Raw genomic sequence first — 72,089 nt, 5'->3', positions numbered from 1 at the left:
AACAGATTTTCTGTCACCATCGGGTGAGGAAATAAACCTCTGTGGGGATATCAATCCTGAATGCTGTCAAGAGCAACTGTAGCAGACTTGCTGTGCTGATGTTGAATGAAATGATCCGCCTCTGCCGGGGATACGGTCTGGTGAGGTTAACACATGAATGCATATGTTTGAATTTTTCTATGGCGTGATGCTCTATATTGAATGGGAATGCTACGCAGTTTGAGGATGCAATGATCACTAAAATGCAAAAATGCAAAAATGATGAAAAACTCCGGCTGGGGAGCCAAAACTGATCGGGTACTCCAACTCTGCGGGGAGACACTGCAGGGAGAGCAACGACTTCTCACTCATGTTGGAGAATAGCACTGCTGCTGGGGAAAGGTAAACTCCGCTGGGGATATCCTTCAGTCCACAGATAGGATAAATGCTGGAGATAAATTTCAATGAACCTGCCTCACTCGGGGAGGAAATCGGCAAATACAGGCCTGCTGGGGATAGGCAATCCTTAGATCTGTTGGGGAATAGAAGGCACTATCCACAAACGTCTCCGCAGGGGAACATAGCTCTGATAGCTTCCAAACTTGCTTGGGGAGAATATCTGCCGAGGAAACGTCCTCACAGATGCCAACCTGAAAAACAGCACAACAAAATGCCCCCAGGGGATACATGGACAAGATACGCTCAAGTGTCCTCAACATTCAAAATGATTTTCAAATGTTTTGTCATCCTGCAAGCTATTGTTTAGCCTTCATGTTTTTATATGCAATGCTTATCAAAAATTCGGACATTTTTGCAAACAAAACAGTAAAAATAAAAACAAAAGAGCCATTTATCTGAATAACGACTTTTTATTGATTGAAAATGTGCCTGAAAAGGCAAATACATTGGGAGGCAATTCCTAGAAAGAGGTAATTGCGCGTAAAAGGAAAAATCTATCCTAATGGCAATGTGAACACGGCATCCACTATTTCCCAATTCTGTTATAACTCACAGATCATCAGTTTTCCTCCCAACTCCTTGCTTTCTGAGAAGAATGACTGGACGGATCACATCTTTCGAGATGGCAGACGACAAAGCTTGATGAAGTACGGACAACTCAGACTGTAGTCTTCGCTTTAATCCCTCTTTTGGCTGGATCGCCCTTTCGGGTTTTCAATCCACCGGGATACCCATTTTTGCCTAAGCCGCCCTTGCGGGTTTTCGACTTACCGGGTGTACAAATTCTTTTCATTTTATCCCTAATTTTTGCCCGAACCTTTTCTTTCTGTTTTTTGGTTCGCCGGGATGCCCTTTTTTGCCTGGACTCTTTTTCTTTTTGTCCAGCGGGTCAATTTATGCGAAGTATTTTTTGACTACATCTGAGTTAACAGGAGACGGAAAATCTTCACCATCCATAGTTGTAAGCATCAAGGCTCCACCGGAGAAGACCTTCTTCACAACATACGGACCTTCATAATTAGGAGTCCACTTGCCCCTGTTATCTGCACCGGGAGGGAGGATCCTCTTCAAAACTAGATCACCGATCTGATAGCTTCGAGGACGCACTTTCTGATCAAAGGCTCGCTTCATCCTTCGCTGATACAACTGTCCATGGCATACAGCTGCTAGCCGTCTCTCTTCGATAAGGCTCAACTCGTTAAACCTTGTTCGAATCCACTCGGCTTCGTCCAGCTTGACATCCAATAAAACTCTCAGAGAAGGAATCTCCACTTCAACAGGTAGGACAGCTTCCATACCATACACAAGGGAGTAAGGGGTTGCCCCGGTCGACGTACGTACTGAGGTACGGTACCCATGCAAAGCGAAAGGCAGCATCTCATGCCAATCCTTGTACGTAACGACCATCTTCTGCACAATCTTCTTGATATTCTTGTTCGCCGCTTCTACAGCACCATTCATCTTCGGTCTGTAAGGAGAAGAATTGTGATGTTCAATCTTGAAATCTTTACAAAGCTCTTTCATCATCTTGTTGTTGAGATTCGAACCATTGTCAGTGATGATTCTCTCAGGAACTCCATAACGACATATGATTTCTTTCTTGATGAACCGGGTAACCACTTGTTTGGTAACGTTAGCATAGGAAGCTGCTTCCACCCATTTGGTGAAATAGTCAATCGCTACCAAAATGAAGCGATGTCCATTCGAAGCAGTGGGCTCAATCTTCCCAATCATATCAATGCCCCACATGGCAAACGGCCAAGGCGAATTCATGACATTCAGAGGGCTTGGTGGTACATGCACCTTATCAGCATAAATTTGACACTTATGGCACTTCCGAGCATACTTGAAACAATCGGATTCCATAGTCATCCAGTAATAACCCGCTCTCAACAATTTCTTAGCCATTGCATGTCCGCCGGCATGAGTACCGAAGGAACCTTCATGAACTTCCTGCATTAACATGTCCGCCTCGGGTCTGTCCACGCATCTGAGCAAGACCATGTCAAAGTTTCTCTTATACAGCACATCATCCTGATTCAAATAGAAGCTTCCAGCTAGCCTTCTCAGGGTTTTCTTGTCATTCTTCGACGCACCTTCAGGATACTCCTGAGTCTTGAGGAAGTTCTTGATGTCATAATACCACGGCTTCTCATCAATCACAACAGACTCGGCTGCAAACACATACGCAGGCCTCTCGAGTCGATTCACCGCAACATGTGGCACATGATTCCACCAATGAACTTTGATCATAGACGACAAAGTTGCCAAAGCATCAGCCATTTGATTCTCATCCCGGGGGACATGGTACAACTTCACCTTCTTGAAGAACGTCAGTATTCTTCTGGTGTAATCTCTATACGGAATCAAATGCGGCTGATTCGTATTCCAATCTCCATTGACTTGATTGACCACTAGAGCGGAATCTCCATAAATGTCAAGCGTTTTGATCCTCAGATCAATGGCTTCTTCTATCCCCATGATACAAGCCTCATACTCAGCTTCGTTGTTGGTGACGTCAAACGTCAATCTGGCAGAAAAAGGTATATGAGCACCTTTAGGATTGATCAGCACCGCACCCACACCGTTACCGTTCATATTCACAGCCCCATCAAACATCAGTGTCCATTTGTCATCCGGATCCGGTCCTTCCTCGACAAGAGGCTCTTCGCAATCTTTCATCTTAAGATACATGATGTCTTCATCAGGGAATTCAAACATCATAGGCTGATAATCTTCAATCGGTTGCTCGGCGAGGTAGTCTGACAGAATACTACCTTTGATGGCCTTTTGTGACGTGTACTGAATATCATATTCTGTTAGAATCATCTGCCAACGAGCAACGCGTCCGGTGAGAGCCGGTTTCTCAAAGATGTACTTCACTGGATCCATCTTAGAAATCAATAAGGTAGTATGGTTCAACATATACTGCCTCAGTCGGCGAGCAGCCCAGGCCAAAGCACAGCAAGTTTTCTCGAGCAGTGAATATCTTGTTTCACAGTCGGTAAACTTTTTGCTAAGGTAGTATATGGCATGCTCTTTTCGACCAGACTCGTCATGCTGTCCCAATACACACCCCATCGAGTTCTCAGTCACTGACAGGTACATTATCAGAGGTCTCCCTGGAACTGGAGGTATAAGGATTGGAGGTTTCTGTAAATACTCCTTAATCTTGTCAAAAGCTTTCTGACAATCATCATTCCACTTGATCGCCTGATTCTTTCTTAGCAGTTTGAAAATTGGTTCACATGTGGCAGTTAGGTGAGATATGAACCTTGCAATGTAGTTCAACCTCCCTAAAAACCCACGGACTTGCTTTTCCGTTTTTGGTTCAGGCATCTCTTGAATAGCTTTGACTTTCGCTGGATCAACCTCAATCCCTTTCTCACTGACAATGAAGCCTAAAAGCTTCCCTGATCTCACCCCAAACGTACACTTGTTCGGATTCAACCTCAGCTTGAACTTTCTCAACCGGCCAAACAGCTTCTGCAAATTAACCAGGTGCTCCTCTTCTGTCTGCGACTTCGCAATCATATCATCTACGTACACTTCAATTTCTTTGTGCATCATGTCATGAAAAAGAGTCGTCATTGCCCTCTGATAGGTAGCACCAGCATTCTTTAGCCCAAATGGCATCACCTTATAGCAGAACGTGCCCCAAGGTGTAATGAATGTCGTCTTTTCCATGTCCTCTGGCGCCATCTTGATCTGATTATATCCAGAGAAACCATCCATGAAAGAGAATACCGAGGATTGAGCCGTATTATCAACCAATACATCAATGTGAGGTAATGGGAAATCATCTTTCGGACTCGCTCTATTCAAATCCCGGTAATCGACACACATTCTGACTTTACCATCCTTCTTCGGCACAGGAACGATGTTGGCCACCCATGGGGGATAACTCGTAACAGCCAAAAAACCTGCATCCCACTGCTTCTGAACCTCTTCCTTGATCTTAGTTGCCATATCAGGACTCGTTCTACGAAGCTTCTGCTTGACCGAAGGACATCCTTCTCTAAGAGGTAATCGATGCACCACAATGTCTGTATCCAAACCAGGCATATCTTGATATGACCAGGCGAATATCTCCACATATTCTCTCAGCATCTCAATCAGCCTCCTCTTGACAGAGTCCTCTAAAGCAGCCCCAATCTTGATTTCTCTTTTGGCGTCCTCAGTACCCAAATTAACAACCTCCAACTCCTCCTGATGAGGTTGGATGACCCTTTCCTCCTGCTTCAGCAATCTGACCAATTCTGCAGGGAGTTCACAGTCTTCCTCACTCTCCTCTTCAGCTTGGTAGATGGGATTGTCGAAATCATACTGAGCCATAACAGAACTGTTCATAGTGAATGCCATAAGATCGCTTCTGCATGTTTAATGCTTTGTTTTAGAAAAAGAGTTCAATAAAGTCACAAAAAACAAAAACATTGCCATTTTTATTGTTTTTGAAAAAGGATGAAAACAAAAAATAGAAAGACAGGGATCACAAAGTTTGATTTCAAAAAATGTCCTTCATTAATGATAATCATTAAAACATGATGAGGCCCTACAATGAATCACTACGCCTTGGGCAGATCGTAGGATTTTCATGCAAAATGAAAAAACAACAGAAAATTACTCTGTCAGAAGAGTAACTTGAACCACTTCTTCAGCCGTCCAGTTGTTGATAGACCCCCCTGGTGCACACGGGCGAACCCAGTTGTCCAGATCACAATCACTGTCACAGTCTTCACTACCGGTTGCAGAGACGTCGCCATGATTCATCAGCCCAGCGCTGGTAAAAGTACTCGGACCCGCTTGACCATTCTGCTCTGCTTGGAGAGGCTCGTAACCAACGCCAAATTTGTCTTCTTTGACAGGCAAGTCCACCATCTTGCCCCAGCCTTCAGCTTTGCCAGAATCAACAACCTCCTTAGCCTGCTTGTAAGAAGTAATTGAAGCACCTGGCTTCCTCTGCTCAGCGTACGCCACTTTCTCAAGAGCCACAGTCTCAAACGCCTGACATAAGGTTTCGTGGATCTCGCCATCCACCTCAACATACTTGAACGAGGATAGATGACTCACCAGAATCTCTTCTTCACCGCACACAGTCACAATCTGACCGTTCCAGACATACTTGAGTTTTTGATGGAGAGTCGACGAGACTGCCCCTGCTGCATGAATCCATGGACGCCCCAATAAACAACTATAGGCGGGCTGGATGTCCATAACATAGAAGATGATATCGAATACCTCAGGACCTATCTTCACAGGCAAGGTAACTTCCCCACACACAGAACGTTTGGATCCGTCGAAAGCACGAACGATCAGGTCACTGGGAGTAAGCACAAACCCTTCCACATCAATCTTCTTCAGAATCTGCTTAGGCAGCACATTCAGCGACGACCCGGTGTCTACCAATACGTGAGACAACACTGCCCCCTTGCACTCCATGGTGATGTGCAAGGCTTTGTTATGGTTTCGCCCTTCAGGCGTTAAGTCCAGGTTGGTGAATCCTACACCATGCCTGGTGCTCACATTGGCCATCACACCCTCCAGTTGATTGACAGAAATCTCCTGAGGCACGTAAGCCAGATTCAACATCTTCAGCAAGGCATTACGGTGTGCCTCAGAGCACAACAACAGTGAAAGTATAGAAATCTTGGACGGAGTTTGATTCAACTGATCTACAATCTTGTAGTCACTCTTCTTGATTATCTTCATAAACTCCTCCACGTCCTTCTCAAATGTCCCCTCGGGCGCTTCCTTCTGGACAGGTTCTTCCTCAACCACAGCTTGCTTACCCTTTGCTTTGGCGAGAGCCTCAGCATTATTGTCCCTCAAAGGCTGCGGTGCGAACAGACGACCGCTTCTGGTAAAACCTCCTGGACCCCCTACATTATCCACAGCCGGACCAACAGTTGCAGGAACTCTATTCGGTAAACCAATTGTCACTGGAGTTTGATTCACTGGTCTCGTCTGACTTTCAGCCCTTCTGTAACTGCGGTGAGCATTATCATACTTCCACGGCACGGCTCTACTATTCTCAACAGCCCTTCTTCCAGACGCGGCGATAGTAGTTGGAGCACTGATGGTTACATGCACGGAAATGGTAACTGGGGTACCATTTGTTGCAGGTGCACTAACGACCCTTTGTCCACGTCCTTCAGACGGTTTAAAGTAAATGGTGATAGTTGACACTGTTCCACGATCTTTTACAGCCCTACTGAATTGCAAACAACCCTCATCCATCATACCCTGGATACCGGCCTTTAGTTGGTCGCAACCATTCTCAGATTCTGCACAGCCCAAACAATCCTCATCACAGCCCGAGTAGACACCACCATTCAGCAGACGGCCCTTCACAACTAGCAGAGAAGTCTGAACATCATCAACATTAACAACCAGATCTTCAGCTTCTTTCCCCTCAATATTGTTCACTCTATGCCCACCATGCTGAGGCATAGGGTTGTTTACGACGTTAGGCACTGGAGCGAAGTTGATCGCCTTGGCATCGATCAAATCTTGGACCTTGTGCTGGAGAGCCCGACACTTCTCAGTATGATGCCCTGGTGCCCCAGAGTGAAAGTCACAACGGACGTTGGCGTCGTACCCAGGAGGCAATACTGTAGGCGGAGCCATTGTACGCAACTCAACCAATCCCAACCTGAGTAGTTCGGGCAGCAGTTCGGCGTACGACATGGGTAGCGAATCAAAACGTCGATCAGGCATCCTTTGTCTGGGCTGATACGGACGTTGCTGTTGTTGTTGTTGCGGTTGTTGAACTCTTTGTTGTTGTTGTTGACGAGGTTGAGGTGCCGGAATGGTCACTGCAGCAACCTGACAGCGTTGACTTCTGTTCTGATCTCTGCGGTATTGAACAGCATTAGTTTCACCCTCTCTTCGACGAGGTGCCCCAGCAAACGGCTTCTTAGAAGAAGAGGAACCAGCATCTTGGATCTTCCCAGTTTTAATCAAGCTCTCAGTCCTCTCTCCACAAATGACAACATCAGAAAAACTACCGAATGGGCAGCTCCCCATCCGGTCCATAAACACACCCTGAAGAGTACCGATAAACATATCTGTCAACTCCCTCTCCAGCATAGGGGGTTGAACTCTAGCAGCCAGTTCACGCCACCTCTGGGCGTACTCCTTGAAGCTCTCTCCGGATTTCTGACATAGACTCTGCAGCTGAGTCCGGCTAGGCGCCATGTCCATGTTATGTTTATATTGCCTCAAGAAGGCCTCACCCAGATCCCTCCAACAGCGGATAGAATCTCTCTTCAATTCCATGTACCAGTCCAAAGAAGCCCCAGATAGACTATCTTGGAAAAAATACATCCACATCTTTTCATCATCGGTATACGCAGAGATTTTTCGATAATAAGCCTGCACATGGGTGCGAGGGCAAGAAGTACCGTTGTATTTATCGAAGGACGGTGCTTTGAACTTGTAAGGGATTCTCAAACCTTCCACCAACCCCATATTGGTAACATCAAAACCGAGAGAATTTTGACATTCCATAGCCCGGATCTTCTCAGCAAGGGCATCAACTTTACGATCCCTCTCATCAACCCTTCCCAGAACATCTTCGTCTTCACTGAGCAGAGTGAACATATCCTCTTGTCTGTCAACAATCGGAACAGGATTACGGGCCGGGCACGGACTGCTCTGGCATTAGCGGCATCTGGAGCGATAGGTTGACCGTTGATTCGAATACCCCCCAACTCATCACCTACAGCATAGTTGTTGATGGGTACAGCAGCAGCAACATTTTTATCATTGACCGGGCCTCCCTCTGGCGGAGCATGGTTGACCGGTGGAATTGCAGCCTCTTGTCTCTGAACCATGGCTCGAAGCTCTTCTGACCTTGTGCAACCCCTTGCATCATATTCATAAACTGGGCCATGTTAGCCTTCATCTCAGCCAACTCAGCTTGAACTTGATCCATACCTCTCTGTTGATTCAGTCTTGTTGAGTAGCGGTGCGGACGTTGATCAGCTATCCTGCCTGAACAGGAACCAAGAGTGAGAAGTCACGACCAAGAACACCTGTTATGCAAAATGATATGAGTATGGTGCTAATGATGCGTATGATGCACATGATATGTTCATTCCTCAGGCATTCAAAGAGCCTGAGTCATCCTCAAAAGATGGCAACCTGCAGCAAGAACAACACAGAAGCACAGAAACAACATACACAAGAGTGATGAGTACAAGGTGAAACCAACAACCTCATCTATATGAGTAACAGGATCATACAACAAAGTCGACAAAGAAAATCCAAACAATCGGAGTACAACAATGAATCCCATCCAACAAGCCTGGAGGTGATTCTCAACATACATATCAAAGATACAAGCTAAGACAAACGGCCTCCCGGAATGAGAGTCTTCAAGTACTGACACTGGTCTATCAACAGGTCACATTCTGAACATTCTGGCAAAAGAGTGATCTTCTCCTTCAGTTGTCGTCTAAGCTCTACCACTTCTCCTCCAAGGTGGTTCTCTGATGCCTGTCTCAAGTCTACTTCCTTCTTCAACTGGATGTCTTTATCTCTGAGTTGCTTCTCCAAGTCTCTGATCTTCTTCTGATAGCTGGCCTCAACCCTCTGCAACCTCAAGCACTCCCGGTGTTCTGCATCTAACATGCTCTCCACCTCCTCGTAGGATCTCTTCTTGCTTCTCAGTCTGCTAGCATCCTCTTCTCGCACTCCTCTGAGTTGATGAGCCAAATTCAACCTATCAGCTTTGGCTTGTACAGCTCCATCTGGGTATCTTGCTCCTTCTCTCTCAAACGGCGATTCTCCATCAAGGCTTGCTTGTAGTGCTCCGCAGGCACACTCTCAGCAAGGATCAAAGGTGGTTGCTCCTGCAACGGCTCCATCCTATCGTAGGGTAACAACAAAGTTTCTACTCTCTCCTTGACCCAATCAGTGTAATCAGGCATAGCAACGGCAAACTTCTTCCCTAAGACAGATCCATCCTTCACACCAATAGACTTCCAAGCTCTCCCTATCTGCTCCAATCTGGCCGGGTCACTCTGCTTCTCAAAATACACACTTTCAGCTACCTCAGCCTCAAGTGGTCTTCCCTTCATCACAAACCCCAACTGGCGAAGAGAAAGAACCGGGTTGTAATTGATGCAACCCCTAGTCCCTATGAGTGGCACATTACGGAATCCTCCACAGCTCATAATGACGTTACGCACATCCATCCGGTAAGATTGCCATCTGATATCATAGGAAGTAAGAGACATAACCCTCTGAGTCCACTTATGCGTGCTCTGAGCATCCACAAAAGGTCCACTGACTGGCAGGAGAGACAAGAACCATCTGAGCAAAAGCGGGAGACAACACCTGATAGCCCCACCCTTACCATGCCTACTGTGAATAGCATAGTAAGTGTCAGCCAACAGAGTAGGAACTGGATTTCCTCCAATGAAAATACTGACTGCAGCATAGTCAACAAAATTGGGCATACTCGGAAACAGGACGATCCCATAGATCATGACGGCCAACTGAGCATGAAAGGCTTCCCAACTTCCCTTCTCTGCTTCTTCTCTAGCTACCCTCAACAGAAACTTCAAAGGCAATCCTACAACATCCCCACTGGACTTCCAACTATCACTGACTTCCTTGATACCCAAATGGAGAGCTCTGGCAACAACTCTGAAATCAACCTCCTTGGGCACATCCAAGAAAGGAACCTGATACCGGACCGGGACACTCAGCAGAATGGAGTACTCCTCAAGAGTAGGCGCCAACTGATAATCTTGAAAGGTGAAACAATGAAGCTCTGGGTCGTAGAACTGTAGAAGAGTCTGCAACGGCACCGGATCGACTACCATCTTCAACAGTGTCAGAACATCTCCATACTGGTCAACAAACCCCTTCTGGTTACCACTGGTCATAAGGTTGCTCAACTCAATCAGAGACGTCAAAGGTTCACGGTGAAAGCTGTAGGAACAAGTCTTCCGCTTCAACTCTGGGACTGTTGCCATCTCTATCAGTGAACAAGCTCTGGAATGTACCTGAGAAATGATATGCATGCAGGGATTAGTTTTTTTTTCTTTTCTTTTTTTTTTCTTTTTTCCTTCTCTTTTTTTTTATTGCGTATTTATTTGAAAATAAACATGTTATGATGCAAATGATGCAGACAAGACTGGTTGGCTGTGTCTCTCAGAACACAGGATCAAAGCTTCGGCTTGAACTCGGAACCACAAATTCATCTGAAACCCAAAGTCATCTGAGACCCCAAACTTCTGAACCAATAGTCACCAACAGGATCACAAGTCACCAACAAGTCACCAACTGTACCTGTAATAATGATCATTCCCTCCCCACTCACGGGTGTCATCTAGGCCAGGGTAAGGTCGAGAGAAACGCAGCATAAATAACCTTTCGCAGAACATCATCATATACACACCCGAAGTATGTAACGATAATATCCCACCAGGGTCTGAACTGCTCGTGATATCAATGTTCCGCTAAGTGGCGCAATACCACCCGCTTCCCATGAATCACTCTATTCCTAAGTATCCTAGATTTCACTCATGGCCTGGGTATTGGGCCTTTTACCTCATGTAACTCCCACCCCAACAGAGAGAAACAGACAACCAGCCAGATGAATAATGAATGTGAATGAATGCAAACATAAGTGCAAACATGAATGCAAACAATAAATAAATGAATGCAATAAATAACAGCAAAAGCAACCAATCCCTATCCTAGAGAGCGCTAGGAGAGACTCGCTTAGGGAAGATGGACCAGCATAGGTCAACTTCTCTTATTTCCCCAGCAGAGTCGCCAGCTGTCGCATCACGCGAAAAACCGGCGGGAAAACAAGAACAACAGAGCCGCCACCGTGCGTTATTTATCCCAAAAGAGGGAAAGGAAACGCTCAGAGTAAACCTAGGAAAAGACATGGTCTCGCGACCAAAGAGAATGGGATCGGGAGTCGGTTATGCGAAGGGAAGGTATTAGCACCCCTACGCATCCGTCGTACTCGACGGGATCCACGCACAATAGGAAGGAAAATGGTTGCTAAAACACTGCTCAAACTCACACACACTGGCTGAAAGAGACACAAGAAAACAAAAGAGACTGACTCGGCAGGACATCGCATCCTGGGCCTACTTAGTCTATCAGGCATAGACATCAGAGTCGAAGTAGTTCGGACTGGGGAAACGACACATGCTCGCTAAGGTATCGCACCTTATGCATACGTATCTCCTCGGACGAGAGAAGAATAAGAGCATTCGTAGCTCGGCTGACACGCACACAAACAAACACTGGCAAAGGCAAACGTGGAGCCTGAATGCCAATCACTGGACTTACATCAGCATCCGAACCAAACACACACAAGAAGGCAAACGTGGAGCCCGAATGCCAATTGCTGGACTTACATCAGCATCCGAACCAAACACACACAAAGAGTGTGGAGACACAAAGGTTAAAAAGAAAAAGGGCGCCCGGAGAGATCAGCTCATCTCCTGCCTACGTACCTCATCTGGTATGAGGATCAGGGCGACGTAGTTCCCCTACGGAGGGATACAGGACTAGCCTAACCAGATAACAGAAGGAGACACAACTAGGGAGACTACGACTCGAGCCTAGATGTTATCATGCAAAATCATCCCTAAGTTAAGGTTTCTAGCTAACTGGCACAGGGAGCCAGCCTATCCTAATCATGACTTGCACAGGAAGCAAGCCACACACACATTTAACTCGCACAGGGAGCAAGCCAAGCAAAACCTAACTTGCACAGGAAGCAAGTCTAAATTAAACCTAACTTGCACAGGAAGCAAGTCAAACAAACATACAAGCACAGGTAGCACACACTATATACAAACAAGGGCTCACACAAGGGTTAGGTTTTAGTCGAGGGGTCATATCAACCTCAACAAACAAACCTCTGGAACTGGGTAGATGTTGCTCTTAACCTTGACATTGAGAGCCAAGGTGAAGCAGATGAAGGGTGAGTGAAGATGAGACTTCACAGCTCTTATCCCTGGCCTGGGAGAGCTTAAGACAAGAATGTGTGGGTTCAGAAAGTGGGAACCCTTCTACACATTTGATACTGACTCAACTGTACAATTGTACAAGATCTTGGGTTTGTATCTGCAATGCATCAGCACAGTGGTGTGAGCAAAGCAGATGACACACAGAATAGCAGGGGATAGGTTGCATATCCCTTGGGTTCTGCCAATTGCCTCTTCACTTAGGAGGTCTTTGACTATGTACAAGGACAAATTAAACATACACAAACATTGCCTCTTAAGGAGGACTTCAGACAGTTGCCTGGCCAAGTAACAGGCCAGGTCTTCCAGACTACATGAAGATTAAGGGATTATACCTCAAAGCAAGTTGCTATTAAAGCAAAGCAAAGCAAGTTCAAAGAACTAAGCAACTAATGGTACCTGAAATAGTCAAGCAGATCAGTACACAATTCAAAAGCAAAACAAAGGGAAACAGACATCAATAGTTAATCAGAAGCAAATGGATGTGCAAGGCACAAGGCTTAAGGCATGTGAGCCAAGCTCCCTACAAAACAAACAAGTTAAACAATGATATTCAAGCAAACTCATATCAAAAGAATTGGCCTCATTGGTCATTTGTTGGTCAACCTGAAAACACAAGCTCAAAAGTGAGTAACAGGACCACTAGGGCAAGCCTAGGGTCAAAAGAGAATGAAAAAGTCAAAACAGCAAAGGGCAAGCATTCCAAATCATGTTTAATCAATCAAGAAACAATCCCAATTGGGTTCATGTTCATATCATGCATCATCATCATTTCATAAGCAAAAGAAGTCAAAGCATGGCAAATGAGAGCTCATAGGAGTCAACAGAAAGACTTGCATCAAAAGTCAACTCAAACATTTCCAAAAATCACCAAATAAATCATGATCAATCCTAACACATATCATGGTAAGCATGTCAAATTTCATCTCATTTGGACAAGTGGAAGGCAGTCAATGAAAATCAGAAAGTCAAAGCAATTTTGAACATGCTCAAAGAAGTCAACCAAACATGCATCAACTTAGAAAAATCATAAATCAGAGATGGTGTATGATAAATGAATGGGACTAAAACCATGGCAAAGATGAGGATGTCTAGTTATATCATGTAAAATTTCATGTCCATCTAATAAAGTATGAGAATTTCACAAATGAAATGGCAACATGCATCACATGAGGTCAACATTTTGGTCAAACAGGGGAGAAAATCTCAAACAATTAGGAAATGCCTCAAATAATTCCACAAAAAATCACATGCCAACTAGACATATAATAGCTCAATCATGCAAAAAATCAATTCATTTGGAGGTCAAGAAGCATGGATACAAAAATCATGAAGTTAGACATCATTGGTGTGACACAAATTGTCACACCCTACTTTAAAAATTCACAACTCTCAAACCACATAAGATAAATTCATGATCTTTACATCAAAATAAACATGAGTGAGTCTGGTTTGAGCACAAAAAGTTTCAAGTCCAAAAGATAAATCATGACCATTTCACAAAGGTTTTGGTAGAATGTACAAAATATGCATACGTGTCACTAATCCTAATGCCAAACAAAAACCAATGATCACAAAATTCTGGAAAAATTATGATAAAAAAGTGGAAATCATGATGAAGATGATGCAAAAATTCCCATGAGATTTGGAATTAAAATGAAATAATTATGAATTTTGCAAGTTTGATGATCAAATAAAATGAAAATGAGAAAATAAAATGAATTAATATTGAACTTAAATGGACCGGATGGCAAAGCTGTAATTATGGACTTCATTTAATAAAACGGTGCCGTTTTGGGGCACGGATTGGAATGTTTTCATTGGTTGGCATGGGGAACAGTAACATGCATACGTGATTGGGGCAAAATCTGGGCATGGCTTGAAGAATTCTAGGGTTTTCTAACACACAGCAACAACATTCATCACCTTCAAATCGTGTTCAACAAATTTTCCCAGAAATCTCAATTGAATACACTAAACGACTCAACAAACAACCAATAACATGAATCCAGCATTGATTTTCATTAAAACACAGTATACATCATGAATCGAGCAAGGATCAAAAACAACATCAAACTTCATTTCAGCATAACTCCATAAATATCCAACCATTTCATGCTATTCAAAGCTCAAAACACTCAGGAACAAAAGATCTACACAATACATATCATGGATTTGAGAAATAGAGAGATCGAGTTCTTACTTATTTTTGAAGAATGTTGGGATTCAGTTGCTATTTGGCTAGTATGAGCTCGAACAGATGAAGATTTAGCCTCTACAAGGTGAATGGTGAAGTTACTTTGGCTCCATGAAGCTTGGAACAGTTCAAACCCAACTCTGCCATGGATGATGCTTTGAAGAAAACAGTCGGGCAGGAGGCTTTCCAGTTGTGGAATGATGATGGAAATGGGCTCTCAATGTTGTTTGGATGGTGAATCAACAAAGCTTGCTCGTGGTCTTTTGAGTTTCTTGACAGATTTTGAAAAAATGGCAAGAAATGAGGTTTTGAGAGAGTGAGTGATTTTCTCTGTTTTTGTGGCTGCTAGGGTTTGTTTCAGAGATAAAATGATGAATATATACCCTGTTTAATGGTACTGATCAAGGTTCATGAAAATGTGGAATGGAGTTGGTGAAAAGTGTACTTTTTGCCAATTTTCAAGCAAGTTGGGGATGGGTGGTGTACTGCACTAAAATGGGCCTCCAACAAGTCTCAAATGTCATTTCTGAACATATTCCAATGGCCAAAGTGATTACAAATGGTTATTTTAAAAGGTCAAAATTTTACTTCACTTGAAATTAATTCAAGTAAGTCAAAAAATGCCATTTTGATCTATGATGTTTTGGTGAGTGATGGTTACATTTTTGGAAAGAGGAGGTCAAATGTGACTTGTTGGAAAAAACCCCACCAAATTTGGCCAAATGGTTTGAGAGATATGGCCTTTTGAAGTTCAAGAATTTTTGAAAATGAATTGATCATAACTTGCCAACCATACATGGGAATTGAGTGTTCTTGGACTTTTTGGAAATGGGAGAACAAGATCTTCAACTTTCATGTTGGGCAAAAATTCATTTGAAGCTTGTATCATGATGTAAGTTTGAGGATCAAGACTTTCCATTTTTGGCAGGTTTCAATTACAGGTCCAGTTTCTATTTTTGGAAATTTCTGATCTGGCTTCAAATTCTTCCATGATGGTGTTTGACATGATATATGAGGCCTATTTGGACATGAATAAGCTCTCTCAAACCAAATCCAACCATCAAAACCATAAAATCAGACACAGTTGACCAAGTTTGACTTTTTAGGGTTTCTGGCAAACTGTGCATTGACTGATGACTTCTGAACATCCAATCCTTGACCAAAACACTTCAAATGGATCCCCAAGTCATGTGAACATGTTGGACCAACCCTAGGGCCTTGGCTCCTTGAGAAATGCACTTGCTTGCTTGACTGACTGATCAGTTTGACCTAATTCTCTTGATTGGCTTGCACTTGAGGCAAATAGGACAATGCAATGTTATGCAGTGGACCATGTTATGTTATGACCTAATATGAGAATGTATGTACAATGATAGGTGCAAATTTGAGGTGCTACATGAGGGAGTTAGATGAGAAAAGAAGTTACATTAAGAGATTAAAAGAGAGGCACGACACGCATATCATATTTTAAAATCCCAAAACAAAATAAAGGAAAACTAAGCCCATAACCGATCACCACAAGACAATAATAATAAACACATTATTATTATTAATTTAAATTATGTTAATTAAATAAACCAAATTAAATTTCGGCGACTGATCACACTATGCAAAATTTTAATGAACAATTCATTTGAAATCGACTTCGATTTTTGCATCAACACTTGATACTTTAAAGCATAACTCTTGCGCAATCACAACCCTAATCGCATAACTCTTTGACAACACAACCCTTGTACCGTCATGAACCTTAATGCACCAATTTCATACCGTCAAACACACCTCGATTGTTAATTTAGTATGATTGATCAAAATGTCATTGCTTCACCCTACTTTCGTCAGATTGCGAAGCAAATGACCATTGATCGCTCAAAGGAAAACAACCATTAAGTGTTTCAATGAACGAAAGAGAAACAATATATCATATATACAGTATTTTGCATCAAAATTACTTATATCATATATATATATATATATATATATATATATATATATATATATATAACTTGATCGATCTCAATTGTGTAACCTATGGACGATCATTGTATCGCTGCTTCACCATACTAACGTCGGATTCTGAAGCATAGTCAACATAAATCATCCAAATTGTATACACATGATGCCAAATTTAATTACTCGTTTATTCTTTGATTCATTTTGTATTTTAATCGTATTAATACAGAAAATACAGAAAATAAACAGCTATCAGATGCATGGTTTCGTAATTGGCTCTTATACCACTGAAGGAGAATAGCGATCCAAAATGCAGCGGAATTTAATTTTTTTTCTCCTTTAGTGATCCTTATGAATGGGCATGATCAGTGATAGAATTGTTACCTCTTGTGGCGATTGTAACCTTTGATGCAGATCTAAGGAGCGATCACGAACGTTGAATGGTGACAACGTCTCTACTCAGTCCACACGAACGGATTCCTTGAGTCTTAGTGCTAGCTGCTATGAATGAAGACTTTGAGTGAGTGTGAGAGAGAGAGAGATGGATAGAGAGAGAGAGAGAGAGAGAGAGAGAGATGAAATTTCATCTAATTAAATGCTTATGCACAAGAGTTCTATTTATAGAACCACTTGTGTGGGCTGTAAGCTAAAAAGCCCACTTAAGTGTATATGGCCCATATCTTATGATATACAAAAATCACTTAAGCGTGTGGTATCTTACCATATTTCATATTCTACTTAAGTGCATCGTACCTTACGATGTTCTACAATTCACTTAAGTGCATCGTACCTTACGATGTTCCTTATTTACTCTATCTCTCATTAATCCGTCCTTTTGTGCGTGACCATGTAGGTTTACGCAACATTGACAATTATATTAAATCACGTATTTAACATAATAAACAGTAAGCGGTATCTAGCAACACATCGTTGCTACCTAAGACACGAAAATGTCATGTGATCTGACAAATCCTTTTGTGATAATACTTATGTGTACAATTACCTTTTTGTCCTTATGTATATATTGAACGCAAGGCATAGACCGTGTCATCCTTTTCCAGTTCAATATTGGGCATGTAGACATTTATCTTGTTACGCAGGATGGGAAAATTCCATCTAGGTCACTCATGTCCCTCAACATGCTTCGTGGAGTACTCATCAACTGACTTTATGGTCATCCAATTACGGATAATGTTTGATCAACAATAAGGCACTCGACTCTACATCTAGGGTCCATAGTGGTTTCAGGTCGAAGGGTGGTATATACCACTATTAGCATACGAATAACTTATGACGCTTTACATAACATTATATATAGTATTCTCATAACGGGTCAATCCAGTATAAATATTACTCCTAATATTCATACCTATGTTTAAGACTTGATAACTCCTTATCCATGATCCATGAGATGTGATCATCAATCTATATACATAATAGTCTTTATGCTTTAATGGTATCCCACTTCATAACAAATCTCGACTACTGATACTTTAAGAATAATGTCCTTATGTTTAATGAGATCTCATGATTAAGTCACACTTGATACATTAAACAGACTAGCTATTCTAGGGACTTTATTAAACAAACATAATAAAGAAAATTCCTTTTATTATTCATAAATAATTCGATACAAGTACCAAAAGTATTGGTCTCTAGGGCTTACACCAACAACACGCACTTCTCCATTTTGGTTGAATGTGGACTCAAGCCATTGAATTCTTCTAATCCTTTCACCATCTGCAATTTCTCAATCTAATCAAGGCACTCGACTCTACATCTAGGGTCCATAGTGGTTTCAGGTCGAAGGGTGGTATACACCACTATTAGCATACGAATAACTTATGACGCTTTACATAACATTATATATAGTATTCTCATAACGGGTCAATCCAGTATAAATATTACTCCTAATATTCATACCTATGTTTAAGACTTGATAACTCCTTATCCATGATCCATGAGATGTGATCATCAATCTATATACATAATAGTCTTTATGCTTTAATGGTATCCCACTTCATAACAAATCTCGACTACTGATACTTTAAGAATAATGTCCTTATGTTTAATGAGATCTCATGATTAAGTCACACTTGATACATTAAACAGACTAGCTATTCTAGGGACTTTATTAAACAAACATAATAAAGAAAATGCCTTTTATTATTCATAAATAATTCGATACAAGTACCAAAAGTATTGGTCTCTAGGGCTTACACCAACAACACACACTTCTCCATTTTGGTTGAATGTGGACTCAAGCCATTGAATTCTTCTAATCCTTTCACCATCTGCAATTTCTCAATCTAATCAAGGCTTCAACGTCCGATTAAGACGTTCAAATGATTCTATATTCCAAAGTCGAATCTTTATCGGAGGCTGCACTACTAAAAAGATTAAATTGACATTTCTCTTGTGAATATATTCAGACATGGTTAAAGAACAAAAAATTGAAGAAGACTGGAGTAGAATGAAAGAAAATGGGGTTGAATGGTAAGAAGTTATCTGCAAAAATATAGGAGATGTGCATGTTATATATAGATGAATCATGAAATACATGCGCCAATGCCCTAGACGCCACACACACATGGCAAACACACAAATGCACGAGCCAAATGCATGGGCGCACACACAAAACCACACATGCATGCATCAAGGAACATGATGCCTAAGTGCAATGCCATTGGGAGCATGCTCCAGCTCCAATGGCGCCTCCTTTGGATCTTAATTGGATGCACCAATTCAACAGGCGCATCATTTAAAAAGGTGGTTATTTTGGTATATTTTTTGAAATTTTGGTTATTTTGGTATTTTAATTGAAAATGTTGGTTTTTTTATTTAAAAAAAATCGAAATCAATTATGTATTTATTTTTTTAAAAAAATGGCCAAAATTCATTCTATTTCTTTAATTCGATCAAAAGCGGCTCACAAATTAGTTAAATCTATTATACACCATCATAAATAATTTTGACAAAAAAAGAGCACCATAAGTAATGAACTAGTATCAATAAAAAAAGTCTTTTTCTAATTTTCTTTTAAAATGATCACTTTTTAAAAAAAAATCTTCAAATAATAATATTTTAAAAAATATTAAACTAATCACTTTTCAAACAAAATAAAATTTGCCTCGAAGAAGTGCGACATTGTCCATAACACGTGCATTCCATTTTTAGCCTTAGACGCAAATGTTTGTGGTAAGAAAAGAGAGAAGTCACGTTTCTTTGTTGGCTCAGCTTGCATTGTATCCATTTTCTATGATCATCTTTCCTTCTTATTTCCTATAAGTAAAAAAGTAATAATACCAATCACCTTTCATCTCTCAATAATATAAAAAAAAGTAATAGAAAGAGGAAAAAACATGATCATTTGGTGGGAAGACCACCTTTTTTTCCTTCGTACAAGGACCGGCAAAAACCCATCCCCTCACACTCCTTATTTTTCTTTCAAAAAGCATTTCACGCACCATTCATATCTCAAAAACACATTTCCTTTAACATAACATCATCAACCTCCTCTTCATCATAGCACAACTTACCTTTTCCTTCATCGCACACCATACAACATCTCCCTCACGCCACCAAAACCACTTCAACCACCCTCATTTTACTTCTAAACAACCTCCTTCATTTCCCATTCAAGCACCACCATGTCGGAGACATACAAGCATCCACGACCACGTCCATTTCTCCCATCGGTTTTACCTTCAAACGTCTATCCTCCCTAATAATACGCAACCAAACCACCCATCCATTGCTTCTTATATTTTTCAAACCACCATTGTCATGAGCTCACCTCCATTTTCGTCCTTGAATATCACCATTTCATGCTTGTGAATTTCCATTCCAAAGTTTTATAGAGAAGTCAGATTTGGAGGAGGATCTTGCTAAAGAATACCCGAGTTTCATTTATTTTCTCTATCGCTCTCTCAAATTTACGTTTGATCTCCCTCTCGTCATTGATCCATGAAGTACCACTATCTCGAATATGTGAGAAATTGAAGCTCCAACAAAAGTTGGTGGAGAAACATAACAATCCTTTCAAAGCTGGTATTGTTAGTTAGAGACGAGGTTGTGTTAAAGATAAATTTGTGATGTATATGGTAACAATTTTAGCTCAAACTTTATTTCGCGATTGGTTGTGTTGTTTGAAATTTGTACTACGATATATATGTTTTTTGTTTAGATTGTTCGAGTTTCAAATTCTGCAGTGTATGTATCTTGTTCTGATTATTTCAAGTATGCGTGTTAGAAATGGTTATGTATTGATTCCGACTGTGATGAGCATGTTTTGCGTTAGCGGTTTGCTGTTATTTTGGTTCACGTTGCAGACGCTTAGATTATGTCGAATCGCACTTTGATTTGGTTGAATTATGTATTCTGCTTTAACATATTATGTCATGTAATATTGTAAATATTTGTTGAAACGTATTTTGATGTTGTTTGTGTTTTCATTAAGTCGAAACCAATTCTAAATGATGAAATCATTAGCTTTGATTTTACTATCTTGTTTTGATTGTGATGAGCGCGTTTTGCATTAGTAAGTTGTTGGCTGGTTTTATTTTGTTTGCGTGTGACATTTCAATTTCGTTGTCTTCACGTTAAATTTTTCCTGAGTAAAATTTAAAACATTTATCAGATTAAAACAAAATAACATGCAATTAGGATGCTACACTACAACATAAAATTAACACGCTCAGTTATAAAGACATATAACATTTTGCATTTATAAAAATAGTAGTAATAACCACATGCCTGAATGTTGACTTTTACTAAATCGCAGCAGGACAACAATATTAAACAGTTGACTCAACATAACCAACATAAACATAACATGTCATATAAGAAATATTAAAACATAAAGAAAGACACAACGTTCTAATCCCTCAGTGTTACACATCAGAGCAGACGCTGACACAAAAATAAAACGGAAGACTTCATCTTCCACTCACATCTGAACTCCTATTGCGGATTATCTACATGTTACCCATGTGGAGGCAACATTCAAATATAAGGGGTGAGATGTCATAATTATATAAAGGAAATCATGATAATAAGTAAGCATTTGATTATTGCATGCACATCACCCATTCCACAATACAATTCCCCATAATCCACACAATACCTATTAACATATAATAGCAACATAACAACCATCCAACATGATAACAAATGCAACCAATGTATAATGCAATGAGACTCAACAACTCGACTCAATGCATATGGTACCAATACGTGAACACTCAGTTTCACCACTTTGATCCTCACCTCCTAGAGTCAAAGTCATCAATTCGTTACCATCACCTTCGATAATGTCTCACTGATTCCATCACCTCCGAAATCAGCTACTGGTCAATCCACACAATGGGATTTGAGACTCTCCAACAACTTACCATCTATCCAATAACATGAATATATGCAACATACAATATATGCAACAATAATATCATGCACAAGGACCCACATCCATAGTCAACATACAACATAATAAGCAACAACATCAACATACATCAAACACATGTTATACATCTCAACAACATCAACATACAACTTAATAAGCAACAACAATTCATTTAAGGTTATGTCACACAACCACACAAATATTACAATTCATTCGAACACCATCACACAGAAAAATATTCATTTTCAGGTACTGAAACAAGTTTTAAATGACAGTACATACTCTCATCTTTCCAGCACTTCGAACCGCGCATCAAACGGGGTTACAGAGCGCAAGTTACGTTATTTTTAATTTCCCAATTTTTTTTACGTAATAGTGGTAACCGGTTATGCTCAAATTGGTAACCGATTATGGGCTTCAAAAACAGCCCAGGAACCTATTTTTCGCCGTTGGAGGCCTTCTAAACCTCCGATTTCAATTCTGTAAAAACCTTCGATCTCAAAATTCGATATCCTATAATTATTCAATGATTAAAAATAATAAATTTCACATTATATCACATATTAGAATAAAAAATCATTCATTCTCATCAATTCATATATACCCCAAACCTCCCAACAACAACAATTGCAACATTTCATCATTACAATTCTGACCAGAAACCACATCAATTCATACAAAGTTTACATCATACAATCCAATCAAATTTCATGGGTTTAACAACAACATTTTCAGCATTCACACAATTCAATCAAATTTCGTGGGTTTAACAACAACATTTTCATCATTCCCACAATTCAATCAAATTTCATGGGTTTAACAGCAACATTTTCATCATTCCCACAATTCAATCAAATTTCATGGGTTTAACAACAACATTTTCATCATTCCCACAATTCAATCAAATTACATGGGTTTAACAATAACATTTTCATCATTCACACAATTCAATCAAATATCATGAGTTTAATATTAATATTTTCATCATTCCCATAACTCAATCAAATTTTATGGGTTTAACAACAATATTTTTATCATTCATACAAATCAATCAAATTCATGGGTTTAAGAGCAACATTTGCATCATTCCCACAATTCAATCAAATTTCATGGGTTTAACCGCAATATTTTCATCATTTCCACAATTCAACATGGAGAAGAAAACACAAAACCTACATGACATAATCTAGTCACCATCATCATGTTAACCCTTAGATAATCATAATTCCACCATTATCTTAGAGTTCCTAGCAGTAACTTCTTTAACCTTCAATAATGGTGAATCTCCCCTTGATCCCTAGCACTCTTTCTCTATTTCTCCTCTTTTCTCCCCAAGTATTTCGTAGTGAGTTTAATCCCAATACCTCTTTTATATTTTTATTATAAATCCTATTATTTTATTAATTTATTATATTATCATTATTTTGTTAATAATAATAATAGTAATAGTTATAACAATAATAATAATAATAATAATAATAATCCACTCAAATTAAATAATTAAATTAATATTCATATAATATTAATTAATTAAATAAATAAGAACTAATATGATTAATTATTTTACTCATCACTCCATATTTTCTACACTTTTTCTCACACACTCCCTAACACCTTAATTTTTAAGGCAACTACCCCACACCAAGGATACATAACACATCAAAATATCAACCAACACAACATAACCACAACTATCACATAATTAGATTACGGAAAATAATTTAAATACTATCTGGGCGTTACAATTTTCCCCCATTTAGAACATTTTCGTCCTCGAAAATTACCTGATGCAAGCAACTTTGGATACGACTCTCACATCATGCTTTCCAACTCCCAAATCATATTTCCTCCGGTAGCGCCTCCCCACACAACATTCACGGGAGCAATATCTTTGCCTCTCAATTGTTTCAGTTCTCGATCATCAATCCTTATAGTTAGAGCCTCAACTATATGGTTATCCCTCACTTGAACATCATCCATCGGAATCACATGCAACGGATCCGAAACATACTTTCGAAGTTATGAAACATGGAACACATCATGTAGATTTGACAAATTTGGTGGCAACATCACTCTATAAGCAACATGTCAAACTCGCCCGAATATTTAATATAGACCAATAAACCGAGGAGTAAGCTTCCTCGACTTCAAAGCACGTCCTACACTGGTCACCGGAGTGACTCTCAAGAATACATGGCCTCCCTCTTGAAACTTAAGATCCTTTCTCCTCTTATCATGGTACCTTTTTTGCCTACTCTGCAAAGCTTTCATCTTCTCCTGAATTAGCTTCACCTTTTCAGTAGTCTGTTGGATAATCTCAGGTCTAAGCACTACACTCTCATCAGATTTATGCCAACACAAAGGTGTCCTGCACCTTCGGCCATACAAGGCTACAAAAAGTGTCATTCCAATACTAGAACGAAAACTGTTATTATACATGAACTCAATCATCGACAAATGACCATCCAAAGCACCTTCTTGCTCGAGAGCACAAGCTCTCAATAAGTCCTCTAATGACTTAATAGTCCTCTCTGTCTGACCATCAATCTGCAGATGATAAGTTTAATTCAACCTCAGCTTTGAACCTAAAGCTTCCTGCAAACTCTCCCAAAATCTGGAAGTGAACCTCAAATCTCTATCCGATACAATATTCAACGGAACTCCATGCAACTTCATAATCACACTGATATATATCTCTGTCAACTTCTGCATAGAAAAATTGATGTTAATCAGAATAAAACAAGTTGACTTCGTCAATCTATCAACAATGACCCAGATGGCATTGTGCCCTCTCGGAGTATTCGGTAACCCCGTCACAAAATCCATAGAAATGCTATACCATTTCCATTATGGAATATCCAACGGTTGCATCAATCCTGCAGGTTTTTGATGTTCAACCTTTGACTTTTGACAATTAAAACAAGCATAAACAACTGAGCCACATCTCTCTTCATTCTAGACCACCAAAAGATCTTCTTCAGGTCCTAATACATAGAGGACAATGTCGCATCCGTGAAAAACAACCGGCGGGCTGAAACAAAAACAACACAGAGCCGCCACCGTGCGTTATTTATCCCAAAAGAGGGAAAGGAAACACTCAGAGTAAACCTGGGAAAAGCATGGTCTCGCGACCAAAGAGATGGGATCGGGAGTCGGTTACGCAAGGGGAAGGTATTAGCACCCCTCACGTCCGTCGTACTCGACGGGATCCACGTTCTAAAAGAAAGAAAAGGTTGCTAAAACAAAACATCACACACACACACCGAAGACAACACAGGTGGGGTTAAGAGGAAGAGAGCTCGATAGGACGTCGCATCCTATGCCTACGTATCTCGTCTGGAACGAGAATCAGAGCTGCCGTAGTTCGGCTCACGCACGCCAAACAAGACACACACAAACACGGGCAAACTTGGAACCTGAATGCCAATCGCTGGACTTACATCGGCTTCCGAACCAAACAAACACAATCAGGATACGGACAGCCAATCGCTGGTCTTACATCCATATCCTGACACACAAGAAGAAACAAACAACAAGCTACTAAGGAGTCGGGAACTCGAGCCTAGCAACTGTCAAGCAAACACACACAAAAAGAAAAAGGGTGCCCGGAGAGACCTCGCACGGTCTCCTGCCTACGTACCTCATCTGGTATGAGGATCAGGGCGACGTAGTTCCCCTGAAAGGGAAAGAAATTCTAGCCAGAAACCAAGGGGAGACACACTACTAGGGAGCTGTACTCGAGCCTAGTGTTATCATGCATCATTGCCCTATGTTGTGGTTTCTATCCTAACTTGCTCAACAGCAAACTAATCCTAACCAGGAAAAGCAAAACACACATGCAAGCATCAATCATAATAAAGCAAACATTCACATAGCACACACTATATCCAGTCAAGTGAGGCTCAAACAAGGGTGGACTGCCGAGGCAAGTCATCTGTACAGGGTAGTGTTCGCTCTTAACCCTGACATTGAGAGTCAGGGTGAAGCAGATGAAAGGTGAGTGAAGATTAGACTTCACAGCTCTTATCCCTGTCCAGGGAGAGCTTCAGACAAAGGAGCGTGGGTCCAGAATGGAGGGACCCTTCTACGCTCAAGACTCTGACACAACTGTACAAAGTACAAGATCTTGGGTTAATGTCCCAATGCGTCAACACAGTGGTGTGAGCAGAGGGACGACTCAACAGAATAGCGGGGGATAGATTGCATATCCCTTGGGTTCCGCCAATTGCCTCATAGAGGTCTTTTCCTACTTGGCACAAAAGTAAACAATCACAAACATCGCCTCTTAAGGAGGACTTCAGACAGTTGCCTGGCTAAATAACAAGCCAGGTCTTCCAGACTACATGGAGACAAGAGAGTCTACCTCAACTGGTTTATACAACCAAGCAGCAGCAAGCAAGTTCTTAAAGAACTATAAGCAACTTAATGTACCTGAAATCAATCAAGTATCATCAGTACTCAGACAAACCAACAGTAAATAGCAAAAGTCAAACAGTCAATTTGTACAGTCAACACAATTTAATGCACACAAGTACAAGCCATGAGCCCAAGCTCAAGCATCAAACCCTACAATACAAAATCAATGTTAGTTTATAACATCAAACAAAACTCAATTTAATCAGCCTGCATTGTTCCTCTTAAGCCTTTTGCATTTCAACCTGAAAATCCAAACCAAACATGAGAAACTAGACCACTAGGCCAAGCCTAGGGTCCAAAGGAGATGAAAAAATCAAAACAGCAAGTGAAAATTATTCAAAATCACATTCAAACAAATCAAAAGCAAATGCAATTGGTCCCATGCTCATATCAATCACCATTATCATTTTATGCACAATTTAGTATCAAACATGCAACTTGCAACTTCAAAAGACCAAACAGAACTATCTCAACCAAAAGTATACCAAAACATTTCAATTAATTCCACAAAAATTCACACCTAAACAGGACACATTCAATGGATAGCATGTCAAATTTTAACTCAATTGGACAAAAGGAAGTAGGTCAATGAAAATCAAGAAGTTCAGACAATTTCAAACAAGCCAACACAAGGTATCCAAACAAACATCAACTTCCAAAAATCATAAATCAGTGACACAACAAGATAAATGAATGGGATCAAAAGCATGATGTCCTATAATGTGTCTACAATCCACATGTCAAATTTCACACTCATACAACCAATAACCAGCATTTCACAAAGCAAATGGTAACATGTGTCACACAATGTCAACAAAATGAGCCAACAGAAGAGAAAATCTCAATCAATTAGAAAATGTCATCAAAAATTCCAGATAAAATCACATGTGATCTCAACATACAAATGTTCATTCAGGCAAAATTTCAGCTCAATTCAACATCTCTAAGCATCTTAAATAAAATCATGAAGTTGACCTAGCTTGGTGTGACACAAATTGTCACACCTCTAACCAAAAATTCATATCTCAACATCCAGGTATCCAAAAATTACAAACTACGCATCAAAATCACCATCAAAGTGTCCAGAATATGCACAAAATATTTCATCCATTTATTTGAAAGTATCATCATTTCATGAAGGATATGGCATGGCATGTACAAATGTGACACATCAAACAATCCCTAAGCCAATTAATTTTCCACACATGCACAAAAATAATAAAAATCATGATTAAATTCTACACATCTCAAGGATCATCATGAAAAAAGTCTCACTCAATTTGGATGAAAAATGAATCCTCTAGGATTTTTTGAAGTTCATGTAACAAAATGTAAAATGAAAATGAAAAAGAAATGAAATAATATAATTAATTAATAAGACAATGGCAGAAGCGTAATATTAATGAACCCGGCCAAAACGGCGTAGTTTCAATTTAAAGCAATGGCGCGTTTCTATTGGACGCTACTGGCGGTAAACATGTTTCAAAATTAAGCCAGGCAAAGATTGGATCAAACACGCTTTTGTTCATGTTCTTCAACAAAAAACAATCCAGATTTTCCAGATTTGGTCAAGAACAAAAATCAACCAAACGCAACAATCCATATATCATCATGACCGTCCTTCAACAAGGATTATGAATATGTAAATAATTTCTTCTAACTCTCAACATACGGCACGGATCGAACAAAACAAGTTATGAACATCAAACTTTCAATTACGATTTCTCTCACTTCACTCAACCAAATCACAAACTATAAGCATCATGATAACCTATAATCAAAGACCTACAGAACGCATATCACAATTCATGCAATGGAGGAAATCGAATTTCACCTTGTAGAAGATGGCAGTGCTCGATTTGGATGTATCCACGTGCAAATTGCCAAAACAGATGTAGTACAATGGTAAGGAAGGTGAATGGAGAAGCTAGCTCAGCTCAAGGATGCTCCAATTGCAAGAATGAAGAAATTTCCATTGATGAGCAAGCTTTGGACAGTTGAGATTTAGCTATGCTTTTGCCTTGATTTGTCAAAACAGTCCTTCACCAAGGATTATGAAGCATGGATCCACGAAGAATGAACAAGTTTGATGAAGATTTGAAAAAGATCAAAAATGCTTGATGAAGTTTTGGAGAATTTGGCAAATTTGGAGGGAAATTCTGTTATGGATCTTGGAATATGGAATTGTGATTATGATTCTGTTATGATTAGTGATTTATACTCACTCCTTAATCACCTTGTTAATCCAAATTATCAAAAACCAAGTGATTAGTGTTAATGTGCATTTAGGTGAAAGTCCAAAAATGACCTTGCCAAATAATGCAATGTGACATCTCATGACAGTCCAAACAAGTTTCAATTGTCATATGTGATGTGTTGGAAGTGGTCTCATGTCCAAAGGCCTTGTAAATCTCAAATTCACTATGCCATGCCAAAAATACACATGAATTCACTTGAAATTTGACTTTTTGCCTTGACCATTTTTGATGAATTTTGATCACACACCATGAAAGTACATGTGAAATGGGGTTTGCTCACAAAAAGATCACCCAAATTGGACATTCCATGTGAAAGTTATGCCACTTTGATTATAGGCATTTTTGGAAAATGAATGGACCATAACTTATCAACCATACATGGGAAATTCAAGTTCTTGGACTTTTTGGAAAGGTGAGAGCAAGATCTACAACTTTCATGTTGAACAAATTTTCATTTGAAGCTTTTTTGGACATGTAATTTTGAGGTGAAAAACTTTCCATTTTTGGAAACTTCCATTACAAGTCACTTTCTATTTTTGGCAATTTTTCTCCTGACTTTATTTTCTTCATTCTTGATGTTTGAAATGTCATATGAAACTTGTTTCAACATGAATGAAGTGTATCCAACTCTCTCCCACCTCCAAATCCATAAAATCAAACACAGTTGACCACAGTTGACTTTTCAATTGATAGATGAATTTGGTAATGCACTGATCAAGCTGAGCCCCAATTCTCTGATGAAATGGCTCAAGGATGATACCCTAGCCTCCATAAGCTTAATACAATCATGAAATGATCCCCATATCCATTATAGACCCCATCTCCTTGCCATGCCCTGATTGGCCCAATGCAACTGATTAGGGTTGACCAGTGGTCAAAACCCTAATCTCAAGGTATCTGATCAAACACTTGAATCTTCTGGATGATAACAAGACCATGATGATTATGATGTATAATTGCAACCAAGATAAAGACCAATCTCCTTGAGAAATCATGAAACCCTAATTCATAGCCCAATCCTCAGATGGCTAATGATCAGTCAATAAAACCCTAGGCCTGCATCTCCACCTCTTATCTTCTGACCAAGACTTAGGAGGATGACTTGCACAATGTAACCACATGATATGCAATATGCAATGCCTAATGCGCTAAAATGATATGCAATATGTTAAGCTAGTCCCAAGAGAGGAGGGCAAATTTTGAGGTGTTACAGACAATTCAAACAAAATGAAGTAGTAGTCACTGAACCCTTAACAGGAGTTTCGATAACCATTTATCCACTCATAGAAGACACAACAAGGCCTAGACTTTTCACACAGTCAGCAACAATAAAAGAACGAGTAGCACTGGTATCAATAATATCAATAAAAGGCGTATTATTAATATAACATATACCTCTGATCAACCTGTCATCACTAGAAGTCTGAGTCCCAGTCAAAACGAACACCTTTCCTCTAGTTGACGCTTGCTTAGGCTTCGAGCAACGAGTGCTGATATGTCCTGGTTCACCATAGTTGTATCCAGTCACCATATTCTCTTTGCAATCAGCAACTAGATATCCTGAATTCCTACACTTGTAACACTTCTTTACATCACTCTTGCATTCACTGACACAATGACCCAAGTCACCACACCTATAACACTTAAGAGGAGTAGGAGCACCTCCCCTACTTGGCCTCTTACCATCAATAACTTTTTGTTTACCTTTATCAGTTATAGCATTATATGGCTTCCCATGGTTCAGATTCAGATTTCCTCTTCTCTCGCTTAACCCCTTGTAGTAAGTCGATCGAGCCTTACTATCATCCTCATAAATTCTACAATTGTTTACCAACTCTGGAAACCTCCTGATCCGTTGGTATCCAATCGCCTGCTTAATTTCGGTATGCAAACCATTCTCGAACTTTATACACTTCGAGAACTCAGCAGTCACCTCGCTGTAATGAGGGTAGAACTTAACAAGTTCCACAAATCTGGCAGCATACTCAATAACTGACAAGTTACCCTATTTCAGCTCTGGAAACTCAATCTCCTTCTTCCCATGAACATCCTCAGGAAAGTAACTTCTCAAAAAATCCTTGTTGAACACAGCCCAAGTCACAACTTCAGTTGCAACATCCAACACCTGACGAGTGTTAATCCACCAATCATCAACTTCCTCAACTAGCATATGTATACCGAACCGCACCTTCTGTGCTTCAGAGCAATTCATCACTCTGAAAATCCACTCAATCTCCCTGAGCCAATTATGCGCTCCATCAGGATGATACATACCCTTGGAAGTAGGCGGATTGTTCCTTTGGAACTTCCCCAAATGATGGAACTCGTCGTTCCAACCAACATTAGGTTGATTCTGCACAGCCTGAGCAACAGCCTGCAAAGCAACAACAATAGCAGCATCGTTACTTCCAACCATTTTCTATTTTACACCACCACCACCAACAATGGTTAAAGAGACAACATCGACAATATTCAACTATCACACCACACCGACTCAACAACTTGGCCGGACAGACTGACCTGCTCTGAAACCACTTTGTAACACCCTAAATTTTCCCTGAGTAAATTTAAAACATTGATCAGAGTAAAACAAAATAACATGGAATTTAGGATGATACACTACAACATACAATCAACCTGCTCAGTTATTACATGCACATCACCCATTCCAAAATATAATTCCATATAATCCACACAATAACTATTAACACATAATAGCAACATAACAACCATCCAACATAATAACAAATGCAACCAATGTACAATGCAATGAGACTTAACAACTCGACTCAATGCATGTGGTACCAACATGTGAACACTCAGTTTTACCACTTTGATCCTCACCTCCTAGGATCAAAGTCATCAATTTGTTACCATCACCTTCGATAATATCTTACTGATTCCATCAACTTCGAAATTAACTACCGTCCAATCAACACAATGGGATTTGAGGCTCTCCAACAACTGATCATCTATCCAACAACATGAATAAATGCAACATACAATATATGCAACAATAACATCATGCACAAGGACCCACATCCGTAATCAATGTACACCAGCAATACTGGCCATCATGCATCAACCACATGTTATACAACTCAACAATATCAACATACAACATAATAAGCAACAACAATGCATTTAAGGTTATGTCACACAAATAATATAATTCCTTCCAACACCATCACATAGAAAAATATTCATTTTCAGGTACTGAAACAAGTTATAAATGACAGTACACACTCTCATCTTTCCGGAACATCGAACCGCACATCAAACGTAGTTACGGAGCTCAAGTTACGTTATTTTTAATTTCCCAATTTTTTTTACGTAATAGTGGTAACCGGTTATGCTCGAATCAGTAACCGATTACGGGCTTCGAAAGCAGCCCAAAAACCTATTTTTCACCGTTTGAGGCCTTCCAAACCTCTGAGTTCAATTCCGTAAAAACCTCCGATCTCAAAATTCGACATCCTATAATTATTCAATGATTACAATAACAAATTCACATTATATCACAGATTAGCATAAAAAATCATTCATTCTCATCAACTCATATGTACCCCAAACCTCCCAACAGCAACAATTGCACCAATTCATCATTACAATTCTGAACTGAAACGACATCAATTCACACAACTTTTACATCACACAATCCAGTCAAATTTCATGGGTTTAACAACAACATTTTCATCATTCCCACAATTCAATCAAATTTCATGGGTTTAACAACAACATTTTCATCATTCCCACAATTCAATCAAATTTCATGGGTTTAACAACAACATTTTTATCATTCCCACAATTCAATCAAATTTCATGAGTTTAACAACAATATTTTTATCATTCCCACAATTAATCAAATTTCATGGGTTTAACAACAACATTTTCATCTTTCCCACAATTCAATCAAATTTTATGGGTTTAACAACAACACTTTCATCATTCACACAGTTCAATCAAATTTCATGGGTTTAACCGCAACATTTTCATCATTTCCACAATTCAACACAGAGAAGAAAACACAAAACCTACATGACATAATCTAATCACCATCATAATGTTAATCCTTAGATAATCAGAATCTTACTCTTACCTTAGAGTTCATAGCAATAACTTCTTTAACCTTCAACAATGGTGAATCTCCCCTTGAGTCATAACCTTTTTTCTCTCTTTCTCTGCTTCTCCTCTTTTCTCCCCAAATGTTACGTATGGAGTTTCTATCCCAATACCCCTTTTATATTTTTACTAGAAATCCTATCATTTTATTAACTTATTATATTATCACTATTTTCTTAATAATAATAGTAATAGTAATAATAATAATAATAGTAATAATAATAATAATAATAATAATAATAATAATATTAATAATAATAATCCACTCAAATTAAATAATTAAATTAATATTCATATAATATTTATTAATTAAATAAATAATAACTAATATGATTAATTAGTTTTACTCACACCACCACCATTTCTACACTTGTCCCACACACTCCCCAACACCTTAATTTGTAAGGCAACTACCCTGCATCAAGGGTACACAACACATCAAAACACCAATCAACATAACACAACCGTAATTATCACTTAATTAATTTACGGAAAATGATTTAAATAAAACCGGGGAGTTACATTCCTTGCAAACCTTTGGGATGTCCATCAATGGAAGGTCAGGAAAGAAGAACAAAGGTATATCTTTTGTTTCCAACTCTGAAGAGAGTCAATGAGATAAAAAAGAGAACTTTTCAGATGATATATAACTCTTATTAGTAAAAAGTTCAACAATTCCTTGAAATATCTGAAGAGAAAGTGGAAGACAAATGTCTAAGATAAAAGGTTTGACATGAGTCCCTAGATCAAAGACATGAGTAAGGAAAACTCAATGGTGAAAAGGGTACTCAATACTTTAAGTGTGAAGGCTTTGGAAACATTAAATCCGAATGCCATACCTTTCTAAAGAAACATAAAAGAGTCTTTCTGCCACTTGGTGTGATTCTGAAAGTGAGGAAGAATCTGCCAACATTGTGATAACTTATTTTGGTCTATGTAAGTCTGATGGTGAATCTAGTACTTAAGACATATATGAAGAAGAGCTTGATGCTTCATTTATGTTATTGCACTCTAAATAGAAATAAGTCTACTTAATAATAGAAAACCAGAAGAAAAAACTATAGGTGTACTTCAGAATGAAACACAGGAACTTACATCAACCATCACAGGTGTAGAAAAGGAGGTTTGCATGCTAGGTGATTAGCGTGCATATCATAGCCCTTTGGGGGTGGTAGCTAATTCCCATGGTGAGGAATTAGTGAGTGAGTCACTAGGTCTCAAATGAGTGGGACTAGTGGGCTTGGTAGCCGTGCCTGGATTTGGACGGTGAGGTGAACTATATGTTCACAAATAGTCGGTACCGCATGCATGGAGTCTCATTGCATTTGTATTGTATGGCGTATAATATGAATGGATGTATTCCAATATTATACGTGTGTTTTGTGGTTGAGTTGAGTATGATTTTAGTTGATGTTGCCGTTGCTGAACGTATGGTCTGATTAGGGTGATTAATGTGTTAAATTACTTAGCATTACATGATGTTTTATAATGCTTATTATATTGATTGAGGGACTCACCCTTACAACTATTTTTCAGGTAACGAGCAGTGAGTTGAGTAGAAGCTAATGTTCGGAGTCTAGTGTAATTCCTTAGTGGGTCATGCTCTGATAGATGTAACATCGGGACGGGATGTTTTGTCTTATTTTCATTGTTGGTTGTTGAATGATTTTACATGTATGAGTTACATGTTTTTGAATGATCGATTTGATCTGTATCCGCTGCGTATTATGCAAATGTTTTAATAAATAAATGAGCATGACAAGCTATTTTGATAAATGCGTGAGGTTATTTGTGTGACACCCTTAACTGCATAATTACTCTGATTTATATATTGCTATTTTAATTAAATATTTGGGGTATTTTAGAAGGGTGTTACAGACTGTATGTCACAACTTTGTGCTCAACATGTGTCACCTCATCACAATAGTAACAAGAAACAAACTCTAATATGCCACCATTGTGGTAAATATTGACATACAATGCCTTATTATTACGAATGGCTTAAGTTAAATATCAGAAGATGCAAGGAAGTCCATTCTAAGAAGAAATGAAACCCCAATGCTACATCAACTATGAGAAAATTGTGCAATAAAAGGGTTATCTACTTTAAGTGCCATTGAAAAGGCCTTGAAGTTACTGCCCCAACAACATGAATCCATGGTCTCCCAAGTAAACAACTGTAAGCAAGGTTAATGTCTATCACTTGGAACGTAATGGTAAATAGACGGGGTCTAACACGAATTGGTAAATAGATCTCACTGATTACTTGTCTTCTAAAACCACTGAAAGCTCTTACAATTAATGCAATAACCCTCATTTCTACTCCTTTAACTAATAGTTGATTCAACATGTTCTTTGGCATTACGTTGAGAGATGAACCAATATCTATAAGAACTCTGGATAGGAGAGAGTGTCCATGTAGGTAACAGAGATATGCAATGCCTTATTGTGGGAAGCTCCTCCGACTGATAGTTCAGCATCATTGAATCCTAGGTTACAACTGACTGTAATATTTGCGACTACCTCAATGAACTGACCAATGGTGATATCTTGCATTACATGGGCAATATTAAGTACCTTCATCAAAGCTGCTTAATGAGCCTCTGAGCTCAAGAGCAGTGATATTACTGAGATCTTAGATGGAGTTTGACCTAATTGGTCTTTAAGTTACTGCCATAATGAGGAAGTTGATGAACTCTTTTTTTCCAACATAATAAGGAACACCAAAGAGAACAATTTGAGTAAAAACATTAATAATGTTGTCAAGAAATCTGTCAGTGGTGATGAGGATGCTATTATTGGTATCATGTCTCTTCTTATTAAGGATATTATACTGAAATATTTATGCCAACTGAGGATAACCCTTGAAAGAATGCTGCCAAAAGAAGCTTTGATCTTTGAAGAGGATGTTCAGCTGGTAGAGGAAGTCATTGTGAAAGACAATGATAAAGCTCGCACGTGTAGTGTTGACTTGTCAGATAACATAGTGGATCATGTTGTTCATCAAATGCAGTTTGACCTTGAGTTAAACATGATATAAGATATTGGATATCTTCCTGAATTTCAATAAAATCTAATGAAGAATGATATAGATGATAAGGAAGTTGCTTTCAAAGATGTGACAAACATCTTGAGTATCATAGTGGCAAGTGAGTCCTTAATTCAGAAAAAGGACGAACAAGTCGTTCTTAGTTACTATGAAGAATTTATAATGCCTCAATCAGAGTCAAATGCTGAAACAAGTGTCTCAATCATTGTGTTTGACATTTAGAAAAGGCTAGATGGTAGAATGTTAAAGGGGATATCGTTGTCAAAATAAGTTTTGACATTTGAAGAAGTCGTTCAACCACTGAAGGAAATTTGTGTGACAGACAAGTATAACCTCATGATAAGTTTCAATGGTTATGATGATAGTGATGGATGCTTCTTTATTGTCAACAACATGATATCCTGGGTCAGTAAGGAGAGAATCATTATTATTTTGTCTTCTGATGAAGCTAAATTCTCTACTGCTGGGATCAGTGGTAAGCAATTGCTTTGGATGAAGAAAATGTTGAAAGAGTGTAATGTGGGACAAGATGTCATGGAATTTGTCTCTAACATTTCTACTAAGCCATTAAATGCAATACACTTTGAAAAAGGGGTATGCATTTGTGAGAATCAATAGCAATCAATGCTAGGGAGTTATGACAAAAGAGAAAAAGTATTTATCTCCCCTAAGACCACTTTGGCACAAAAATTAAGACGAATTATTTTCTTATCTCAAGTGTGGTATAATTGGACTATCGTTACAATTAAGAAAAACAAACGTCTTGATTTACCTTACTCTCAGATTACAAAGATCTCTCTGATCATTCAAGATCTTCATCTCAACATGAATCAAAATTCTATGGTTTATCTAAACAATATAGTGAGAGCATACTTGTTAAAGAAATCGAGGTTCCCAAGGATATTGAGGATTTGTTGGAGTCTTGGTTAAATAAGGCCAAGGAAGCTAGATATGTTAGGAATAACATCGCCATTATTGAACCTTCTAGTGGAAGATTCGGCCTTAAGAAGATAATCATCTCAAATATGCATCCTAAGAAGATAAAGAGGATAAAGGTTGCAGTTACAGAGCTAATGGAATCAAATGACTCAAGTGATTATGAGTCAAATGAGGATAGCTTAAATTGGCTTTTGATCTAAGGAGCTGATGTTTGGAAAAAATTTGGATTTGTAAAGGCTTTATAGACTTTTTGAACTCTTGTATAATAAAACAGATCTAATGCTTGTGCATTTCTGGATATTGTTCTGGTTGTTCTACTCATGTTTTTGACCGTGTATGTGCTAGCATACTAACCTATACATGACTGACATCAAGGTGTTACTTGATACTTACCCTTTTCCAAATTATGGCAAAAAGGGGGAGTAGAATTGGTATTTGTCTGTCTGAAATAACACATGTATTTGTTTAGTAATAGCCATCTATGGTAAGTGATGATGTTGTGCTCATATGTTTCAACATCAGGCAAGACATGTGGCACTTATGTTGTGAGCTTTTATGTTAGTAGATTTTTGCATATCTTGTTATTAACTACTAACTGTTTGTGTTATGCATGACTAAGATGTGAATGATTACATGCCTATCTGACAAGTTGGGTGGGGGGGGGGGGGGGGGGGGGGGGGTGGAGCTATGCAGCGACGATCAGGCAACCGACAAGGGAAATTGTGGTATGAGGGATAAATTTGGATAAACAAATTTTTTGTGTACTATTCTTTTATCTGCCCCTTACTTATTGTGGATTTGCTTACTTATTAGGGGACAAACAAGAAACACAATTCAAAGGTAGAAGAAAATGGGAAACTCTTCAATCACTTCATCTACCAATTTCTCATCCACCACCACCTTGAAAAATCAAACCTCGCCCAAGGAGAGTTTAGGGTACAAAAATTCAGCTTAGTTTTTTTTGCCTCGTCGAACCTCTGTTCTTTAGCAAGAGTGGCCTTCATTCTCACCTATTCCAATAAATTTCCCTATTTCAATTTTTTCCCTCAAGTTATTAATGGTACATGTAGAGAATCCACCCACTCCTTCAACCCATTTACTTCCTCGTCTTATTTTCTGATAGTTTCATTCTTCTCCTTTTTCTTTCCCTCTAACTTCTCGAGGAATATCTTGGTATCTGAATACTTGGTTTTCATATACATCAGAATATCGTTCATCAGCTTCATTTGTGTTTCATATGTTTCCATATGTTTTTGCAATTTCTTACTCTTCAGCTTAAAACTCTTCTCCCTTCTTTGCAAGGAAGACAATCCATATGTTATCACATTTCCCAGCAATATGCTTCGAAACAAATAGGTCTCAATCATCTAAGTTTTTTATTGAGAATCCATATTTTTGACTGCTTGAATATCTGTCGGGAAGTTGAAGTGTTGTCTGACGAAGTCGATTGGTTTTTGCGCTAGTATGTCGTGTCCTGTCAGAAAACTAGTGGACCAAATTCAAGGAACGTGTGAGATCAAAGAACATTGTCGAGGTAAACAGGTCAATCAAGATTGTTTGATAAGGAACATGAACAACATGTAATGTGAAACCATTTGATAATAAGTTAAGTGAAGTTCTTTCATCCTACGACCATGATTAGTTCGACCCTAGAATACGAACCAACTCGCCCAATTGTCTTTGAGCAAGTTCGTTCCCTCAACCACTTTACCCTTACGACCTTGTGTTTAGGGGGTTGTAGATTGCCGTTAGTATCATAGCTATAAGCCCACACATCACAATGACCTCAACCCAACGTCCTATAGTCACATGGGACACATGAGAGATCTTAAAATGGGATGCGACGAAGTTGATCATGTGCTCGACACATGGCCGAGGTAGCCACATCATGAGAGATCCTCGAAAAAGGACCACTAGCCACGATCGTTGATAGAGAAGGGTTAAGTGGATTGAGTCCAAAGAGGGGCCTGAAGGCTGTTACGATTTTTTGCTAGGCCTAAAAGACTACAAATATGTACCTAGAGGATCATGTTAAAGGATCACATACACAAATCACATACTTAAGACCTCCTACTTGGTATATCGTTGAAAGAGTCTATACTATTGTACTTAAGTAAAAACAATAAAAACAAGAAGACCTATGAAGTGTGGGCTTCTACTTTTGCATAGTGAAATGAGCTGCCAATGGAGCTTGGAATGATTTTTAAAATCGAAAAATAAAGTAGATGATTTTCAGCATGAACTTATATGACTGTTCTGCAAAACAATATGGCTTAACATCTATGGTGTTGTAGGTGTTGTTCTCCATAAAAAAACATTGTGGATGTAAAAAACATTGATACAATTATAGACTATGAGACATCTAAGGACTTTTATAAATATTTTCACTTAAGAATGGTTAAAAAATGTGATTGGACATAATTCAACTCTACAAAACTGATTTATAGGGTAAGGATTGTCACCACTTATAAAAATATGTTTAGATCAATATATTGTACGATATAAGACTCTTAACACATCCCCTTTTAATATTATGTTAAGAAATGCAGTTGAATCTAATTCACCTCTACAAAACCGACTTGTAGAATGAGAAGTGCCCCACCTTTTAAGAACATGCTGGAACAAGAATAACTCTTATAGTATTATAGATATGTTAAAGCTCTTAAATAAAATGATAAAGGTGATTGCTTGTTTTATTCTACATTTCTAACTAGTCTCATCCTCACTTCTATCCTTCCGATGCTATAAAAATAAGTTATCCATTCCACTTGCTCAAACCAATAAAGCCAGTTTAAAAGAAAATCAACTTCTACTTTCAAATACAACTATCAAATTAAGAAAAGGAATAGATATTTCTAGACTATGTCTACCACAGGTAGATTATAACATACACTGTATGTACAATTTCCTTCATTATTCGTTTAAAGTTGGAAGGTACAAAAATCAGTTTCCATCAAAACCTTGACTTCTATGCAGTGCCATAGATTCTCATAAAACATAGTAAGTTTATGTATTTTGTTTACATCCGCAAGTGCAATTCTCAAGATCTTCATGAAGCTTCTGAAAAGCGGTGAGAAAAGGTGATAGAATCAAGATCAGCAGAGGCAGTATTAAGAATGCTGTATTCATAGGAAGCTCATTTTACATACCTGGACTTGAGTTTGAAGACCTTTGATATGTTGAACTGCCAAATCTAGCATGTCTGAATAACTTGTTTGCTACAGTGACATTTTGAAACAACATTAAGCAACCTATAATATACACAGTTAAACTCAATTGAAGAAGCTTGAGTCCAAGCTTTAGTAATTCAAACAATGACCGATCCATAGCTAAACAGGTTCATCTGAATCTAAATAGACCACCTAAATATTTCACTACTAGTGCTACTTTCAATCACTCAAATTAATGTGTGCATTATCTTAAACAATGCTTATAAAATTGAAGATAAATTAGGAAACATAAGTACCAAATTAATACTAACAGGTAAGGAAAGTTAGGAAACAAGACTAAGAAAGCGATTATACCTTATCCATATTGGGCACAAGATCCTGCAATTTCTTCAACTTTCCACTTATTCTAGTTCTTCTCTCCTACATATATGCAATGCAATAGAGTTGATATGTATATACATATAGTATTTGAAATAGAAACAGAAAGAAAAATGACAGAGTAGAGTTATAACCCGTTCAGCAATGCTTCGAGGATGAGTGGCACAGCCACGCTTAGCGCGGATTTTACAAGGGACGGAATCTTGAGGAATATGCATAAGCTTGTCCATTTCCATAGAAGTTTGTGGGAGACTATACTGAATTAGATCAAAGTAGAAAAATTGAATGGATCAATAGGATGGATGAAGAATATCATCAATTGCGAAAAAAGATACTAGTAGGAGGACTACCTGAGTTTCGAGGGCGTTGAGGCAATGAAGAAGAAGGTCGGGATCGTCGTCGTTTCTACTCGAACGCTTATTATTAGATTGATTTTGAGAAACAGAAGAAGAAAATACTATAGAATTTGAATTGTTATTGTTATTATTGTTATTATTATTATTATTATTATCAGATCCTCCACCCCAGTTACTGTTATGCAATGATCCATTTCCTCCCGCTACTGCTGCAGCATAATCAACACTATTTTCGGATATTCTAGAAAGACATTCTTGCCCTTGTCCTCCTCCCGTGAAGCTCAATTCAGACTTCAATCTCGATCCTCCATTTCCGCCTCGCGTGATTGTGAACCCCGCTGCAATTATTACATACTGTTTTTTAATTTCATTACTCATGATGAAAATTGAAATAAAAAAAAAAAGTATTAATATTCTATGAGATCTATCTAATTCTAATTTAATGAAATCCATTGACTAATTGCATAATTATGATAATTAGAAGAAAAACAGTTATGAGATACCGCTATTATTATGATTGAGAGTGGCCAGATGGTTGAGGAAACCGGCGGGAGAGCTTTTCTGACGGACCAAAGACGATCCATCAAAGCCTTCGTAAGAAGATTTCTGCTGTTGCTGTTGCTGTTGTTGCTGCTGGTGTTGGTGGTGTTGCTGGTGAGCGGAGTCGCCGGAGAAATAATGTCCAGTCCCCGGGAGAAGGCGCGATCCTGCTAGAACAGCATCGACGGTGCTGGTGAGGAGAGAGCCGGGTGCAGAACCGTATCTTGTGAGACCTGTTTGACTTATGGAGCTCTGTTGTTGCTGAGAAGAGGAAGAAGAAGAACCAGAAGACGAAGGAGGACGATACATGATGATGATGATGATGATAGAGTTGAATAATGTGAATCTGTGTGCGAGAGAGGAGAGAAAAGAAGAGAAGACTACGAAGAAAGAAGATGGAATGATTAAATAAAGAAGCAAGTTGTTGTTAGTTGGGATGAGGTTAAAGACTGTTTACAAATATCTATTTAGCACAAAACAAGATATTAGAGATTAGATGCGCTGTCTCACACTCCACTTGTACAATTGTTTATGACAACTTGTTAATATCACGTGCCCTTTTTCATCAAAACATGCCCACCTTCACGGTATCTCCATTTTTTATGTCCCACAATTGTCAATTTTCAAAACTATACAATGGTATGCACTAAACTTACCACTCACTATCTTTGTTTTTTTTTTAATGTTTAGTACTCATGTGGATTCCATTGGCGGCTTTTCTCCATTCATGGCATGCCTAAGCATTTGAGCTCAATTCAAAAGATTACTAATTTATTACATACAGCTCGCTTTTGGGCTTCAAATTCCGACATGATCTGTTAGAGATGTTTATGTTTGATACGGTGGATTGGAGTATTTGCGAAGAAAGATGTGCATGTGAATTTCTTGACTTATGAGATGGAAGATTGACATTTATGTTAGTTGATATTTTGGTGTATGATTTTGATTGTAATTTTTTCATTTATGAGATTGAGGACTTAAGGTTTTAATATGAAACAGATAATCTTCAATGTCGCTTCAAATAAAGTGGATAAATATGAGAAAATGTATTATGACAATCAACATGTTTTTATATTATTTGCATTTGACATTTTTGACTTCCTGTAGAATCCAAAAACTCATGCTAGCAATGTTGTATTTCCTAAGGTGATACACATGGTTTTAACATGATTGATTTTGCCATTTAAAAGGGGATAGCGACGAAGGTTGTTATCCGCTTAACTTTCATGTTCGTGTATTCTTTATTATATTCGATGTAAAATACGAGTATAAAACTTTAAATTTGGAGGACAAGGCTCATTCAAAGCTATCAAAAACATCTCTTTTAAAAAGGTTAAAATTTTCAAATATCATGTTCGGTGTTTTGAGACGTTTGAAAGAAAGTTACATATTTAAAAAGAGCTATCAAACATTATAGGAATTTGAATTAAAAGTGTATTTGAAAATTAATTAAAGGTGGTTACAAATTACATGACACTCACATAAGAAAGAAGAGGGTTAACTTATATTTGTCTAAAACTTACATGTTGGATATAGGTTTCTCCTTATTATTAATATACCTGCTTATTTGCTTTTTAGTTCATATTCTTCTTTATTGCATTTCTACTACTTTTAATTTTGTAACCCATGCAGTCTATTCGAAAAATGAGTAGCATAAATAATTTGAATGTTACAAAGAACTTAGACTATAACATACACCAATAAGCATATCAAATAAGAATCTAATAGGATCTAACGTGTATCCTAGATCGTAACGACCCAATTAAACGTGTGTCTAGAATCACATAATTAAGTTATTATAATCTTGATACAAAAACATAATACAATAATAAAAGGGCCACATAAGTACAAATATGTGCATACATATCATATTATACTAAAAATTACAATACATAACTCCAAAATATATGCATACATATTACTCATCTTTGTCCTAACACAGTCCCTACTGCAATGTTACTAGCATCATGCATGATCTCAAAAGGAATAGACCAATTTAGGGCAATCATAATAGGTGCACATACCAACTTACCCTTTAATGTCTCAAATGTAACCATACACTCCTTGTCAAAAGTGAATGACTTCTCAGTCACAAGCAAATTAATTAAAGGTTTAGCAAATTTTGAAAAATCTCTTATGAGCATGCGATTGAAACCTTATGTCTTAAGAAACTTCTTATTCCTCTCTCATTCATAGGAGGTGGGAGATTAGCAGTCACCTCCATTTTTGCTTTGTCCACTTCAACTTCCTTGTGGAAAATTTTATGACCCAATATTATACCTTCTTGCACCATAAAATGACATTTCTCCCAATTCAAAATCAGTTTGTTAGCTGACACATTTCTAAGACAATAGATAAGTTAGTTAAACAGTTATCAAAAGAAGAATCAAAAATAAAAATATCATCCATAAACACTTCCATATGCTTTCAAGCATGTCGACAAATATGGTGTCATATATCTCTGAAAGGTAGCAGGGGTGATGCACAATCCAAATGACATCCTTATGTAGGCAACAATACCATAAGAGCATGTGAACGTTGTTTTCTCTTGATCCTCACGGGCTACAACAATCTAGTTATTCATGGAGTACCCATCCAGAAAATAATAGTACCGGTGACTGGCAATCCTCTCCAACATCTGATCAATGAAAGGGACAGGAAAATGATATTTCCTTGTTACAGTGTTGAGCCTTTTGTAATCAATACACACTCTCCATCCAGTTACTATTCGAGTGGGAATTAATTCATCTTTATAATTCATTATCACCATTTTTCCTCCCTTCTTTGGGATCACATGCACATGACTCACACATGAACTATCAGATATAGGATAAATCATTCATGCATCCAACAATTTCATCACTTCCTTTCTCACTACTTTTTTCATTAATGGATTCAACCTTCTTTGGGGTTGAACCACTGGTTTGTGGTTATCTTCCATCAGTATTTTGTGCATGCATATTGTTGGGTTGATCCCTTTTAAGTCCCCAATGGTTCATCTCATATAACTTTTGTATTTCTTGAGTACCTGTACCAATTTCTCTTCTTCTTTTTCTTGTAACCCTGAAGTGATGATTGCCATACAATTTCTTTTAGTGTCTAGGAAGACACATTTCAGATTCTTAGGTAACTGCTTCAACTATGTACCTTTTTCTGATTCCTTTGTGCTTTCTGCTTCTTATGGTGCCTTTAAATCCTGCCACCAATGTGGTTTGGATCTTGGCCACTAAGTTTGTGCCCACATCATAGTTAGCACTTACTTTTCTTTTTCATCTTCATTTTTCTCTATTTCTTGAGCAGATAGGCTAATGAATCTTTCCAATGGTAACTTAGATATTTGCATCTGAATAAACTGAGAAATCATTGTGTCAAACACCTCAATTGTATTACTAGTACTCACATCATCTTTGTACCTCACAGTATTCCTAACATCAATTTTTAATTCTTCATCATAAACCTTAAGGGTCATATTTCATTCTTATATTTATATCATGCATCTTCAGGTCTCTTGGAACTATCTTTCATCTTCTGACATTTCAAGAATCACAAAATCAACAGAAAAAACACAATTTTGTCTATTTTTACTAGAACATCTTTTCACCGAGTGATCTGTAAACTGAAGTGTCATCTGGTATCTCAAACAATACCAATGCCTAACTTTCTATAGATGTATAAAGGCATAAGACTCACACTAGGTCCAAAATCAATAAGCGTCTTCTTGAATTTTCTATTTCCAATTGTGCATGAAATAGTGACAGAGTTCCTATCTTTTTTTTCCACAGGGATCTTCATACCTTGCAAAAAGCACTCCAAGTTTCAGCCAAAAGTACAGGTTCAATGTCAGTGGTATGTTTCTTGGAGATGATATCTTTCATGAACTTGAAATATATAGGAATTTGCTATAGTGCCTCAGAAAAAGGGATATTTATTTCAAGCTTCTTGAACATCTCTAAGAAATTTTCGTAATTCTCCTCATGTTGATCTTTCTTCTTTGGTCTCGGGGGATATTTGAGTCTGATAACATGTTTTGGCTCTTTCTGTTTTTCCTTCTTAACCACTTTTGGTGTGGCCATTTCTTCAGGGCTTTTCTGATAACCCGTTATCTCCAAATCTACCTCGAAGATATGGTTTTCTTCAAATGATTTATCTTCGGGACTCTTAGTTGTCTTCCCATTTTTTATTATCACAACACTCATATTATTATGTTCTATTGGATTTGTCACAGTCACACTAGGAAGGGAACCTTGTGCTTGAGAACCAACTATTTTTTGTGCTATCTGACCTATCTAAACTTAGAGGTTCTTAATAGAAGTTGTAGTGTTCCTTTGGTTGTTCCTTGTATCTTCTTGGAATTGGGAGTTTTGAGCGGCCATATTTTTAATGGATATTTCCCAATCTTCCTTCTTAGGAGCCTCTTGTTGATATTATTGTTGGAACTGATTCTGGTAGTTTTGCTGAGGTTGGTACTATTGTTGATTCTGATAATGAATAGGACCCTGTTTGTGAACACTCTCCTGCTGATCTTTCCAAGAGAAATTCAGATGATTCTTCCAACCTAGATTTTAAGTATTAGAATTGGGGTTGTTCTGCTTTAGATAATTCACTTCTTCAGTTTGTTGCGCAGTTGTAGCACAGTGCTATATGAGGACCACCATAATCTGTTGAACAAAATTTCAACGACATAACGACATATAATCGATCCCGTAGATTCAATTCGATTTAACATATGCAACACAATAAAATGAAGCAGCAACAACCAAAATATTTTTTACAATATTCATCATTACAAACTATTGACAATTAATAAACTAACAAAAAAAATAAGCAGCATCGCTATCCTGAATCGAAACTTAATCGCAACATAAAACAATGCGTAAATAACACAAACTCGAACGAAATCTCGCAATCAAAAAAATTACCAAAACAAATTGTTGATGATGCCAAGTTGTGAAGATGGAAAGAGGAAAATCGATGGTTGAAGCTGTGAGTACAGTGGGTCTAAGTTGTGTGATGGTGAAACAGAGGGAGTGGTTTGGTTAGTTTACACTGCGGCTTGGAGATGTTAGGTGGTAAGGGTGGCCAAGGTTTTGTGAAGAAAGTTGGATAAACATCCAAGAGATAGGAGTTGTCTTCTTCCTTACTTGAGACTTGCATTTTTGTTTTTTGTGAAGAGGAACCCATTGTTTCCAACTTATTTTCCTTACTTTGTATCACCAAAATGAGAGAGAGCAAGTTAATTTGTGGTGAGCTTGTTGGATCGTTGGTGGAGAGTGAGGAAAGGTTGGATTTGGTTGGTGCAGATTTTAATGGCGAGAGGCGGAGCAGATTTTTTGAGAGAGAAGAGGTCAGTGTTTTTAAAATCCAGAGACAATGACCATGAAAATCTTTGTGTTACTGAGTGTATTGAGAGAGAGAGCATCGTCTATTTAGGCCATGTTTGGCTTTATTAAAATCCTAAAAATTGTTTTTTGATGTTAAGAGAGGGAGTGACGTGTTCCCTTTGATGCTGAATGGAGAAATCTCAAAATATCTTCATCTCATTTTTACAAGCGTGTGAGTCCAAAAGGGCCTTCCCCTACGTGTGTTTCCTTGATTTTTTCCTTTGGATGTGTCGAAGTGGTTATTGGTTGAGAAGGATAATTGGGGATGGGGATCAAAGTATTTTTTCAATTAAGACCATTAATTATTTTGATCCAATGAATATGATTAACACAAAAAACAGACATTAGAGTTTATAAAAAAAAAAGAAGTCCATATTGCCCTAGGATATTTTACAAGATTAAAATAAATTTAAATGCAATAAAATGAATAATAATAAATAGAGCAAATAAAAATCAGTCGATTATTTATTTAACTCTGTATTTTTTCTGAATATTTTGATAAATAAAAAAAATAAAAAAATAAAAAAGAATAAAAATTTGCCACGAAAATGCACGAAAAAGAAAAATGAATATATTAAAATGATTTACGTGAAATATACTTCCGTAAAACATACAGGTTTAGACTGAATTTTGCAATAAAAATGTTCAGTTGAAAAAGCTCAGGCTGGTCGAATTGCGAACGTAAATGAGATCGAAAAAATAAAATGAGCACACCAGGTTAAACTACGAGAATCATAGATCAACAAAACTGATAGTTGCAAGCCCGGTCTTAAAATTTTCCGCTTGCTAAGTTTATGCACATTTGAAATTCAATTCAATCGGTTTGTCTGTAAAACTAAAAATTTAGTATGGTCAACATCTTAAGCATTATGTAGAAATAAATGCATGTTATGATGTGAAAATGATGCAAATGTCTTATGAACATATTGGTTTATTGATCGATGGGCAAAATTGGGGTATGACAATATCAAACAGGTCATCGTAAACCTAAAGGTTGATACTTAGATCAAAAGACAAATAATCACCAACCCAAAGGTCAATACTTATATAAAGACAAATAGATCGGCGTCAACCCAAAGGTTGATGCTTAGATCAAGAAAACAAGATTATCATAAACCCAAAGGTTGATTCTTAGATCGGAAGATAGATTCTCGTCAACCCAAAGGTTGATGCTTAGATCAAAGAGAGAGATTATCACCAACTCAAAGGCTGATGCTTAGATCAAGAACTAATAGATCATTTCCAACTCAAAAGTAGGTGCTTATACCGACATAGGATGATCATTGTCAATCCGAAGATTGATTCTTAAATCAATAAAAGATGATCATCGTCAACCCAAAGATCAATGCTTAGATATAAAAAACAGATCACCGCCAACTCACAAATTAATGCTTAAATCATAGAAATAGATCTTCGCCAACTCAAAGGTCATTGCTTAGATAAAAAAGATAGATCATCGCCAACTCAAAGGTCGATGCTTAGATAACAGAAACATATCGTCGTCAACTCAAAGGTCGGTGCTTTGATAAAAGAAACATGTCATCGTCAACTCAAAGGTCGGTGATTAGATAAAAAAAGACAAATTAATCCAACTCAAAGGTCGGTGCTTAGATCACAGAAACAGATTGTCTCAAACTCAAAGGTCGATGCTCAAATCAAGAACCAATAGATCAGCGCCAACTTAAAGGATGATGTTTAGCCCAACATAGGATAATCATCGTCAATCTAAAGATTGATGCTTAGATCAACAAAAGATGATCGACGTTAACCCAAAATTCAATGCTTAGATAAAAAAGACAAATCATCACCAACTCATAAGTCAGGGCTTAGATCACAGAAACAGATTGTCACCAACTTAAAGGTTGGTGCTTAGATAAAAAAGACAGATCATCGCCAACTCAAAGGTCAATGCTTAGATCACAAAAATAGATCGTTTCCAACTCAAAGGTAATTGTTAGATCAAAAAGACAAATCATTGCCAACTCAAAGGTTGGTGCTTAGATAAAAAAGAAAGATAATCGCCAACTCAAAGGTCGGTGCATAAATCACATAAATAAATCGTCACCAACTCAAAGGTTGATGCTTAGATCTAGATGGACTTGCTAGGGAATAAGTTGAGGATATCTTATAAAGAGCGCCCACTAGAGAAAATTATTCAAGAAGACTCACTTGGGAATGGGTTGATCATGTTCAACTACTCACATTGAAGGTAGATTGACATTAAATGATCATCCTCGGCCAGTAACATTAATTCCTAAATCGAGAATAATAGACTTACTAGGGAGACCTAATGAGGAAGATGATTGGGAAAGTCTTATGAAGAATATCCATTAGGGAAAGTTCACTGAAGAGACTTATTGGGGAAAAGGTCCTATGAAGAATAACCATCGGGGAAAGTTCTCCAAAGGGACTTATTGGGGAGGAAGTCTTATGAAGAATATCCACTGGGAAAAGTTCTCCAAAGAGTCTTGCTTACTGGGGAGATTTTATTGCTGACATTCACTAGAGAATCCTACTACTGAGGTTTTCCATAGTGTCTTACTGAAGACACTTGACGAGGGCCCCTATTGAGACAAAACTCGTTTGGGGAGTTGAGACTTGTTCCACTAGGGAAGGACCCAGGTTTGACGACTGATACCATTATTGATTGGATTTCAAATGATTTCGAGATTAGAATTGAAGGAAAGAACTAGACTTCTCGAGAGTAGTCCTTGAATCCTAGCTTATGTTATGCGTGTATGCTTTATATTGATGCATTGATTGATGTTGTGAGATGCATTATTAATGTTGTGAGATGTATGATTAGTGTATGTGAAATGCTTGATTAATGCATGTGTGGTATCAAACCCTTAATTCCACGACCCTTGGGATCTGGACGACTTTGAGGTTGTTAGAGTGATCGTAAAGACCCTAGACATGCTTTTCCACTTTTTGAGTGAGTGAGATGCCAATCAAGGTTAGGCTTTTTGCTGATTCTTTGAGAGGAGTAACAGATCTTGATCTGGTCAGACCATAACAATCTTCGAGATGTTTTATGCTTTGTGAATTGGATGCATTGATGTAAGCTATTGATCCTCCTTAAGAAATTTCAAAAATAAAAGTAGTTTATGGTTTTTCAATGCTTTTTATTTCAATGGTTCAATGCATTATTTATATAAAAAAATCAACATTTGTAAACAAGTAAGAAGTAAATTGATAAACAAAGAAAGCTCAAAAGGGAGATTTTATTTGATGCAAAATGACCGTACATAAGATTATTATACACAAAGATTTAAATCTCTAGAAGAAGAGATCGCAGAAAATAGAAATCTAAAATAATGGCAATGGGAATTTAAGAATTTCCATTAAATTATAACACATGCTATATTTCCATATGGTCTCCAAGTCACAATATTTTGCTTCTGAAGATGGTGATTGAACTGATTCTTCCCATTTGAGTTTCTGTTATCGAGCAGGGTCATGTGTTGTAGTCATTTGCCTTATTAAAAATCCCTAACATTTTCCTGGACCTCACTTTCGAGTTTTCATTCCACCGAGATACCCTTTTTTTCCCGAAGTCTCCCTTTCAGGTTTTTAACTTTGGAGTTTTATTCTTTTTTTATTTATTTATCCATTATTTTTGCCTGGACCATTCTTTCTAGTTTTCAGCCAACTGGGATACCCTTTTTTGTTTAAGTCTTCCTTTCGGGTTTTCAAATTAGCGGGTTTTATTTTCTTTTTTAGGCGTAGTATTTCTTGACTGAATTGGATTTCACTGGAAGTGGAAACTCCTCACTAGAGAAAGCCTCTTCACAACATATGGGCTTTCATAGTTTGGAGTCCATTTCCCACGAGAATCCTTATGAATGGGAAATATTTTTTCAGCACCAGGGTCGCCTTCCTTGAACTCTCGAGGACAGACCTTTTTATCAAATGTTTTATTGATCCTTTTCTGATATAGTTGACCGTGACACAATGCGGTCATCATTTTCTCTTATATGAGATTCAATTGATCAAACCTTGTTTGGACCCACTTTGCTTCTTCCAGTTTAGCTTCCATCATTTTGTCTATCAGCGGAACGAGAACCAGTTGGTAAACCTTGGTTCCACAACATCAAGTGTTATCTCCAAAAAAAGAAGTACCCAGTAGGTGCATCAAATGGAGATAAAAAGACATTGAGAAGGTTGGCGTCAATGATCTTCTTAAATAGAGAAGTGATATACAAAATAAACTATGATATGGTTCTTCTCATATGTATAGATAGACATGAGGTTGATATTCTCATCAAAGAAATCCATGAAGGATCTTTTGGTACCCATGCCAACGGACATGCAATGGAAAAGAAAATCCTCAGAATAGGTCACTACTGGTTGACAATGGAATCCAACTGTTTCAACTATGTCTGAGAGTGCCACAAATGGCAGATCTATGCTAATAAGGTGCATATCCCACTAACTCGAATGAATGTCTTGACAACACCCTGACCTTTCTATATGTGGGGAATAAACATGATTGGAATAATTGAGACAAAAGCTTCAAATGGATACCATTTTATTATGATTGTTATTGAATACTTCACAAAATGGGTAGAGTCTGTTTCTTACACCAACGTGACAAGAAAAGTTGTTGTTAGGTTCATCAAGAAAGAAATAATTTTTGTTATAGGATTCCCAACAAGATCATCATTGATAACACCAGCAATATGAACAACAAAAATGATGAAAGAGTTATGTGAGAGCTTCAAGAGTGAACATCATAACTCGTCACGATACCGTCCAAAGATGAATGGGGTTGTAGAGCCAGCAAATAATAATATCAAAAGATTGTTTAGAAAATGGTGAAGACCTATAAAGACTGGCACATAATGCTTCCTTTTACATTACATGGCTATAAAATGACAATCCACACCTCAACAGGGGAAACACCTTTCTCCTTAGTATATGGCATGGAGGAAGTACTCCCAATATAAATTGAAATCCCTTTGATGAGAGTCTTGATGGAAGTTAAGTTGGAAGAAGTAGAGTGGGTCCAAACAAGGTTTGACCAACTGAATCTCATAGATGATAAAATAATTAATGCATTGCGTCCCAGTCAGTTGTACCAAAAATGGCTCAAGAAAGCGTTTGATAAGAAGGTCTTTCCTCAAGAGGTCAGGGAAGGAGACTTAGTGCTAAAAAATATATTGCCCTTTCATAAGGATTAACACGGGAAATGGACTCAAAACTACAAAGGTTCATATGTCTTGAAGAAGGTTTTCTCTTATCGAGCTATAATCCTTACCACCATGGATGGTGAGGAGTTTCCACTTCCAGTGAACTCCGACACATTCAAAAAACACTATGCCTAAAGAAAAAAGAAAGACCCAATAAGTTGAAAACCCGAAAGGACGACTTAGGAAAAATGGGGCATCTCGGTGGACTGAAAACTCAAAAGAGCGGTTCGGGTAAAAGTTAGGGATATAAAAAGGAAAACGAATGGAGCATGTGAGCCCACTCCACAATAGAAACTCAAATAGGAAAGATCAGTCCAATCGTCATCTTCAGAAGCAAGGCATTGAGATTTGGATACCAAAGGGAAAATAACATGTATTATTCCCTTTGTCATTATTTTAGCTCTCTAGTTTTCTGCGATCTCCTATGTTAGGGATCCGCATCTTTATGTATCCATATGTACCAATCACTTTCATCCAATAAAATATTTTTAGCTTTTTTCTTTATTTTACTTGTTTACAAAATATGGTTTTTTTGATAAATAAATCATCGAAACATTAAAAAGAAAAAATAAAAAGTGTGTGAAACTTTGAATTGCTTATATTATAGAAACATCATAAGGAATATCAGTAGCTTACTACAAAGAATCCAAATAACAAATCATAAAAATATCTATATGATTGTCATGATTGGACCAGAATGAGATATGTCATTCCCCATAGAGAATCAACATAAAAACCCACATGCGGAAAAGCATATCTAGTGTATGCACGACAATTTTGACAATAACACAGTTGATCGGATCCCAAGTGTAGGGGAACCAAAATCTTAATACATACATGTGCATCCATCACATGCATTAAAGATATGTGTGTCGCAACCTACCTGCAAAAAAAAAACAACCGGCGAAAAAGAAAAGACAGAAGAGTCGCCACCGTGCGTTATTTATCCCAAAGGAGGGAAAGGAAACGCTCGAAGTAAACCTGGAAAAGGGAAAGGAAAAGACAAGGTCTCGCAACCAAATCTTGGGTTCGGGAGTCGGTTATGCGAAGGGAAGGTATTAGCACCCCTACGCATCCGTAGTACTCTACGGGATCCACTCTTGTAGTTCTTGTCTAAAGGGTGTGGGTTTATCTAATGTACTATTTACTAAAAAAAAGGGTCAAAAGGAAATGACTCGCACGAATATCGCATCCACTGCATACGTATCCGATCTGAATATGAGAATCAGAGTCTTCGTAGCTCGGCTACCTATGGGTTGGGGGGGAGTGTGCTTGGTAAGATGTAACACCCCAAATAAAGAAAAAAGAATTATTTAATTAAGTTGATAATATAATTATTAATTTAATTAAATAAATTGGATTATTGGATTATTATTATTATTATTATTATTATTTTGGAATAATAATAATTGGAATATATATATAAGTGGGAATAAAGAAAAGGGTTTCATTCTTAACAAAGAAATTTCACGTGAAACTCAGAGAAGCTGCAGAGAAGAGGAAAAAGGGCAAAGAGCCGAAAAGCACGGTTGAGGAACGGAAAAGCTAAAGCTTAGAGAATTGCCGGATTATCTCAGGTAAGGGGGGTTTATCGTCGGTTAATGGGTATTATAGATTAACATGTCATGGGTAGTGATAAGCCGTTGATTTAACCCTAATTGGGACTGTATATGCTGAAATTGACGTTGGATAAACCGTGTTAAAAACTGCAAATTGAATTGATAGTTGTGTGAGCCGTAAATGTTAGACTATAGCACGGATCACAATTAAAAACTTGATTCGGCACTACTAAATTAAAGACAAATTAGGTTTTCTTAGAAAGGGTTTTAGATGCGGAAGCGGCCGGAAAACCTGATCTGCGTGAAGCTGACGGAACTTGGAATAACTCAGAAAAATCTGAGTCTGCGCGCGAGCGGTCGACCATAGAGTCGGCGTGCGCTGACCCGTGGGGCATGCGCCGACTGCATGCGTCGACGCAAGGCATTTTGGCGCCGACCCGTGAGTTAAGCGTCGACCCCATGCGTCGACGCAAGGGGTCTTTGCGCCGACTCCCTCCAGTTGAGCAGAGCCTTTGCGCCGACCGCGAACTTTGAGCTGACCCCTACGGTCGACTCAAAGCCTTCAATTTTGTTCGTAGACGTGCATGATGGTTTTTTTGTCAGCAGCGAAACTTGATAACACTGTTGCAGTGTGGAAAATAGTTGATTTTTATGTTGTAAATGCAATTGGTAGTTGCCTTATTGCAGTTAAATTGATGAATAAAAATTGTTGGGTTTGTGTTGTGAAATGTTGATGCAATTATGTTGAAAAGTTAAATTTTAAGTTGTGTTGAAAAATACTGAGTTGTAGGCTGATGAGCCAAAGTTGATTTTAAGTTGCTTTGTTGAAAAATACTGAGTTGTAGGCTGATGAGCCAAAGTTGATTTAAGTTGTTTTGTTGAAAAGCTGTTGTGTTGCTGTTGCTATTATGTTGTTAAAGTTTCAAGTCGTACATGTCATATACATCCATATGCATTAAGTCGGAGCTTCGTCTCACACCACGTTGGCCTGGATTGGCAAAAATATGGGGCTTTTGCTCACACCACGTTGGCCTGGATTGGCAAAATTTTAAGTTGAAAGTTGAAGGCTTATGCCTTGATGCCCACTAAACTGGCAATGATTTTAAGTTGGGAGTTTTACTCCAAATGGTACCACATGCATGAAGAGTCGAGTCTCATTGAGTTGCATTTTATGTTGTTATTGAGTTGCCTTTACGTTGTGTTTGAATATGATAATTGAGTTGACTGTGCCGTTGCCTAATGCATGATATAATTAGGGTGATTAACGTGTAGAATTACTTAACATAACATGATAAATTATAATATTTGTTATATCGATTGAGGAACTCACCCTTACAGCTATATTTTTCAGGTAACGAGCAGTGAGTCGAATAGAAGCTAGTGCTTGGAGTCTAGTGTGGTTAGAGGGTCATGCTCTGATAGATGTAACATCGGGACGGGATGTTTGAATTGTTGAATAAATGTTAATTTTGATGAATTACAGATGTTGAAATATTTTATCCGCTGCGTATTGTTAAAGAAGTTTTATGTTGAATAAAATTGAGCATGACTGATTTTATATTGACTTTTGTGAAGAAGTTGTTATGTGACACCCTTGAGATGCATGATTACTCTGATATGTATGATTTAATTGTTGTTGTTTTATTATTAAACATTTGGGGTATTTTAGAAGGGTGTTACATTAGTGGTATCAGAGCCTGGTTGGTCCGTCCGGCCAGTTGTCGTGTCGTTTTGTCTAACAATTGTGTATTGTTACCAATCTAACTTTAAGTTGTGTTGTATTGATAAGTTGAAATGGCTGGAAGGAATGACGCTGCAATGGCTGCCGCAATGCAAGCAATGGCACAAGCTGTGCAGAACTTGCCAAATGCTGGTGGAGATGCTGGATCACGTAGCTTGGCGACTTTTCAAAGAGAGAATCCGCCGGTGTTTAAAGGAAAGCATGATCCAGATGCAGCCTTGGGATGGTTGAAAGAGATTGAGAGAATCTTCCGTGTTATGGATTGCACTCCAGCTCAGAAGGTTCGGTATGGTACTCACATGCTAGCAGTCGAAGCTGATGACTGGTGGCTAGAGACTCACGAGAGGTTGACCGTGGCAGGTGAAGCCATTACTTGGGATGTATTCCGTAGGGAATTTCTGAGGAAGTATTATCCAGAGGATGTCCGTGGTAAGAAGGAGATTGAATTCCTTGAGCTGAAGCAAGGAAACATGTCTGTCACGGATTATGCTGCGAAATTTGTGGAGTTGTCCAAATTTTATCCTCATTACACTGGTGCTGGTGCTGAATTTTCAAAGTGCATCAAGTTTGAAAATGGATTGCGCTCTGAAATTAAGAAGGCTGTTGGGTATCAGAAGATACGCATTTTTACTGAGTTGGTTGATAGCTGCAGGATATTTGAAGAGGACAATAATGCTCATTACAAGATTGTCAGTGATCGCAGAGGCAAGCAACATCAAAACCGTGGCAAGCCGTATGATGTTCCAGCTGGAAAAGGGAAACAAGTAGCTGCTCCGGCTCAGAGGACTAGTAGGGGAGGTGCTCCTACTGGTATAGTTTGCTTCAAATGTGGTCAGGCTGGTCATAAGAGTAATGTATGTACTGCTGAAGTGAAGAGGTGTTTTCGCTGTGGTAAGACTGGGCATGCAATAGCTGATTGCAAGCACAAGGAAGTGATTTGTTTTAATTGTGGCGAAGAAGGGCATATTGGAAGTCAGTGTCGGAAGCCGAAGAAAGGGAATCAGTCAGGAGGCAAGGTCTTTGCTTTATCGGGTTCTGAGACTTCTGCAGATGATCGTTTGATCCGAGGTACGTGTTATATTAATGGCTTTCCTCTTGTAGCTATTATTGACACAGGTGCGACTCATTCCTTTATATCTTTGGATTGTGCTGTGAAACTTAAGTTAGAGATATCTGAGATGTTGGGAAGTATGGTAATTGATACTCCTGCGAAGGGTTCAGTGACTACTACTTCGGTTTGTTTAAATTGTCCTTTGAGTATTTTTGGTAGAGACTTTGGGATGGACATAGTGTGTCTTCCACTAGTGCAGATTGATGTTATTCTGGGTATGAACTGGTTGGTGTTTAACCGAGTTTCTATCAATTGTTTTGATAAGACGGTAGTCTTTCCTGAGATTGAGGAAGGAAAGAGTTTGTTTCTATCAGCAAGGCAGGTGAATGAAGAAGTAGCTGATGGGGCAGAGTTGTTTATGCTGTTAGCAACTTTGGAGGCCAAGGATAAGATGGTGATTTGTGATCTAGCCGTGGTGCGTGATTTTCCTGACGTGTTTCCTGAAGAGGTGAATGAATTACCACCAGAACGCGAAGTGGAGTTCTCGATTGATTTGGTACCTGGTACTAGACCGATATCGATGGCTCCGTACCGTATGTCTGCTGTTGAGTTAACTGAATTGAAGAGTCAGTTGGAAGATCTGTTGGATAAGAAATTTATTCGTCCGAGTGTGTCACCGTGGGGTGCACCAGTGCTATTGGTTAAGAAGAAGGAAGGTACTATGAGGTTGTGTGTGGACTACAGGCAACTGAATAAAGTGACGATCAAGAATCGGTATCCTTTGCCGAGGATTGATGATTTGATGGATCAGTTGGTTGGTGCAAGTGTGTTCAGCAAAATAGATTTGAGATCTGGGTATCATCAGATCCGTGTGAAAACCGAGGATATTCAGAAGACTGCTTTCAGAACAAGGTATGGACATTATGAGTATTCTGTAATGCCTTTTGGTGTGACTAATGCGCCTGGAGTATTTATGGAGTACATGAATAGGATTTTCCATCCGTACCTAGACAAGTTTGTTGTGGTATTTATTGATGATATTTTGGTGTATTCGAAATCGGAAGAAGAGCATGCTGAGCATTTGAGAGTGGTTTTAGAAGTTCTCCGAGAAAAGAAGCTATTTGCTAAACTCTCTAAATGTGAATTTTGGTTAGAAGAGGTTAGTTTTCTTGGTCATGTAATTTCAAGAGGTGGTGTTGCTGTTGATCCTTCTAAGATAGAAGCGGTATCTAAGTGGGAAGCTCCGAAGTCTGTTGCTGAGATTCGAAGTTTCCTTGGTTTGGCTGGTTATTATAGGAAGTTCATTGAGGGATTTTCTAAGTTGGCGTTACCGTTGACGATGTTGACTAGAAAGGGGCAAGCATTTGTTTGGGACTCAAAATGTGAAGAAGGTTTCCAAGAGTTAAAGAGAAGGTTGACTACTGCTCCTATTCTGATATTACCGAGTTCGTCGGAACCATTTGAAGTTTACTGTGATGCTTCATTGTTGGGTTTGGGTGGCGTGTTGATGCAGAATAAGCAGGTTATAGCTTATGCTTCAAGACAGCTGAGGATTCATGAGAGGAATTATCCGACGCACGATTTAGAGTTGGCGGCTGTGGTGTTTGTTCTGAAGTTATGGAGACATTACTTGTATGGGTCAAGATTTGAAGTTTTCAGTGACCATAAAAGTTTAAAGTATTTGTTTGATCAGAAAGAGCTGAATATGAGACAAAGGAGATGGTTAGAGTTTCTGAAGGATTATGACTTTGGGTTGAATTACCATCCGGGTAAAGCAAATGTAGTGGCTGATGCGTTGAGTCGGAAATCATTGCATATGTCTATGCTAATGGTTAAGGAGTTGGATTTAATTGAACAGTTTAGAGATTTGAGTTTGGTGTGTGAGAGTACTCACAATAGTGTTAAATTGGGAATGTTGAAGTTAACAAGTGGTATTCTGGATGAGATCAGAGAGGGTCAGAAATCTGATGTGCTTTTGGTTGATAAGTTGACTCTGGTGAATCAAGGTCAAGGTGGTGAATTCAGAGTTGATGAAAATGGTGTTTTGAAATTTGGTAATCGGGTGTGTATTCCGGATGTTGCCGAGCTTAAGAAGAGTATTCTTGAAGAAGGACATCGTAGTGGCCTGAGTATTCATCCTGGAGCTACGAAGATGTATCATGATTTGAAAAAGTTATTTTGGTGGCCGGGAATGAAGAAAGAAATTGCAAGTTTTGTTTATTCCTGTTTGACTTGTCAGAAGTCAAAGATTGAGCATCAGAAGCCGTCTGGGCTAATGCAACCGTTGGCTATTCCAGAGTGGAAGTGGGATAGTATCAGTATGGATTTTGTTTCTGGGTTACCGAGGACAAGTAAGAATTTTGAAGCTATTTGGGTGATTGTGGATAGATTGACGAAGTCGGCTCGTTTCATTCCGATCAGAATGGATTATCCGTTAGAGAAATTGGCTGAGTTGTATATTGAGAAGATTGTAAGTCTGCATGGTATTCCGTCGAGTATTGTTTCGGACAGAGATCCTAGATTTACATCGAAATTCTGGGAAGGTTTGCAGAAGGCTTTGGGAACTAAACTGAGATTGAGCTCTGCATATCATCCGCAGACTGATGGTCAGACTGAGAGGACGATTCAGTCACTAGAGGATCTTTTGAGAGCTTGCGTTTTGGAAAAGGGAGGTGCTTGGGATTGTTATTTACCTTTGATTGAGTTTACCTACAACAATAGTTTTCATTCGAGCATTGGTATGGCGCCGTTTGAAGCTTTGTATGGTAGGAGATGTCGGACACCTTTGTGTTGGTATGAGTCCGGTGAGAGTGTTGTAGTTGGACCGGAGATTGTTCAACAAACTACGGAAAAGATTAAGATGATTCAGGAGAAGATGAGAATTGCTCAGAGTCGTCAGAAGAGTTATCATGATAAGAGGAGGAAGTCACTTGAGTTCCGAGAGGGAGATCACGTGTTTCTTCGTGTTACTCCGATAACTGGGGTTGGTCGAGCTTTGAAGTCAAAGAAGTTGACACCTCGATTTATTGGTCCTTATCAGATTTTGGAGAGGATAGGAGAGGTAGCCTATCGTATCGCTTTACCGCCGTCACTTGCGAATTTGCATGAGGTTTTTCATGTGTCTCAGTTGAGGAGGTATATTCATGATCCGTCGCATGTGATCCAAGTAGATGATGTACAGGTGAGAGATAACCTGACTGTTGAAACATCGCCTATGAGGATTGAGGATCGAGAGTTGAAGCAGTTGCGGGGTAAAGAGATTGCCTTAGTGAAGGTAGCTTGGGGAGGACCAGCAGGTGGCAATGTGACTTGGGAGCTGGAGAGTCAGATGAAAGAGTCCTATCCAGAGTTATTTGCTTGAGGTATGTTTTCGAGGACGAAAACTCTTTTAGTGGGGGAGAGTTGTAACACCCCAAATAAAGAAAAAAGAATTATTTAATTAAGTTGATAATATAATTATTAATTTAATTAAATAAATTGGATTATTGGATTATTATTATTATTATTATTATTATTATTTTGGAATAATAATAATTGGAATATATATATAAGTGGGAATAAAGAAAAGGGTTTCATTCTTAACAAAGAAATTTCACGTGAAACTCAGAGAAGCTGCAGAGAAGAGGAAAAAGGGCAAAGAGCCGAAAAGCACGGTTGAGGAACGGAAAAGCTAAAGCTTAGAGAATTGCCGGATTATCTCAGGTAAGGGGGGTTTATCGTCGGTTAATGGGTATTATAGATTAACATGTCATGGGTAGTGATAAGCCGTTGATTTAACCCTAATTGGGACTGTATATGCTGAAATTGACGTTGGATAAACCGTGTTAAAAACTGCAAATTGAATTGATAGTTGTGTGAGCCGTAAATGTTAGACTATAGCACGGATCACAATTAAAAACTTGATTCGGCACTACTAAATTAAAGACAAATTAGGTTTTCTTAGAAAGGGTTTTAGATGCGGAAGCGGCCGGAAAACCTGATCTGCGTGAAGCTGACGGAACTTGGAATAACTCAGAAAAATCTGAGTCTGCGCGCGAGCGGTCGATCATAGAGTCGGCGTGCGCTGACCCGTGGGGCATGCGCCGACTGCATGCGTCGACGCAAGGCATTTTGGCGCCGACCCGTGAGTTAAGCGTCGACCCCATGCGTCGACGCAAGGGGTCTTTGCGCCGACTCCCTCCAGTTGAGCAGAGCCTTTGCGCCGACCGCGAACTTTGAGCTGACCCCTACGGTCGACTCAAAGCCTTCAATTTTGTTCGTAGACGTGCATGATGGTTTTTTTGTCAGCAGCGAAACTTGATAACACTGTTGCACTGTGGAAAATAGTTGATTTTTATGTTGTAAATGCAATTGGTAGTTGCCTTATTGCAGTTAAATTGATGAATAAAAATTGTTGGGTTTGTGTTGTGAAATGTTGATGCAATTATGTTGAAAAGTTAAATTTTAAGTTGTGTTGAAAAATACTGAGTTGTAGGCTGATGAGCCAAAGTTGATTTTAAGTTGCTTTGTTGAAAAATACTGAGTTGTAGGCTGATGAGCCAAAGTTGATTTAAGTTGTTTTGTTGAAAAGCTGTTGTGTTGCTGTTGCTATTATGTTGTTAAAGTTTCAAGTCGTACATGTCATATACATCCATATGCATTAAGTCGGAGCTTCGTCTCACACCACGTTGGCCTGGATTGGCAAAAATATGGGGCTTTTGCTCACACCACGTTGGCCTGGATTGGCAAAATTTTAAGTTGAAAGTTGAAGGCTTATGCCTTGATGCCCACTAAACTGGCAATGATTTTAAGTTGGGAGTTTTACTCCAAATGGTACCACATGCATGAAGAGTCGAGTCTCATTGAGTTGCATTTTATGTTGTTATTGAGTTGCCTTTACGTTGTGTTTGAATATGATAATTGAGTTGACTGTGCCGTTGCCTAATGCATGATATAATTAGGGTGATTAACGTGTAGAATTACTTAACATAACATGATAAATTATAATATTTGTTATATCGATTGAGGAACTCACCCTTACAGCTATATTTTTCAGGTAACGAGCAGTGAGTCGAATAGAAGCTAGTGCTTGGAGTCTAGTGTGGTTAGAGGGTCATGCTCTGATAGATGTAACATCGGGACGGGATGTTTGAATTGTTGAATAAATGTTAATTTTGATGAATTACAGATGTTGAAATATTTTATCCGCTGCGTATTGTTAAAGAAGTTTTATGTTGAATAAAATTGAGCATGACTGATTTTATATTGACTTTTGTGAAGAAGTTGTTATGTGACACCCTTGAGATGCATGATTACTCTGATATGTATGATTTAATTGTTGTTGTTTTATTATTAAACATTTGGGGTATTTTAGAAGGGTGTTACATAAGACATCGCGTCATATGCCTACGTATCTCATCTGGAATGAGAATCAGAGTAAGCTGTAGTTCGGCTAACTACGGGTTAAGGGTTGGGATGGACGACGTTACTACGCAATCTACCGGATGCTCGACCTTTGGAGACTTACTCGCCTGTAGTAGAAGGAGATAACGTGTTCTTAGGAGAAGAAAAATCAATGAGTTGTTTGGGGTTTTAGGGATGCTTATGCAAAAGGGGTAATGAGGATAAAACCTCATAGCTCTTAACCCTGGACAGGGTGAGCTCATGACAAAAAGTGGGGGTTCAGAAAGGTGGAACCCTCTCCACTACCCGACCGGACAAGAGATCTGGGGTTTTTGTTCTGAAGCATCGACACGTAGTGTGATCTTAAAGAACGACTCACTGAATAACGGGGGATTGACTATTGATCCCTTCTATTCGTCAATTGCCTCTTCACGGAGGTCTTTAGGCAAAAAGTAGTAAAATGCGGGAAAGATAAAGGGGGTTAAGAGATCTACCACACGGATAAAGATCCGAAGCAACGGCAAATAAAGGAATAAGAAACCCAGAGATCTCTCAAGCTAGCACCATTAAAGAAAGTGAGTCAGTACAGGTAATCGGAATAAACCTCCAGGTGGTATCCCACAAATAAAGTGGAGCACCAGGCCATATCTGCAAGAGTCATGTGAGCCCTCACAAAAAAAACTCAACAAACAAGTTAGAGAAACAAGATAGGGTAATCAAGAGTTGCCCCCAAATCAAAATGTAACCACATGAATCATGCCATTAAAATTCACAAAAGGCTCACAAAAAGCAACCAAGGGTAGGAGGCCTAAACCTCTTGTCAAACACATACATTAAAAGGGTATCAAAAAATTTCAGGTTGAAAGTGTAGGTGTTTAATTGGCTGCATTATATGGTAAAACACTAATGTCTTGACTGATGTCATGACATGTATGTGTGACTACATTGTAGTTACTGCAGGACTAGCTAACACAGGATTTATTGAATGTCAAACTGGATGCTATGACATTCATACCTGTCAACAGATACTAAGGAATAGAACAACAGGAGTCTGTTAGAACTTAGTACTCATTTGCAGTCTGGTTATCAAGGAAGAACCAGACCTGGCATAAGGCCTACTGACTGAATGTCAAACTGGATGTTATGACATTCATCATTGAAAGCAGCTGCTGAAGATTAGACAGAGTGGTGTTCTGTTATACTTCAGCATGGAACTTAGTTTGTTCTTCAAGAGAATAACAGAACTAACTTAAGGCCAAATGTGTAAATGTTAAGTTGGACACTTTGACATTTATTAATGTAAGCTGTTACTGTAATATGGTCATTTTGATCATGTACAGGTCAGCAAAATTGTACAGTCTGTTTTCTGGAAAAACAGACTCAGCATATGGACCTTGATGTCAAGCTGAATGTCGTGACATTCATGCCAGACAGCATATGCTATATTGTAGGTTGTTCAGTTTTCTGTTTCAGCTTTTTCTCAGGCTATTCTTTAGGGATTCAACAGCTGAGAGAAAATCCAGGAAATCAACAACCAAGCTACATTCAATGAACCTAACAAATAGCCTATTTGTTAGTAACCTAATGTTGAATTTATGGGAACTTGTGTGACCTTAAATTCAGGAGAATACAGGTGCAAAAGCCCAGGATACTGCAATATAAAAAGGAAGGCGTTCCTTCATTCAGTTTCAGGGATTTTGAGGCGTGAAGATTAAGTGTGTCCATCATACTTCACTGCTGTATTTTTGTGAGTCTAGTATTAGACGTATCTTGTAAGCCAAGCCATTATCTAGTAGATGATAGCTTTGGCATAGGGTGTTCATTGAGTTGTAAGTGTTGTGTCACTCAAAGCTTTTAAGCGTGAGTGCTGTGTATCTTGATTTAAGCTGTGAAGCATAATCAAGAGTTGTGTTTGAAGTGTGACTTCAAAGTGTCTTTAATATCACTGAGGTGATTGAGGGGGAGTGAGTAGGAACTCTGATCTTAGTGTAAGATTGAAATTGCATTGGGTAGGGATTAAGTGATAAGTTGTAAACGGGTGAGTTTAGCTTTGAATTGATACTATTAATAGTGGATTTCCTCCCTGGCTTGGTAGCCCCCAGACGTAGGTCATGTTGGACTGAACTGGGTGAACAATTACTTGTGTTATTTATTGCACTTACTGTTAAGTTCTGCATAATCCCTGTCTGTGCAGAATTGGATGTCATAACAACCAGTGTGACATCCAAAGTCTGATAACTAGAATTTCAATTGGCATCAGAGCAGGCACCCTGCCTGTGAATTTCTGGGTGAGATCTAGGGAAGTTACTTTCTAGTACCATGGACAAGGACTTAGGACACTCAAACAGACCACCCATGTTGGATGGCTCTAATTATGATGACTGGAAGCCTCGTATGATAGCCTTCTTAAGGTCTCTAGAGAGCAAAGTCTGGAGAGCTGTCAACAGAGGATGGGAACATCCAATGAGGACAGGTGAAGATGGAGTCAGTGTGCAGATTCCTGAAGAAGAGTGGGACAAGGAGCAAGAGGCATTAGCTCTTGGAAATTCCAAGGCCTTGAATGCATTGTTCAATGGAATCAGCAAGAACATCTTCAGGCTGGTACACCACTGTGAACTAGCTAAGGAAGTTTGGGATACCCTCAAGGTAACTCATGAAGGTACTTCCAAGGTGAAGATGTCCAAACTTCAGATGTTGACAACCAAATTTGAAAATCTGAGGATGAAAGAGGATGAGACTATTCATGACTTTCACATGAATATTCTTGAAATTGCAAACACCTCTGGTGGACTAGGTGAGAAAATGGCTGAAGAGAAACTTGTGAGAAAGATTCTCAGGTCCTTGCCTAAGAGGTTTGCTATGAAGGTCACAGCCATAGAGGAGGCGCAGGACATCTGCAGCATGAAGGTGGATGAGCTCATTGGTTCTCTCCAAACCTTTGAAATGGGCTTAGGTGAGTATGCTGAGAAGAAGAACAAAAGCATAGCTTTTGTATCCAACACTGAAGAGGAGTCAGAAGCAGGATATACTGGAGGTGATGAAAGTATATCAGAAGCCTTATCCATGCTTGGAAGGCAGTTCAACAAGTTCGTGAAGAAGATTGATCAAAGAGGTAGACCTAATGTCAAGAACATCCCGTCTGACATTAAGAAAAGATCAACTTCTGATGAGAAGTTCAACCACGGCAAGGGAATCCAGTGTCATGGTTGTGAAGGGTATGGACATGTCAGAGCTGAATGCCCTACTTACCTCAAAGTGCAAAATAAGGGGCTAGCTATCACATGGTCTGAAGGAGATTCTGAAAGTGAATCTGAAGGAGAATCTGCCAAACATGTCACTGCACTAACCAGTGTTTGTGCCTCTGATGATGACTCAAGTGCAGATGAACTGTCCTTTGATGAACTTGCTGCAGCCTATAAGAAGCTGTGTTCCACCAGTGCAGAAGTGCGTGCACAAGGAGAAAAGCAGAAGAAACTCATCAAGGAACTGGAGGATGAGAGACAAAAGCAATTGTCTGTCATAGAGGGACTAAATAGTGAAATAGTCCTGCTGACCTCCAAGCTGAACCAGATGACAAAATCCATCAGAATGATGAATAAGGGAACTGACACCTTGGAAGAGATCCTAAAGGTGGGACAGCAGTCTGGAACCAAATCTGGCCTAGGATTTGGGAAAAGATCCTCAACTGAACACAAACGCCCAAAGGCTAAAGTTCAGAAGTACCAGTGGAAGTCAACTCCAATGTCACAACATCGAGGAACTAGGATGAATGATCATCAGAAGAGGAAATACCAGGGTTGGAGGTGTCACCACTGTGGCAGGCTTGGTCATATAAAAGCCCTCTGCTACTGGATTCATGGTTTTCCTAACCAAGCCTCGCATGTCAGACTTAAGCACAAAACACATAAGCGATGTGTTCCCATTAAGAAGCAACAATGGTATGCTAGGATAGCACACACTGCTCTAAGGGCTTCTTCCAGAGAAGACTGGTACTTTGACAGTGGATGCTCAAGACATATGACTGGTATGGAAAATCTACTGGTAGATCTTCAACCTCACACTACCAGCTTTGTGACCTTTGGTGATGGTGCCAAAAGAAAAATAAGAGGTGTGGGCAAACTGGACTGTTCTGGAGTGCCAAAACTGAACAATGTGCTGTTAGTAAGAGGACTAACTGCAAACCTCATCAGCATAAGTCAGCTGTGTGATCAAGGTTTTCATGTTCAGTTTACTAAGGAGCTGTGCATTGTGACAAATGGTGACAATCAGGAAGTTATGAGAGGAACCAGGTCCAAAGACAACTGCTACCTGTGGGAACCTGAACTCTCTAACTTTTCCACAACATGCTCCTCAGCCAAGGAAGAACAGGAGGTGAAGCTGTGGCATAGAAGACTTGGACATCTCCACTTACGGGGAATGAAGAAGATCATATCCAAGGAAGCAATCAGAGGAATTCCAAAGCTTCTGATTGATGAAGGAAGAGTCTGTGGAGAATGCCAGGTGGGCAAGCAAACCAAGATGTCACACCCGAAGCTGGGACATTCCACAACCTCCAGAGTTCTGGAACTGTTGCACATGGACCTAATGGGACCTATGCAGGTTGAAAGTCTTGGTGGGAAGAAGTATGCTTACGTGGTGGTTGATGACCATTCCAGATACACGTGGATAAGCTTCATCAGAGAGAAGTCAGATACATTTGATGTCTTCAAAGATCTGTGCATAAGACTTCAAAGGGAAAAGGACAGTTGTGTGGTCCGGATTAGAAGTGATCATGGTACCGAGTTCAAGAATTCCAAGTTTGATGAGTTTTGCTCGTCTGAAGGAATAAGCCATGAGTTCTCCTCTCCTATAACTCCTCAGCAGAATGGAATAGTTGAAAGAAAAAATAGAACTATTCAAGAATCTGCCAGAGCAATGATTCATGCAAAGAAGCTCCCCATGCACTTTTGGGCTGAAGCAATGAATACCGCGTGCTATGTTCACAACAGAGTCACCTTGAGAAAAGGAACCTCCTCCACTCTGTATTAAATATGGAAGGGCAGAAAACCCACTGTGAAGTACTTTCATATATTTGGAAGTAAATGCTACATTCTCACAGACCGTGAACAGAGAAGGAAGCTAGATCCCAAAAGTGATGAAGGTGTATTCCTGGGATACTCCACTAACAGCAGAGCCTACAGAGTGTTCAACTACAGGACCAATGTCCTGATGGAATCCATAAATGTTATTGTGGATGATAAAGAGGAAGGAACCGATGTCATGGAGGATGTTGAAACATTCCTTGACAGCCCAACTGACAGTCCAGTCAAGTCTGAAGAAGTACAGGAACCTCCTCTTGAATGTGAAGTAGAGGCAACCACCAAAGTGCCATCTATCAGAATTCAGAAAGACCACCCTAAGGATCTTATCATAGGGGATCCCACCAGTGGTGTAACTACCAGGTCAAGAGGAATAAGCTCAAATTCATGCTTTGTTTCCAAGGTTGAACCAAAGAATGTGAAAGAAGCCCTGACTGATGAATACTGGATCATTGCCATGCAAGAGGAACTCGAGCAGTTCACAAGGCATGAAGTATGGGAGCTAGTTCCAAAACCTGAAGGGTCCAACATCATTGGTACGAAGTGGATCTACAAAAACAAATCTGATGAGAAAGGAGTGATTACTAGAAATAAAGCAAGACTAGTAGCTCAAGGATACACTCAAGTTGAAGGGGTAGACTTTTATGAGACATTTGCTCCTGTGGCTAGACTTGAGTCCATCAGATTGCTGTTGGGGGTAGCATGCATCCTGAAGTTTAAGCTATTCCAAATGGATGTGAAGAGTGCATTCTTGAATGGCTACCTAAATGAAGAGGTCTATGTGGAACAACCTAAAGGGTTCTGTGACCCTAACCAACCTGAGCATGTATACAAGTTGAAGAAAGCCTTGTATGGGTTGAAGCAAGCACCCAGAGCTTGGTATGAAAGGTTAACCAAATTTCTGACCTTAAATGGATACAGAAAAGGTGGCATAGATAAAACCTTGTTTGTGAAGGATGAAGAAGGCAAAATCATGATAGCTCAAATCTATGTTGATGATATAGTCTTTGGTGGAATGTCAGAACAAATGGTTAAAAAATTTGTTCACCAGATGCAGTCTGAGTTTGAAATGAGTCTAGTGGGAGAACTGACCTATTTCCTTGGAATGCAAGTAAACCAAATGGAGGATTCTATGTTTCTCTCCCAAAGCAAGTATGCCAAGAACATAGTTAAGAAGTTTGGTATGGATAATGCTAGGCACAAGAGGACTCCTGCTCCCACTCATCTGAAGTTGACCAAAGATGATGGAGGGCCTAGTGTTGATCAATGCCTGTATAGAAGCATGATAGGTAGTCTGCTGTACCTAACTGCAAGTAGACCTGACATTTCTTATGCAGTTGGAGTGTGTGCCAGATACCAAGCAGAGCCCAAGGTGAGCCACTTGAATCAAGTCAAAAGGATTCTCAAGTACATCAATGGGACGTGTGACTATGGAATGCTGTATTCACATGGGTCTGAACCTGTCCTATCTGGGTACTGTGATGCTGATTGGGCTGGAAGTGTTGATGACAGAAAAAGCACATCAGGTGGATGTTTCTTCTTAGGAGAAAACCTCATATCGTGGTTTAGCAAGAAGCAGAATTGTGTCTCTCTGTCCACTGCAGAGGCTGAATACATAGCTGCTGGAAGCAGTTGCTCCCAACTGGTTTGGATGAAACAGATGCTCACTGAGTACAATGTCTCTCAAAATGTCATGACATTGTTCTGTGATAATCTCAGTGCCATCAATATCTCCAAGAATTCCATCCAACACAGCAGGACCAAACATATTGACATTAGGCACCACTTCATCAGAGATCTGGTGGAAGACAAGGTGATCACTTTGGAACATGTAGCCACGGAGCTTCAACTGGCTGACATATTTACAAAGGCGCTGGATGCTACTCAGTTTGAAAATTTAAGGAGCAAACTGGGAATATGTCTCTCTGAGACCTTATAGCAACCACTGATGTTTGGGATAAATTGTTTAATATCTCTGCCTATTAAACAATTTGTACTAGGCTATGATTGGTCACCAGATCATAGCTATGCTACTTGCAACAAGGGTGGATACAAGAGGGTAAGGAGTCACCCTACTGTGAGAAGGCCAATGTACCTGCAGGAGTTCAAGGATGCTGTTCATGCAGGAGTGGTTCTGGATGTCAGAAACAAAATCATGGCATCTTATATGGTGGTACCTACTGTAAAGCAAAAGTGGGTGATTACTTGATCGAAGCTGTGAAGCAAGATCAAGTGGATGTGAACTTGGTTGAAACTGTGAAGTAAAACCAAGTCTGGAACTCTGTCATTGTGCTCTGGCTATGTTGTTGGCTTAGGCAACATTTTTGACAAAAAGGGGGAGTAATAACCACCACTACCCCTGACAAACAGAGTGGGTCTCTACAACAGACTCTCATGACAGATCTGAAGATTCCCCCCCTGCAGCTGATGTTGAAGTTTAGGTGCAACTTCTAATATGTGTGCTGCTTTGTGAAGTTTTTATTTAACTTCCATGTGTGTGAGTGTGCTGCCACTCTAAGTGTATTAGCTAGTATTATTTCCTGCTAGGTGAGTGATTCCGCTGCTATGAACTCTGTTATGGGGATCAAAGTGTTTTAGCCAAAAATTTGCCAAAGGGGGAGTTTGTAGGTGTTTAATTGGCTGCATTATATGGTAAAACACTAATGTCTTGACTGATGTCATGACATGTATGTGTGACTACATTGTAGTTACTGCAGGACTAGCTAACACAGGATTTATTGAATGTCAAACTGGATGCTATGACATTCATACCTGTCAACAGATACTAAGGAATAGAACAACAGGAGTCTGTTAGAACTTAGTACTCATTTGCAGTCTGGTTATCAAGGAAGAACCAGACCTGACATAAGGCCTACTGACTGAATGTCAAACTGGATGTTATGACATTCATCATTAAAAGCAGCTGCTGAAGATTAGACAGAGTGGTGTTCTGTTATACTTCAGCATGGAACTTAGTTTGTTCTTCAAGAGAATAACAGAACTAACTTAAGGCCAAATGTGTAAATGTTAAGTTGGACACTTTGACATTTATTAATGTAAGCTGTTACTGTAGTATGGTCATTTTGATCATGTACAGGTCAGCAAAATTGTACAGTCTGTTTTCTGGAAAAACAGACTCAGCATATGGACCTTGATGTCAAGCTGAATGTCGTGACATTCATGCCAGACAGCATATGCTATATTGTAGGTTGTTCAGTTTTCTGTTTCAGCTTTTTCTCAGGCTATTCTTTAGGGATTCAACAGCTGAGAGAAAATCCAGGAAATCAACAACCAAGCTACATTCAATGAACCTAACAAATAGCCTATTTGTTAGTAACCTAATGTTGAATTTATGGGAACTTGTGTGACCTTAAATTCAGGAGAATACAGGTGCAAAAGCCCAGGATACTGCAATATAAAAAGGAAGGCGTTCCTTCATTCAGTTTCAGGGATTTTGAGGCGTGAAGATTAAGTGTGTCCATCATACTTCACTGCTGTATTTTTGTGAGTCTAGTATTAGACGTATCTTGTAAGCCAAGCCATTATCTAGTAGATGATAGCTTTGGCATAGGGTGTTCATTGAGTTGTAAGTGTTGTGTCACTCAAAGCTTTTAAGCGTGAGTGCTGTGTATCTTGATTTAAGCTGTGAAGCATAATCAAGAGTTGTGTTTGAAGTGTGACTTCAAAGTGTCTTTAATATCACTGAGGTGATTGAGGGGGAGTGAGTAGGAACTCTGATCTTAGTGTAAGATTGAAATTGCATTGGGTAGGGATTAAGTGATAAGTTGTAAACGGGTGAGTTTAGCTTTGAATTGATACTATTAATAGTGGATTTCCTCCCTGGCTTGGTAGCCCCCAGACGTAGGTCATGTTGGACTGAACTGGGTGAACAATTACTTGTGTTATTTATTGCACTTACTGTTAAGTTCTGCATAATCCCTGTCTGTGCAGAATTGGATGTCATAACAACCAGTGTGACATCCAAAGTCTGATAACTAGAATTTCAGAAAGTATAAAGTAGTGGAAATAGGGCATACCTGATTGGGGAGGATCGATTGAAATTGAATGGCACGGTTGGGTTTGCAAAGCACTCTTAGGGTTTATATGAGAGGGAATTGGTTCTTTGCAGATGAGTTCCCTTCAGTCTCTAGAGGTTGCTCTGAACTCTGTTAGCTCTTCTCTCACTATCTTTTTCCAGCCAGGGTAATAGGAATAGAATGGCCTTTTGTTTCACTGAAACTCTGAATTTATAACCTGATTTTTGTGGACCTGTGGGCTCAGATGAGAGAGGCCCAAGTCCAAAATTTTCCGTTATATTTTATTTATTTTATTTTATTTTATTTTATTTTAACACGTGGGCTTCGCCTAGCGAGCATGACAGTTCAAGAAATTCCTCTGAGCGTAGGTGATTCTGGTGGCTTTTCTTGGGACTCGCTAGGCGACCCATTCTGCTCGCCTAGCGAGCATGACAGCTCATGAACAAACTTTTGCTCCTTCAAGATTAACGTTTTGACTGACGAATAGACCCCATTTGAACCTGTTGGAAGTATCTCAAGCCATTCCCTTGTGTTGACTGATCATCTAAATAGAACCCACAAAGTGTCCTGGATGATGTTCAAGCTTCTTGGGGGTAATCCCGATTGACATGATGAAATGCAATGTATCTAATTCTGATTGATAATGATGAAATGCAATGTGAAATGTTAAATGACCTAAAAATGGATGCATGAATGAGGAGGGCAAATTTTGGGGTGTTACAGCTGCCCCTATTCAGTCATCAGCTAACCCGAGCAGGATGAAAGCGAACGACTTATCAGACAAACAGGGTGAGCTGTGATTGAATACCAAAGACATACCAAAAATTTGCGCTTTGAGAACACCACAAAAATGCTGAAATACACTGCGCTGTTTATTTCTCTTCCGACCCTCTGGCTGAATCTGAATCAGTCTTCTAACTTAATATGGAGTTTCGATCCTCTGGCTGAATCTATACTCAATTTAGTCCTCTGGTTGGATATTAATTTTGATCCTTGGGCTGGATACGATTTTGATCCTCGGGATGGATCTTCTTTGTTCCGATTCTCTGGCTAAATCTATTCTCTTTGATTCTCTGGCTGAATCTACTTCGATCTTCTGGCTAGATCTTCTTCGATCTTCTTGCTAGATCTAATTTGCTGCGATTCTCTGGCTGAATCTATTTTCTTTGATTCTCTGGCTGAATCTATTTTCTTTGATTCTCTGGCTGAATCTATTTTCGGTCTTCGGGCTAGACCTTCTTCGATCTTCTGGCTAGATCTATTCTCTTTGATTCTCTGGCTGAATCTACTTTCGGTCTTCGGGCTAGACCTGACTTCGATCTTCTGGCTAGATCTACTTCGATCTTCTGGCTAGATCTTCTTCGATCTTCTGGCTATATCTGGATTGTTTTGATGAGAAATTCCCATTATCAGGATCTCACATTTGAGGCATGTGCTGGTTGACCC

At 38.9% G+C, this 72,089-nt stretch overlaps 2 protein-coding genes across 3 annotated transcripts; both read right to left on the bottom strand.

The window, feature by feature from the left end:
- Nucleotides 1-29,941: 29,941 nt before the first annotated feature.
- LOC127096532 (uncharacterized) lies at nucleotides 29,942-33,703 on the bottom strand. The gene is made up of 7 exons (XM_051035091.1): nucleotides 33,630-33,703; nucleotides 33,138-33,205; nucleotides 32,235-32,286; nucleotides 32,080-32,145; nucleotides 31,189-31,225; nucleotides 30,693-31,087; nucleotides 29,942-30,605 (listed from the first exon to the last, which is right to left on the bottom strand). The coding sequence occupies exons 1-7, from the start codon at nucleotides 33,701-33,703 to the stop codon at nucleotides 29,942-29,944; spliced, it is 1,356 nt and encodes a 451-aa protein (XP_050891048.1).
- Nucleotides 33,704-39,518: 5,815 nt separating this feature from the next.
- LOC127091289 (transcription factor bHLH128) lies at nucleotides 39,519-41,733 on the bottom strand. 2 transcript variants are annotated; one of them, XM_051029881.1, is made up of 6 exons: nucleotides 41,186-41,733; nucleotides 40,677-41,020; nucleotides 40,461-40,583; nucleotides 40,303-40,368; nucleotides 39,928-39,996; nucleotides 39,519-39,838 (listed from the first exon to the last, which is right to left on the bottom strand). In XM_051029881.1, the coding sequence occupies exons 1-6, from the start codon at nucleotides 41,529-41,531 to the stop codon at nucleotides 39,785-39,787; spliced, it is 1,002 nt and encodes a 333-aa protein (XP_050885838.1). In that variant the 5' UTR covers nucleotides 41,532-41,733; the 3' UTR covers nucleotides 39,519-39,784. The 2 variants fall into 2 exon arrangements, 1 of the variants encoding a protein (XP_050885838.1); XR_007791902.1 differs by having other exon boundaries at nucleotides 39,612-39,838; nucleotides 39,928-40,029.
- Between the last annotated feature and the right edge of the window lie 30,356 nt (nucleotides 41,734-72,089).

The sequence above is a fragment of the Lathyrus oleraceus genome, chromosome 6 (genome assembly GCF_024323335.1).
Source record: "Lathyrus oleraceus cultivar Zhongwan6 chromosome 6, CAAS_Psat_ZW6_1.0, whole genome shotgun sequence".
Taxonomy (NCBI): domain Eukaryota; kingdom Viridiplantae; phylum Streptophyta; class Magnoliopsida; order Fabales; family Fabaceae; genus Lathyrus; species Lathyrus oleraceus.
This window is presented reverse-complemented; position numbering and strand designations above follow the sequence as displayed.

What these genes read in the sequence shown, in the direction of transcription:
- LOC127091289 (XM_051029881.1), bottom strand. Translation starts at nt 41,531, where the DNA reads ATGTATCGTCCTCCTTCGTCTTCTGGTTCTTCTTCTTCCTCTTCTCAG. An exon ending in TCAACGCCCTCGAAACTCAG is followed by an intron (nt 40,584 to 40,676) that starts GTAGTCCTCCTA and finishes GATCTAATTCAG; the next exon opens with TATAGTCTCCCACAAACTTC. An exon ending in GTCTTCAAACTCAAGTCCAG is followed by an intron (nt 39,839 to 39,927) that starts GTATGTAAAATG and finishes ACCGCTTTTCAG; the next exon opens with AAGCTTCATGAAGATCTTGA.
- LOC127096532 (XM_051035091.1), bottom strand. Translation starts at nt 33,703, where the DNA reads ATGTTGGCAGATTCTTCCTCACTTTCAGAATCACACCAAGTGGCAGAA. An exon ending in GGTTTGGAAGGCCTCAAACG is followed by an intron (nt 31,226 to 32,079) that starts GTGAAAAATAGG and finishes AAATTTACTCAG; the next exon opens with GGAAAATTTAGGGTGTTACA. An exon ending in CATGGGAAGAAGGAGATTGA is followed by an intron (nt 30,606 to 30,692) that starts GTTTCCAGAGCT and finishes CCCTCATTACAG; the next exon opens with CGAGGTGACTGCTGAGTTCT.